Genomic DNA, 72,089 nt, shown 5'->3' with positions numbered 1-72,089 from the left:
GGAATAACACAGATCCTCAGATGTGTTATGCAGTACAAGACTGAATTCCATTAGGAATCTCCCCCAAAACAACTCATTTATAAGAATAAAACATATCCTTAACTGGGAACTTCAACAAAACAAGTCCATGGTGGGACAGTTTTGGTCTATGATAGTGAAGTTGCAAAGCAAAGGCTAGATGTTATTCTTTTTGTTGTTGTTTTTTTACTATTATATATTTTATTTTACAAAAACATGAAATATGTTCATTTGCCTCCAGCTATTATGAAAATCAGCACACTAGAGATGCTGTTTTAATTCATTCTATATTAAAGTATGCATTTTCTAAAGTTTCACAGATTTCCAAGTGTACCTTTTAAGCATAATAACGTAAATTGCAGTTCTTAGATCCTAAAACATTGAACACTTTTCCTTGAATGCTTAAGTCTTGTTCCAGCATAAAAGTTATTAAAATACATATCATTGAATGTTTCTGTTCCAAATACAAATCATAACTAAAAGAAAAGTATCTCTTGATTTCCTTATCATAAAGACATGTTGAGAATTTAAATTTATTAAAATGAATATGTACATTCTATAACTTTCGTAAGATTAGATATATTTTTTAAATGTATGAATGTATACATATAGAAATTTTACCATACTCTGAAATATAACAGTGTGAAGGCTATGTAATATTAAATAGTCAGGAAGAAAAATGACAGAAGCTTAAAGTTTTACATATATAAAACTTTAAATTTAATTATTATGTTATTTAGTTGCAATAGAAACATACTGCATAAAGTATTGATAATATGACTTCTTTGAAGGGAAATATTCTCTTCTGAAACTTCTAAAGATTATTCCCAATCAATATATTTACAAGAATAAAATTTATAGATAAATTGTGAAGACATCCAACCAATTTATTACAGGATAATTTCCGATGTGTGTGTGTCTGTGTGTGTATAAACATATATACACCTACTTGTGTATTTACAGATTATATATATACAAATTTACTTATACTTAAGGCGGAGATAGTGTGTGTGTGTATATACACACATACACATATATATACACATACACACATATGTGTGGGTGCACATGCAATATACTACAGATAGAAAAATTAGTTAAATGTATTTAGGCTAAATCTAATGCAATGATTCATGTACGTAGACATTGTTCATTCTTAAGGTGAAAATAATCCTCTGAGAATATTAGTAACTAGTTTTGAGACCTTGGGCCAATTATTAAATCTCATTGTGTCATAATATTTTCCTTTGGTTCTATGGGGATGATAGTATCTACTTACTGAGCATAAGAACCAAGGCTACTTCAGGGGCATGCAACCAGTACAGATGGTCAAATAGGCTTCACACCTAGGGTCTAATGTTCTGCATTTATGTCTTGAGATAGTAATTTTATCCTTGAAATGGTGCTTTTTAAGTGAAGTGGGACAATGGCGCATGAGGAATGGCGGGGGATGGACCCAGGGATGGGGAACATCTCTTTCTCCTTCCAAACCTTCTGAGTCTGGCTTGTATTTGTCTCTTTTTGCCCAGCTTGAGGCACCCCTAGGGTTGAGCCAGGATATAAGAATAGGGTCATTTCAATAATTCCACGTATGAGAGAAATACCCTGATATTTCCATTTAAAACTGTCATTGACCAATATAAAGATGAAAGGTAAAATCCATTAATAATTTAAAATTTTAATTGTTATTTCCTTAGAACAATATTAAATAGCAAAAATCACCATGACAAGTTGAGGGAGGCAAGGGGAGGGAGAGGAGGTGGGGAAGGAATGGAGATACCAGGGACAAAAGGAAACAAGTATTATAAGTACCTTTTGTGGTACTTTTTCCCTGTTTTTTGGAAAAAGCACTGGGCATATTCATTTTTGAACAGTGGCCTAAAATTTGTGTACCTGGCTCTGATACAAACCTCAAAATGCTATGTTTATATTATTATAAAGATTCTTCTCCTTCTTTAAGGTGCATTATGTGGCAAATTTGTACAATTACTACTACAATATTCTCAGTAAAATCAAACACATATTTTTCTCATTTTGATTATTTTTTCAAATTAAGAAAGCCTCCTTAGTTTTGTTTTTAATTTTGTAAAAATTAATAAATGCATTATTATGTACCCAAATGTATGGTTGAAGTAATAGGATTTTCATTAATCTTTCTGATGAATGCTGAAAGTTGGTGATGAGAAAATAGAAGATAAATATGGAATAAAGCCATAAGTATGCTATGCAAATTATGAATAGTAAATTGGACACATTGATTAGATTCTTAGAAGGTGTAATAGATTGAAAAAAGAAGTCTGTCAACTAAATTTTTGACAGGTGTCAAATACACAGAACTATTTTTTAAAATGAGATTAAGTAATTGACAGAGGGTGCTATGTGCACTTTTTATATTAAATATTCAATATAATTCAGTTTACTTTTACTGATATGAAGACTACTTTAGCAATTGATAGTTTTTGAAAGGTAAGTGACCTTAAGAACTCATCTGTCTAGTTGTGGTGCAAATTTAGTACTATATTCAAGGTTATTATAATGTAATCTATATTTTGTAAGATCATAGTATCATTTCATTCTTTTATAAGACTAACACATTCTTTGTAGGCTGAGCATACAATGCCATACTTCTGTATCTTGGTGTGGCCATTCAAAGGAATCAACTGTTTTGCTGTTTAGAACTTTAGTACCGCAATAGAAAGATTTCTAGATATGGACTCAAAAGTGTCATGAATTCAAGTCACAAACCAGAGTTTTACTATCTGAGTGACTTTGGGCAGGAAACTAGAATTACTGAAACTCAGTTTTGTTATCTGTGAAATGGGGATAATAACAGTTTCTGTGTCTCATTCATAGGATGTGGGAATCTATAAAAGCAATGGTAAATATAAAAGTACTCTGTAAATCTTGATGGACTACATAAATGAGAGTTTCACTAACATTAATGGAATTACTTCCACTAGGGGCTCAATTTGCCCTTACCCAGAGAATAACGTTGGTAACCCATTATGTTTATGTAACAATTTAGTGTGTGCAAATCATTTTACTTTTACTTTTGCCAATGGTATGTGAGTTGCAGAACAGTTACCTATATTAGATCTGTGAGCAAACTGAGACAGAGAGTCTAAATACTTGCCCAATATCATAAAATCATCGAGTTTAGTAACTGAAAAAAAAATAGTGATTATTTACTCTATCTTTCTCATTTTCCATATGAGAAAACTGAAGCTCAGAGAAAATTGGTGAATTTTCCATGGTATGTATACAAGGACAATTATATTACTTCATATATTTCTCCTGATAGTTCCTTTTTTATTTTTATTCAAACTTTGCTATTCCTGTAATGGCAATAATTTAATTTCTTCTTCAGTTGAAACAAATTTTATCAGTCACTATACATAAAATTTAATACATTTTGATAAAGCACAATATTAACATTCATAATTTTAAATATTGCACTCATTCACTTATTCATTCAAAAATACATATGAAGTCATTCAGTGTGTCAGGCATTGTCAATTGCTCACAAGAGAATATTTCCCATTCTTTTCCTTAAACCTAGTGTTTAAAGAATAAGATAGACACCCCGCCCCCCAAAGTAAATGAACAAATAGAAGATGAATTTTTAATTCTAAGAAGTACCACAAAGAAAACAAACCTGTTGTTCAGGCAGAATAAATTGAAGAGGAAAGAGCTGCTAATTAAAAATGAGTGGTCAGATAATGGTGCTTTGATGAGGGGGCATTTGAATTGAGAGTTAAACATGGCAAGTGAACTTAAGGCAGGAAGACAGCAAATACAAAATAAAGAACTTTAATTGCATATGAAATGCAATGGAAAGCTATTTGAAGGGCTTTAAATAGGAAAATATTATGGTGTATTGTACACTTTTAAAGTATCACTTTAGGGGCTTCCCTGGTGGCGCAGTGGTTGAGAGTCCGCCTGCCGATGCGGGGGGCACGGGTTCGTGCCCTGGTCCGGAAGGATCCCACATGCCGCGGAGAGGCTGGGCCCGTGAGCCATGGCCTCTGGGCCTGCGCGTCCGGAGCCTGTGCTCCGTAACGGGAGAGGCCACAGCAGTGAGAGGCCAGCATACCACAAAAAAAAAAAAAAAAAGTATCACTTTAGCTTCACTGTAGACAGTGTTTGGAGGAAGTAATAATGGATGCTGATGAAATGGGAAACAATTGCAGTAGTCCCGATGAGAGAGGATGGTGGCTTGGAAGCAGGGCTGCTGTGTGCGATTGTGCTGTTCTTGTACAGCTCACCTATAGGTGGCGCCATTCTCATAGACTGCAAAGTGAATAGTTCTCTTTAGAGTTGCACAATGAAAAACTGTAAAACTGTATACGATGATCCTTCTTGGAGTGGTATGGTAGTAGTGGAGAAGGAGAGACTTGGAAGAATCAATACATAGAGAGAATAGAATAAATTAAGCTTTTTAATTATATGGACATTCGTGGAGAGAAATGGGAGAATTCATATTGACAGATACTGGTGGTATTTCTTAATTCTTGACTGCTTCTATACTTTCTTTTTTTACATACACTATTGTTGTGAACAGTAGAATAATTTCTTAAATTCATTTATTAAAATGGCTTTTAAATATTCTGGATCCCCTGGATTAATATTTGCCCTATGGATATGATGTGAGTTTTGTTTCTCAACATGAAAAAATTCTGTGAAAGATTAGCTTAACAAATTGGAAATAATATGATCTTTCAAAAACTCAAGATATACACAGTAAGTGGTCAACAGCTATTTATTGATGGTGATGATGTTTTTTGCCCTTTGAAGAGCTGTTTATAATACAGTGCAAACCATGTGCTGTTGAAGTCACTTGAATGGGATATTTAATATGATTAGACAAATTTGCTGCAAGATTGAAATTCTTATCTGGTGTTAATGCAGACTATAGTGTAGGCCTAAAAGAGAGTCACAGTCACACACAGTGCCTCTTTAAAAAATACGCTTTTGTGTATTCAAGTATTTTGGTATTAAAATATTGATTTAACCTATTATTAAATTCCAAATGCTGAGATTTTAGACCTTCTCTACTTTCTGTCTGCCCAAGAAGATACAAGATGTTGGTACTTTACAGGATTTAACGTATTAACTTGGTCTTAGAGGACTGGTAGTTTAAAAACAAACAAAAAAACAACAACAAGGAAAAAAAAACAACCCTTTCATTTTAAGGAGAATCTTCAAGTCTTGAGAGGACTGTCAATTCATTCAGTATTTCAGTGCTGTCACTCTGTAATCTGTTGATTGGTGTTCATAATTCTTCACAGAGATACTGCAAAGATTAATGAAATAGAGTTTGTATTTTCTCTCTTCAAATGCAAGTTCTGTGAGCTGAAAGTTTAGAAGCCTCATTATACAGGCTATAGTGTGCCAGAACTCTTAAACTGTTAGTAAAGTCTCTAAAGTGTTATACTTCATCATTGCTGTCTTGATAATGCGGGGCTGTGCCTATCATATCAGTTTTTGTCTCTTCAGCACTGTTTAAGCTTATACTATTGATACTTGTCATTTATCAGTGTAACAGTGATCCTTTTAAATTTGGAGAGTATAGAATTTTTGCTTGATCTATCTTATACTGTAGCCTAATAACGTCCAGCTGTATAGAAGCACAACCCAAAATTACACAAAAAACAATGTTATTTAAAGTCTAGCCTGTGTATAATGAACCTCCCAAAGCTGTGCTCTACAGTCTGATATGTTTTTCTCCCAAAAAAGCTTCAGGAAACTTTATTAAGATACCTAAAAGGTAGTGCCTCATATCAACAAAACTTCCTGCATCTTTACCATAAAATAACATCAATTCCAGAATGTAATTTCTTCTAGAAAAGACTTTAAATTCTAGAAGAAAGCAAAGATAAACTTGTTTTCAGTTTGATATTACCTCACTCTACCTTGAAGAAGAGAGAGGGGATGAGACATAGAGTGGTAAGGGAACTCTAAAATAGCCAAAGACACTTAGGTGGATGGAAGGGCAGTGGTTGGGTCCTCATTCACAGTCCCTCATAGTGTTCTGGGAACAGTCACTCTCAGGAAGGGAATACAGCTAAGGACATATCAAAAGAAAAACTGTTTCTAGTTACTTATATGATAACATTTCTTTAGAGGAGAAAACTTAAACTAATCTGTTAGAAACCTAATTTAGTTGTAAAATGTGTTTTTGTTTTTGTTCTTTTTGTTGATTTTTTTGTTGTTGTAGTTAGAGAAGGAGTGTTACACTGATTACATATGTGGGGAAAATAAAAATTTTAATTTTGTTATATGATTCACATAAACCTATCTTAGCTCAATAATGTAAAAAGGGGTCACACTACTTAGAAAAAAGTATCTATGCAAACTTTTTCTTAATTTTCTGACTGGTTATATACTTGTTAGAGTATTTTGTAAGGTAAGAATTTCTGATCTAAATATATCAATAAAAGTACACTACTGAACTGAAGAAGAAAAGGTAGTTAAGACAAATGGATGAAATAAGAACAAAGACAGGTAAAAATAGGAATAAAATCTGAAAAAGATCTAGTCATCATAATTTTAGTATGCATTAAGAATATCTAGTGCCTTTATTTCACTCAAACATTTATGTTTACTCAAGATATAATATTTTTAAAACTTGAATGTCATTTTAATCAGAAAGTTGTCACATTGCTCCTATCTTAAACTACTTGTCACCGGTGATCATCTTTTAAATAATAAAAGTGAGGCTACATTTCTACAGTATATTGTCTAGATATTATAAGCTAGTTGCTATATATTTATACATGACTAGATGGTTTATTGAATGGAAAGCAATTCAGAGACATGATTTTTAACATAAATTTAGATAAATGTTGTCTGAAATATTTTTATAAATTCCTCCCTATTTCAAATTATAAAAACTATTAACTACCATTGACAAAATCTTTGGATGGCTTTTAATCTTTAGGTTTACTTAAATAAGACTCAGTGTAAAGAAATCAAATTCTTATACTCTATCAATATATAAAGATTTGTATATTTTACAGTGTATCTCTTGCTGAATTTTTTGCTTATGTTTATTATTTTCACTACATATTTAAGATGCATTTTATGATCATATAAATTCATGTTTTATTTTTGACAAATGTGCTATAAATCATAAATAAAGTATATTTATCATGACAGCAATATTTTAAGAGACCTTATATATCAGGTATTCCATATGCTAATTTCCAGAAGTTTTCTACTTGGACAAGTAGGAAATAATTCAAAGATTAAAGAAACTGAGTGCTATTTTATGAATCTCTGAATAGTAAAAATAATGGAGAGCTCTCTTTAAATATGATTACTGGTAGCAAAATTTGATGATACCTCAAAAGATAATTTCAAAAAGCCTGCAATAATGTAAATCCTTGTAAACTTGCAAAGATTAAAAATTAACTTTCAACTAGTTGAAGTATTTGGTATTTTATAGGTAGTATTGAAAATTCACAACACTTTATAAAAAGTTGTACTTTACCAGAATTCTCTGTTCAAGCCTATCAGAAAGGGGGAAAGCGCCACCTATTGATCAGAATATGCAAATTATTTGTTGGTCTTTGAACTTTTAGCTTTGTAAACTGCATGGAGTAAAAGAATTTACTAGGTTGAAGACTTTATCTCCTCAATATAAAATTCTTTAAGTCCCTTTTATTCTGAAGAATATGATCTTTCCATTTAAGTGTATATTCAATACATCTCAAAACCTCGTTTTAACTGTCCTTTTCATCATATTGTCTTTATGAGCAGCAAATCACAACCCTCTCAGCAGTATGTTTGATGGACTGTCTCTGAAATAATGGAACATAAACATATTTCCTTTTTATTCAACAATGAACTTCGTAAGTAGAATAAAATGGGTCTTCATAAGTTTGGGGAATGGGTGTTTAAAAACTCAGATTTTAATCAAAGAGTCAGATATGGTCAAATAGGAATTGCTTGACATGACATCATGCATGTAGCTTAATAAATGTGTTTAATGTATGCAATTATAGTCATTTGTTACATATTTAACTTTAAAATCTGAGGACTTGATAATGAATAGTTAATTCACTGAGTGACATTTCAACAAATTGTATTAAAATTCATGGACCATGTAGGCTGAGTGAAAAGGTAACTGTTATTCTTTTAAAATAAGATTTTATGTCTTCATAGAATTGAGAAAGATTGACCTTCACATGAGATATCTCAGTACTTCTATTACATCCCCAATATCAATACAAAACTGTTTTTAATCTATACAAGAGTGTCTTTTATCCTTTCAATGCATGGGAGATTATCAGGCTTAAATCCTGAATTTACCTACAGGCAGGAACTGCCCTCAATCTCTGGAGTTATAGGGAAGAAATTCTGAGTAACATTTTAGAATATCCCTTGCTAAGCAAAATGTTAACCATGTAAAATCACTTAGCCTTCAAAAACGAAACAATAGTCATGCAGTTGAAGGAGCTATATAACTGTGAATACAGCTAATTAGGTTAAAATGTGCTAAAATTTCCCCTAAACATTATTTCAAATATACAATATTCATTCAGAAAGAAGAAATCCAATGTCCAAATGCCCTTATTTTCTAAAGGTGATATATAACATTTATAATTTGTATCTGTTTTACTAAATAATTGTAATGCCTCTATTTTACTAGTCTCCATGTGAAACTTTACAGGTTATCTTTGTTCTTTTCCAGGTCAATAAAGTAACAGCAGATAACTATTAATATATTTCTTTGCATCTACACAGTGAAAACTTTAAATATTAAAACGAAATATTGCAGCCCATATATCATCTACACTTACAAGACAGGAATGACAGTATTAAGATGCACATTCAGGATAGCAGTCTTTCTACTTTGAACGCTGTCAAGAACAAAGTGCTTTACAGACTTAAAATAAATCTAGGTACTAATCCATTGAATTTCTGACAACAGGAGCCCAAGGTTTCCATGCACTTAGCTGAGTACTGCATAAGAGCTTGTGCATTATTTATGGCCACTAATGGTGTTGCAATGCGCTTTGTGTGAAGCAGTGACAGTGCAATCGGCTAAGATAGCTGCTGCTGTGGACAAAGCCATACATTTTCTTGAGCTTGAATTTTTGACAGAATACTCTATTAATGCCAATTCTGCTTAAGTAAATGCTGAGCAAGGGTCAGTTGTTCCTTTTTTCCCCCCTTTTCTTATTATTTAAGAAAACAGTGCCATAAAATTGAAAATGATGTTCTGAGGTTTGCTGAATTTTTCAGTACAACAGTAACCAATAAAGGTCACTCTACTTTTTAGTCTACTTTTATGATTTCGTGTGATGGTCCACAAACTCAATAGGAAAGCTCTTAGCACTAGGAAAGGGAGGTGATATTAATTCCAGTTTCAGTGCCATTGTACTCTTCAGTGGATCAATAGAATTAAATGAGCTGAGATATTAGGAAAATATTGAAAAAGCAGGAGGGTTGTATTGTTTGACCAGGGTTGGGATGAGTTGAAAATAAAGAACCATCTACGGCAGCTGTCAATAAATCATGAAAACTATACTCTGAACCAAATGGAATACAGCATGAAGCCTCACACCTTAAATGCCCATAATATCTTTGTTGTGTATTTTTTAATTAAATATTTTATTTTAAATATCCACTGCAGTTATCTTTTATCAATCAAATAAGTTTTTTTTAAAAAAGTGTTTCACTCGCAAAGGGGATATTTCTGAAATGGTATCTAGATGAGGGCAGTTCTGTTCACAAATTTCAAAAATATTCTAATGTACAAAGCACATCAAAAAAGAAGTGGGAAAATATTTCAAATTTTAAAAATGAAAATCAAGATTCTATTTTTTTGAATATATGTATTTATCTGGATGGGCAACTTTTTGGATTATAGGTACATGGTCGATTTTCCCTTTATCACGGTAAGGTTTTGCCATTTAATTAAGCTGTAAGAAGTCAATACAGTCTGGTCTTCTTTACAGCAAAAATAACTTGAAAGTGTTTCATCCTAGGCAATAAGAGATGCATATTATATTGAACATTAATAATATAATTGTTTACTCTCTGAACAAATAAGCAGAAAAGACTCACCAGTCCCTAAAAGCGTGAAATTTTAAGCACAGTTGAAGTAGTCACAAACCTGTGTTTACTTCTTTTGTTATTAAGCCTTACTGGAACTTGCCACATTTAAAAATTATCTCGCAGTGGTAAATTTAAGATATTATAATATCTTTATTTTCAAAACAAATGTCAACAAAAAACTTTACTTGAGAAAAAAAATTTTAATGTGTGTTTATGGCAGATACTGCAAACTGCTCAAGATATATTCATCTTGCTTATTGCAATACTGCATATTCCTTCTGTCTTGTGATTAAGTGCAGCAATTTCTGGGTAAAGGAATGTGAGAGTAAGTGGTTTGTAGCATTTCTAGGCCAAGACATATAAGGAATGGCTGTGCCACCTCATGCCTTTTTTCCCTTCCTCTGAATGGATGTAGATGACATTAGGAAGAGTAAAGCTATAAAACAGAAGAAATAAAGACACTGGAATCTCTGTAAGGGGTCACTACAGATTGGGAACATGTACTTGTACTATTATGAAAGCAAGAATAATCATCAATTGTGTTTGAGTCATTATACCTATTGAGTCTATTTGCTACCACTGCTTAGGCTTCCCAAAATGATAGAGCCAACATTAAATAAAGGTCAGTAATCATTGACACATAATGGTTGTGAAAGATAAAGATGTTACAAAGTATAGAACTCAAAAATTGTTTTTCACCGCTTAGAATTTTTCAGAGTGCCATATATAGCAATCTATTCTATGATCAGTTTTGCTTTTCATGACCTTGGAGATGGCATCTCACAAAATGGCAAATTCAGTTTTGCTTTTCATGACCTTGGAGATGGCATCTCACAAAATGGCAAATTCTATTTAAGTTAGCCCAAATAATGTGTTTAATTTGACAATATCCTCATTCAGGCCATATATATATACACATTGCTAACAGTATGAAATACAACTGGAAGATTATTTCATTTGACTGTCCTGAAAAAAACAATATTTTTATTTTAATCAACTATTATTCTGAAATAGAAATTATGGTTCTGACCTTTGAAGACAAGGGAAGATTTGATTTCTCTGAGAACAACCTTTGCATATTGAGCACAAGTTTGTATATTGACAAGATTGAATAAGGATTTGGGGTTTCATTTGATCTTCCTGACTTCATGTAGATGCATTCTAATCTTTATTGATTTTTGATTGACTATTGACTTTAAAGATTCTTAAAGTTGATAAAGAGAAATTGGTTAGGGTAAATGATCTCAGAACTTGGCAATAACTCTCAGAGATCCATCTTATATTGAAGACCAAATTTTAAGAGGACAGACTGAACTTTTAAAAGAGAATAATCAATTAGGAAACTTAAAGAAGAATCATTGTTTAAAACAAATTTATTTTCCTTTTCATTTTTACATGATGATTATATGGAAGTAAAACATATCAGTTTCCTTCTCCCTAGCCTCTTCTCTCAAGCCCTAGTATGTTCATAGTATGTTCACAGCCTTGATGTGAATCCATATATACTTTTTAACAAATGGTAGAAGTAATCTTTATTATATACTTATATAATTTATCAGATGTTTTAAATTTATGTTTTTTAAAGTTTTAGTAGTAAGAATATAATACACATTTGTAAAATGAGTAAGAATTAATATATAAAATAATGTTGGTGTCAACAAGTGTAAATGGGTCCAAAGTGATTGTCATTCCCCATGAACTATTTTTAACCCTTAAACTGCCATATCTCAAAGCACAGAGACAGTTTAACAATTTATTAAATCTAATTGTTATCAAATGAAATACATTTCTAACAGCACATTTTTCAATCTAAAACTCTACAATTCAGTAAAAGCCAGTGATCCAAGCATTCCTCTTCTTCTCCTAACTCTAAATATGGTACACCAATAGTCAGCCCTAAGAGTGAGAGATTATTACTAACCTCCTTTACTTTATTTGAATTTCTCCACTTATAAACACCTTTGGCAGATTCAAAAGAAAGAGGAAATTGAGGAAAATTAATAAGAGTCCTGAGAAGAGTTACGATCTGATTTGTGATCTGACTTGTGGGTGGGGAAAGCAGACTCTGATTGTCATAAATTAAAAGTGAAACTTGTTGGAAGTATACCAGACTATTTTACAAATGCAGGAAGAGTTGAGCAACCAAGATTTAAGAAGTGAAGGAGCCAGGGATGAGCAGGGTTTCAGCAACAAAAATGCATAGAGCTCTTTCCAAAGCTGTGTTTTGTTTTATGTCCATTAGTGGTTCCTGAATTCTGCTTAGTGGGCTATTATCAGTACTTAATATAATACAACTGTATGTCTTCTTTGGAGAAATATCTATTTAAATCTTCTGCACATTTTTTGATTGGGTTGTTTGTTTTGATGATATTAAGCCGCATGAGCTGTTTGTAAATTTTGGGGGTTAATCCCTTGTCGGTCACATCTCCAAAGAAGACATACAGATGGCCAAGAGGCACATGAAAAGATGTTCAACATCGCTAATTATTAGAAATGCCAATCAAAATTACAATGAGATATCACCTCATACCAGTCAAAATGGCTATCATCAAAAAATGCACAAACAATAAATGCTGGAGAGGGTGTCGAGAGAAGGGAACCCGTCTACACTCTTGTTGGGAATATAAATTGGTACAGCCACCATGGAAAACAGTATGGAGGTTCCTTAAAAAACTAAAAATAGAGCTACCATATGACCCTGCAACCCCACTCCTGGGCATATATCCAGAGAAAATGGAAATATGTATATGTATGGCTGAGTCGCTTTGCTGTGTGCCTGAAGCTATCACAACATTGTTAATCAGCTATACTCCAATATAAAATAAAAAAGTTTTAAAAAATAATAGAATAGAATAGAAAATAGGAAAACATATAATAACCAGGATAATTACTGTTCTGTAAAACTGGTTTTTCTTAATATATAGCTACATGTTCAAGGTCTGTTGTGTTATATACTTCTTACTGTAGTCCCGGTCTAAAAATTTAAAAGACTGATGCTTCAAAACACTGTATTTAACTTAACTGTATTTGAAATACCAAATTGCAAGGAAAAACATTTGATTAGTTTATCCTAGGCAAAATGTCCACTCAAATGTATTCATTCAGCTATGACTGTAAATGCAAAATCCAATAATATGGACATGGGGGCGGCCCCTGTGTGTCCAACAAGGAAAGGTAAATTTTCTAAGACACCTAATTTACTATATTTGGTACATTAATGGACTTTCTTTTCTGAAGCACAGTGATGATTTTTATTATAAAATCTATAATCTCTTTGGAACACCAAATCTGTGAAATAAAATGTGCTCTGTTCAAATGTGTATTTAATAATTAGAAAAATAGGACCACGGATATCTAACAATGGTTAGAGTGACTTATTCTAAAATTGCTGAGCTTATTTACAAAATTGAAATAGACTCATAGATATAGAAAACGAACTTATGGTTACCAAAGGGGAAAGGAGGAGAGGGATAAATTCAGAGTCTGGGATTAAAATATACACACTACTATGTATAAAATAGATAACCAACAAGGACCTCCTGTATAGCACAGGGAGCTCTACTCAATATCTTGTAATAACCTATAATGGAAAAGAACCTAAAAAAGAATATATATATTGTGACATCAATCAACTATATTTCAAAAATATTTTTTTAAAGTTGCTGAACCACACCCGTCTTGTACTAAGTAAAATCAATGAAAATATATAAATGCATAGTCTCTATTCTGTTTTCTTGAGATGTTTTATTGTTTGGAACAAGCTATAAAAATATCCTTCCACAAACTGTCTAAATGTAGTGTCAAAAACTCAGTGTTTCCTTTTCTATAAGTCTATATGTTGGAAATAAATTGTTATTGTTTTTGAGTGATTTGTTTCTCTCTAGTACTTAAAAATTGTAAACGTAATTTTTGAAATTGGTAATTTAATTTCAGATAATTTTGCATGTAGCTACTACTATTATTTATTTATTATAATTCAATATCCCTATCTTATTGTATATATTTTTTCTAAAATCAATTCTTAAAAATTCATATAGGAGGAAATATTTCAACTTTTTCCATTGACAGTTTCTATCATAAGTAGATCTCCATGTTTTTGTCTTTGTCTACATGTGACTTGATATGGTTATAGTTCAGAAATAATCTTCTACCAATGGGAAATTTTGTACTGATTGGAGAATTTTCCAGCAGTTTCTTAGAGGGGCATCTTCTGAAAGTATGATATAGAAGATAACCTGTTGGTACTTTTAAGAATTCTTTTGAATTAATTCTAGTTCTACCTCCTGCTATTAACACACACACACAAACGCACACACACACACACGCACACGCTCACACACACACATATATTCTTTTTTAGATTCTTTTCCATTATAGGTTATTACAAGATATTGAGTAGAGTTCCCTGTGTCTTATTATTTAAAATATTATATGCAATTCATTTTGTAAAGTTTGGCTCTAAATTCATCTTTTCCTCCTTGGATCACATAGTCCCATCTTGACCAAAATTGGACAAAGTAGTTTTATTCATTTTTTATATATATACAGTATCTGTAGATGCACATAAATGTTTTATCATACACAAATCTTCCTCTCCTCATTTCTACCCACTTACAACCCCCTTCCTCACCCTACACCATCCCCCTTTCCTCCATACTTCCCCAGCCCCACCCTGTTCCAGCTGAAATAAAAGCACAAGGATATTTCACAACCATGAACAGGAATACACCTGAGAGTCAACAAAATCTGAAGCCAGACTCTTGGCTGTCAACAAAAGTCTCTTTCCATTCCCTTCATCTCCCTTTCTCTCCTTGCAAACCATTTCCCTTCACACATAAGGGTGGGAGCTTTGCATGTCTCAGCTTCAGAGCTTCTTTTCTGTGATACTCACACAGTCCTTTCTTGGTCAAGAACCCAGTCTGCACAAGAGCTTATTGTCCCACATTGAGTCAGATACTCAAGCATGGGCAGATAACTATAGCTAGTGTCAGTGTCAGGAAGCTGTTATAATTATTACTATTTTGGTATTATGTGGCAGGAAATTACTTTGTCTGGTATAAGCACTGAAATAAATATATTGAGATGACATAGGGTTTTAGAATGTGCCTGAGCTCAAAAACATCTGGAAACTTGTGGTTGGAGAGAAGGAATAAAATCAAACTAAGTAGAGTTATAGGAAAGTGATTGTTATCTACTGGAAGATAATCAATAGGGAATTCATTAAATCAGAGTCGTATCAGTATTGCTTAAATCTATATGATGGAATAAACTGACATTATCAAAAATTATATTCTGGAAGAATGCATAAAAATATAGAAAGTTTAAATGACTTAGAAATTCAAATGAAAAAGTCAACATGGTAGTCAACTTCATTTATATTTAAGTATAATTTACAAATAACATATAGTTTCAGGTGTATAATGTAATGAATTGATATTTGTATATATTTCCGAATGATCACCACAATAACTCTAGTTAGCATCTATCACCATATATATTACATAGTTGCAGCATTTTTTTTTCTTGCAATGGGGGCTTTTAAAATTTATTCTCTTAGCAACTTTCAAATATGCAATACCACATGGTTAACTATAGCCACTGAGCTGTGCATTATATTCCCATTGCATTTATCGTATAACTTGAAGTTTGTACTTTTGATTCCCTTCACCCATTTCATCCACCCTCCAATCCACTGCCTCTGGCAACCACCAATCTGTTCCCTGTATCTATTAGCTTTTTAGGTTATTTTTTGTTTTTGTTTTTAATTCCACACACAAGTGAGAGCATATGGTATTTGTCTTTCTCTGACTTAGTTCACTTAGCATAATACACTCAAGGTCCCTCCATGTTGTATATATATACACTGCATCTTTTTTATCCATTCATTTCTTGATGAACACAGGTCTTTTCCATATCTTCGATATTGTAAATAATGCTGCAGTGCACATGGTGGGGTGCATATATCTTTTGGAATTAGTGTTATTATTTTCTTAGGATAAATACCCAGAGGTGGAATTGCTGGATCTTACGATATTTCTATTTTTAAGGTTTTGAGGAACATCCATACTGTTTTCCATTGTGGCTGCACCAGTTTACATTCCCACCAACAGTGCACAAGGGTACTCTTTTCTCCACATCCTCACCAACACTTGTCATGTCTTGTCTTTTTGATAATGAACATTCTAACAGGTGTGAGGTACTATTTCATTGTGGTATTTGATTTGCATTTCCCTCATGATTAATGATCTTTAGCACTTTTTCAAATACCTATTGGGCATATGAAGATCTTCTTTGGAAAAATGTCTATCAGATCCTCTGCCCATTTTTCAATTAGATTTTTTTTTTTTTTTTTTTTTTTGCTGTGGAGCTCTTTGAGTTCTTTATATATTTTGGATATTAACTACTTATCAGATATATGCTGTGCAAATATTTTCTCCCATTCAGTAGGCTGCCTTTTCATTTTGTTGATAATTTCCTTTGCTGTACAGAAACTTTTTAGTTTAATGTAGTCCCATCTGTTTATTTTTGTTTCTGTTGTCTTTGTTTTTGGAGTCAGATCCAAAAAAATTATTGGTAAGACCTACGTCAAGGAGCTTACTACCTGTTTCCTTCTAGGAGTTTTATGATTTCAGGTCTTACATTCAAGTATTTAATCAATTTTGAGTTAATTTTTGTGAGTGGTATGAGATAGCTGTCTAGTTGCATTATTTTATATATGATTGTCCAGTTTTCCTAACACCAGTTATTGAAGAGACTGTCTTTTTCCCATTGTATATTCTTGATTCCTTTGTTATAATAAATCCATATCTGGGGCCCCTATTCTGTTCCATTATTCTGACTGTTTTTGTGTGAGTACCATACTGTTTTGATTACTATAGCTTTGTAACATAGCTTGAAATCATGAAGCAGAGTGCCTCCAGCTTTGTTCTTCTTTCTCAAGATTACTTTGGCTATTCAGGGTCATTTTGGTTCCATAGAAATTTTAGGATTCTTTGTTCTATTTCTGAGGAAAATGCCATTGGTATTTTGATAGGGATTGCACTGAATCTGTAGACTGGTTTGGGTAGTATCGATTTATTTTATCAGTGTCTTATAGTTTTCAGTGTGCAGGTCTTTCACCTCCTTAGTTAAATTTATTCCTAGATATTTTATTTTTTTGATGCAATTGTAAATGAAATTGTTTTCTTAATTTCTATTTTGGATAATTCATTATGAGTGTATAGAGACACAACAGATTTTTGTATATTGATTTTATATTCTGCAACTTTACTGAATTTTTTGGTGGAATCTTTAGGGTTTTCTATACATATTGATAATATGTTATCAGCAAACCATGGCAGTTTTACATCCTCTTTTCCAACTTGATTCCCTTTTAATTTCTTTCTGTTTTATTTATTTAATTTTTTTCCCAATCACTCTGGCTAGGAATTCCAATACTATTTTAAACAATGTGGCAAAAGTGGGCATATTTGTCTTTTTCCTGGTCTTAGGGGAAAAGCTTTCAGCTTTTCACCACTGAGTATGGTGTTAGCTGTGGGCTTATCATATATGGCCCTTATTATGTTGAGGTGTGTTTCCTCTTATACACACTTCGTTGAGAGTTTTTTAACCACAAATGGATATTGAATTTTGTCAAACACTTTTCCTGTGTCTATTGAGATGATCATGTGAGGTTTTTTTGTTTTTTTACATCTTTATTGGAGTATAATTGCTTTACAATGGTGTGTTAGTTTCTGCTTTATAACAAAGTGAATCAGTTATACATATACACATGTTCCCATAACTCTTCCCTCTTGCATCTCCCTCCCTCCCACCCTCCCTATCTCACCCCTCCAGGTGGTCACACAGCACCGAGCTGATCTCCCTGTGCTATGCTGCTGCTTCCCACTAGCTATCTACCTTACGTTTGGTAGTGTATATATGTCCATGCCTCTCTCTCACTTTGTCACAGCTTACCATTCCCCTTCCCCATATCCTCAAGTCCATTCTCTAGTAGGTCTGTGTCTTTATTCTTGCCTTACCCCTAGGTTCTTCATGACATTTGTTTTTTCTTAAATTCCATACATATGTGTTAGCATACGGTATTTGTCTTTCTCTTTCTGACTTACTTCACTCTGTATGACAGACTCTAGGTCTATCCACCTCGTTACAAATAGCTCAATGTCGTTTCTCTTTATGGCTGAGTAATATTCCATTGTATATACGCACCACATCTTCTTTATCTATTCACCTGGTGATGGACACTTAGGTTGTTTCCATCTCCGGGCTATTGTAAATAGAGCTGCAATGAATATTTTCGTACATGGCTCTTTTTGAATTATGGTTTTCTCAGGGTATATGCCCAGTAGTGGGATTGCTGGGTCATATGGTAGTTCTATTTGTAGTTTTTTAACAGCTCCATACTGTTCTCCATAGTGGCTGTACCAATTCACATTCCCACCAGCAGTGCAAGAGTGTTCCCTTTTCTCCACATCCTCTCCAGCATTTATTGTTTCTAGATTTTTTGATGATGGCCATTCTGACTGGTGTGAGATGATATCTCATTGTAGTTTTGATTTGCATTTCTCTAATGATTAATGATGTTGAGCATTCTTTCATGTGTTTCTTGTCAGTCTGTATATCTTCTTTGGAGAAGTGTCTATTTAGGTCTTCTGCCCATTTTTGGATTGGGTTGTTTGTTTTTTGGTTATTGAGCTGCATGAGCTGCTTGTAAATGTTGGAGATTAATCCTTTGTCAGTTGCTTCATTTGCAAATATTTTCTCCCATTCTGAAGGTTGTCTTTTGGTCCTGTTTATGGTTTCCTTTGCTGTGCAAAATCTTTTAAGTTTCATTAGGTCCCATTTGTTTATTTTTGGTTTTCTTTCCATTTCTCTAGGAGGTGGGTCAAAAAGGATCTTGCTGTGATTTATGTCATAGAGTGTTCTCCCTATGTTTTCCTCTAAGAGTTTGATAGTTTCTGGCCTTACATTTAGGTCTTTAATCCATTTGGAGCTTATTTTTGTGTATGGTGTTAGGGAGTGATCTAATCTCATACTTTTACATATACCTGTCCAGTGATGAAAAATCTGAAAGTGAAATCAAGAAAACACTCCCATTTACCATTGCAACAAAAAGAATAAAATATGTAGGAATAAACCTACCTACGGAGACAAAAGACCTCTATGCAGAAAATTATAAGACACTGATGAAAGAAATTAAAGATGATACAAATAGATGGAGAGATATACCATGTTTTTCAATTGAAAGAATCAACATCGTGAAAATGACTCTACTCCCCATAGCAATCTACAGATTCAGTGCAATCCCTATCAAACTACCACTGGCATTTTTCACAAAACTAGAACAAAAAATTTCACAATTTGTATGGAAACAAAAAAGACCCCGAGTAACCAAGGCAATCTTGAGAATGAAAAACGGAGCTGGAGGAATCAGGCTGCCTAACTTCAGGCTATACTACAAAGCTACAGTAATCAAGACAGTATGGTACTGGCACAAAAACAGAAATATAGATCAATGGAACAGGATAGAAAGCCCAGAGATAAGCCCACGCACATATGGTCACCTTATCTTTGATAAAGGAGGCAGGAATGTACAATGGAGAAAGGACAGCCTCTTCAATAAGTGGATCATGTAGGTTTTATCCTTTATTACTTTAATGTGGTATATCACGTTGCTTGATTTGTGGGTGTTGAACCATCCTTGCATCCCTGGAATAAATTCCACTTAATCATGGCACATGATTCTTTTAATGTATTGTTGAATTTATTTTGTTAATTTTTTGTTGAAGATTTTTGCATCTATGTTTATGAGGGATATTTGCCTGTAATTTTCTTTTCTTAAAGTTTCCTTGTTTGGTTTTGGTATCAAAGTGATACTAGCCTCATAAAATGAGTTTGGAAGTGTTCCCTCCTCTTCTATTTTTGGGAGAGTTTTAGAAGTATTGGTAGTAATCCTTTGAATATTTGGTAGAATTCACCAGTGAAGGCTTCTGGTTCTGGACTTTTGTTTTGTGGGAGGTTTTTGATTACTGATTCAGTCCTCTTACTAGTGATATAATGATATAAACTTTTTGAGATATATGGATGTGTTATGCAGAAATATGACTAATATATACATACAATCATCATTTCAAAGTGTTATTATATTTAAAACTTATTTTTCTTATGTCTGTTTTAACCCAATTTTCTGCAATTAACACATTTTTATAGAAAGAAAGATAACTCTAATTAAAATTATATTTAAAATTAAAATACAGTTTACATATAAAAGTATGCATATGTATATGAGAATATATGTATGAGTTTGTGTATGTGTGTATACATAGATGAAGTGCCTCTTAGAAATCAACTAATTCAAATCTGTACATGGAGAAATTAAAAGACTTTCTCAAGGTCAAGCAACCCAAAGTTGACAGACCCAATAATAAAAGTCTTTAGATTTAAGTATAGCCCCTTTTCAATTCTACCACATGAGTAAAGTACATTTTTATTAATTTTACCTATATGTATAATTTTGTCTTACAAAATGAGGTTGCTGGGTACTTGAGGGTAAGAATTGAAATAATTTTTTAAACAAACAGACAGTAAGTACAATAGTATTTTACTTTTTAAAACAAATCTCATTTCTAATTGCCTTCAAGGTTTGATGTATATCCAATGGCCACAAGTCCAGTTTTTCCACACAGCACTCCTCCTTTAGGGTTTGTAAAAATCAATTAGAAGAGTTATCAGTCAGAGTGGTTAGTGGTTAGACTCAAACCCAAAATAATAACAACATGACAATATTATTTCAAAACCACATGATAATGTTTTCTATTCTAAATATTCAACTTAAAGATCTTGGAATGAATTCACAATTGAATCAGATTCCTAGTAAATTTTTCAGTGCAGTTCATTGAAATGTATTTATTGCCATAACTCAGATACTATAACTTTGGTGTGATATACATAGGTCTGGGGGAAAAATATAGATTTGGAATTATAACAATAAAACTTGTTCATATAAACGTATATCTTTAGAAAATACATAACAGATGTGCTAATGTGTCCTAAGGTAAATGCATAATGGACAAAGATAATGTTTTCTCCACAAGAATATTTTATTTCTTTCACCTTTTCATCTTTGATGCACCTGTGTCTTGTTGGCAGTTTGCTCAGTTTCAATTTGGGAAACATAAGTATCAACAAGGTATAACTACTATTTTCTCTTCTGTGTTTTAAATTGTTCATAAAATATTTACACAGATTGTGTATGCCCTTATAGTTACATTGAGAGTCAAGGTTCTAGTTATATGTAGTTTTTCTTGACTCTCTCAATTTTTCATCAAAATGAAGGAAAAAAATTATCAGAATACTCTAAAATAAGCTAGTGTATTTTTAATATTTTTCAAATACTTTGTTTTTGGTGACTTTGCATTTTTTAAAGATTTGTTCCACATTTTTAAACTTGCTTGACCTCTGCAGCTATGATTTCAGGGGACCTCTTTTGTTCATAGGAAGGGCGAGAACAAATATTCTTCTATTGATTTTAAATCTTGTTATTCACTCTCACAATTGTTATCCTTCTCTATGAGTAACATTTTCTGTCCAGCAGCCTGGGTTCAAGTTATTGAATTCTTAAAGAAAGGAAAAGGTTGGAAATATATTGTATTTTCTCTAGTCACCATGAATTATGTCCTCTTAAGTCTAGATTAAATGTTTCCACTGGGCCCTACCTATTCCTATTTACTGTTGCTACTCAAACTTTTCATATCAAAATTTGAACTACAAATGATAATAAAACTGTGCACAGAGAAACTATATTAACCATTTATTTTCATAGATATATCATATATAATTTGAATCCTAGAAAATAAATAGAATATAACTACCAAATTAAACTACCAAAAAGCAAGGCACCAAGTAAACTTCTAAATAGAGCAAAATAACATGTTGTTTATCATGGAAAAAAGATGTCAGAAGGTAACTTTATTGTTATTTTCTATTATATAATAGTATGTTGTGTGACACATCCATAAGCCATTTTCACATAGAATATGGAAAGACTGGAATTACATGATACTACACATGAAGGGGCTTATGTTAGCTAATAATAACACATTAAGTAAAGTATATAGAGAAGCCAACTTTTCTCTTCTATTTGGACAGCCTAAATGTAGCATGGCCAAAAAAAGGGGATAATATTCATATAATTTGTCAAGTTTAGTTTATCCCTTTTAAAGTTGCCTATTCTTCAAGCCCAAATGTGTCATCACAAACTATCTATATAAACATATGTATCCAACATGTCATATAAATAATACAGTTCTTATGAATATTGTCTTTACCTCATCCTAAATCCTCATTATCAAATACAAATTTTAAATTTAAATTGGAGCCCATTTTAAAAAGTACTTTAAAATGCACTATGTCATTTACATGGGAGTGCTTCAGGTTTTATTAAATTTGAGCATATTTAGCAGGAGAAAAATGATAGTGTCAAAAATGACAATCTTTAGTTTGTTAATGGAAAATTAATACTTTTTTACTCAATAATGCCCTATCATCTTGAAATGTCAAGAGTATTTTACTACAATAAATCATATGTGGTCCTTTTACTCAATTTTCTATTTTTAAGGTTGCAGAGGCAATAGAATATTCTCACTATTCCAAAGGTTATTTTACTTAGTAGAATAGGTATATAGCCTAATTGTTACTGCTCTAGATCAGTGCTGTATAATATAATACATGTGGCTATTTGCATTAAAATTAATTAAATTTTAATAGAATTTAAAGGTAAGTTTTTCAGTCTTACTTGAAATATTTCAAGTTCTCAATAGCCACATGTGGCTAGTGGCTACCATATCAGACAGGGCCAAAATTTTCCATCACTTGCAAAGTTTTATTGGACAGCACTGCTCTAGATTATTTACATCCATCTCTTAAATGTATGTACTTCAGGACAAGTTCTACAACTTCCATTTCATGCCTCATGTTGAAAAGAAGCAAACATAAATTTGTGTAGGGTATTAAAATTTAATAAGGATTAGTGCAATAGATAAGAGTTTGGTCTGTTTTTTATAATATGAATAACCTTTGTAATTTGCTATTTATAACTCACTTTCAATCTCCTACAAAAGGAGACTGATAGAAGTAATATATCCCCCTTGGATTATTATTAAGTTTGTATAATATAATCTATATAAAGTGTATAACACATGGTCAGGCACCTAGTAGCATTCAGCCAGTTTTAGTTGTTAAAATGTCCATTGTATCAATAGTAATCAGTAGTTCCATCAAATGATGGAATCTTAAATGGTTTATATAAATTCGTTATTATATTATCATATCTTCTTTTCTGCTTTATTCTGTTTTTAACTTTTGTTTTTACTTCTTTGGGACACATCAACAGGTGCTGGTGGGGAAAAAATTTTCCATTTCAGCCCGTTTTGGAATCTGAACAATATTATTCATATGTAAACCCATGGAGGGCATTTAAGCTAGAATAAGACAGTCAGAAAATTAAAACTAGTATTATAGTATTATGGAATTATTAGTTGGTCTCCAGATTATTCAACAGAAATTATAGAAAGTAGGTGAGGGATTTCTAAACAATCAACCTCACAGTTAATGTGAAATCATCTTAATCATATACCTTCTCAGCCCTTTACACCAGTGACCTTTGATACACTGCACTTACCATGAATGTACAGTATATTTCCCTTGTATAATAATTTCTTGCATACTCACTTAGGCAACCGAGCTTAGCACCAGATGTGTTGTTCTTTTCATTTTGAATCTTTTACTGCTTTTCCAAAGGTAGCAATTGATTGTCTGTGAGTGGACTGAGCGTAATTTTTAATTTTGTTCAAAAGCACACCACTCTAACTATAAAACTACAATGAAGTATTTGTTTTTATTTCATTAAATTCTACTGAATTATTTAGCAGTTTAGGACGTATTTATTCTATATGGAAAGGGTAAGTCTAGAAAGCTAATCTTATTCAGTTAAAGTAGGTATTAAATACTGGAGTTTGAATCATTCTACCATATTTAACTTACTGCCAAAAGGTACCAGATCTGAACTGACGGTATGTCATATATGAAAACATGGTATGGAGGTCTTCTGCTATGCATTCTTCAATGCAATTAATGAAAACAATCCAATTTAAAGAACAGTTGTTGGAATTAACATATACACACTACTATATATAAAATAGATAACAAACAAGGACCTACTGTATAACAAAGGGAACTAAATATTTTGTAATAACCTATAAGGGAAAAGAATCTATGTATGTATCTATCTATCTGTCTATATCTATCTTATAACTGAACCATTGTGTTGTACACCTGAAACTAACATGACATTGTAAATCAACTATACTTCAATTAAAAAAGTAAATAAATTTAAAAATAAAGGACAGTTGTTAAAACAAGAAGACATTTTCAAAAAGCATGTTTAATCTTCTATGGTATGATATTATTTGCAATATATATACATGTGTCACAAACTCCCACTTCAATTATATATCTCTAAATCCTATTATCTTGATCCAATTAAAATACATGTTTATTCTCTATTTCTACTGTATATATTCCCTTTCATTTGCTGAATATTATCTTAGAATTTCTTCTGACTTTCTTGGAGTTAAACTGAAGATGTCATTTTCTTTTGCTCCACTCAGGCTCCCATGATAGAGCCTTGGCCTAGAAATAGAGAGAGATGGGTTTGAGTCCCAGACCTCACTCTCTAGGCGGTTCATGGGTCTCAATTTCCTCATCCAAGATTCTTTCCAGAAATACTAGTATAGAAATATGTGATCATACTTCCAATTGTCTCACTATCCTGATTTCAGTCTCATGTTAGTATATCACAGCTGAACAGATTCTTCACTGCAGATAGTTTGGAAATAGGATTTCTGGAAACTGATTTTCTTAGGGAATAGGGCTAGAAACGAAAGGGAAAGAAAGCGGAGGAACTCATCACAGAACAGAAACCATTTTTTTTTTACTATGTGTAGAAAAATGTAGACTAAGTTCCAATGCATTAGTGAAATCTTGGCTTTCATTTTTGTTTTCAAATAATCCTTACCAAAAGTAACCAATATACATGCACAAGAATTTCAAACCTGGGACTGATTAGCCTCTTTGCATTTGCCAATTAAAGATTTTTATATTTATTTATGAGGAAATATTTCTTTTCTCTCTGTATTTAATTTTTGATAAGGTATGACAATGTAGAAATTAAGTTAGTGTAGTTTATATCTATACTGAATGATTTTAACTCACTTAATTCTTTTTTTAAATAAATTTATTTATTTATTTAATTTTATTGTTGGCTTCGCCGGGTCTTTGTTGCTGCACAGGCTTTCTCTAGTTGTGGTGAGCAGGGGCTACTCTTCGTTGTGGTGCGCGAGCTTCTCATTGCAGTGGCTTCTCTTGTTATGGAGCACAGGGTCTAGGCTTGCGGGCTCAGTAGTTGTGGCACACAAGCTTAGTTGCTCCGTGACATGTGTGATCTTCCAAGACCAGGGCTCGAACCCATGTCCCCTGCATTGGCAGGTGGATTCTTTACCACTGTGCCACCAGGGAAACCCGCACTTAATTCCTTCAGTAGTAAATTTGTTAATATCACATAGTGATATCACATCATATGGATGCAGTGATAATCCAGAATTAGATTTCAAAATCCAATAGGATTTTGGTAATATTACTATTACTCACGATAACTTTTCCAACTAAGTTTTACAAATAATCCAGATATTTTTTCCCACAGGCGAGAAAATTTAGTAAGTATAACATGGATCAAGATGTACTATTTGTCAAAATATTTTCCTTTATACTTTTGGCTATTTGTACCCATTCACTTTGTATTACTTGTTAGCTTTAGGTTTCATAACTGAAATTGGTTTCTAATTAAAGAAAAGGACAGCAAGTTTCTTGGAGGTGATATTTAACTTTAAACCATCAATTAGAGAACCATCAGTGTCTTTCACTCAAATGACTAGTGTGAACTCCTCGACTTCTGCATTGTCCATCTGGAATTTTTTACTTTTAATACTTGCCCTGCCTTTGGATTATGTGTTTCTTTTAACCTGACTGTGTGATTTCTGGTTTTCTTGTTGGTCTGATATTCCAGTATTTATGTATCATGAATTCTTCCTGTCTTTAGCCAGTTCCTTGAAAGCATGAGTGGCATACTGGTATAAAGAGTAACAAATCATTAATATGCTCTACCAAAGGTGGGACCTAGTATTTTTTAGGATCTACCTCTTAGTATGTTTCCTTATGGCTGGAGAATCTGCGACTCTGGATTTAGATTCCTGTCTCTTTGGATGCATGGATTTCAATAACACTTTCTGCCTTCTAACATTAGACCACAAGCTCAATGAAGGCATGCATCTTGGTTTCTGCCTGCCTCACTCTAATCAAGCACCTATAAAAGTAAAACATGCTTCTATACTGAGAGACTCTAATCAATATACATGTAGCCATTTTAGTTTCCCTAAAATGTCATAACCTCTATGAAAATCAAATATTAATTATTTACTCAAAACCATTCATCTAATAAGTACTGTGGTCAGAGCAAAACTCCAATGGCCAATATTCTTACAGCATAACTTTGGTCAGTCGGGAAGAAGAAATAAGAACTTCTTACAAATATCTAAAATATAGGAAACTACCCTATATGCCCAAACAAAATGATAATATTTAATTTTCCATTAGAAATATGCCTTTGGTAGCTCTTAATATATTTAAGAGCTTGAAGTTTGAGGTCCAACAGATCTGAGTTCAAATCCTACCTCTTCCTCCTCTTAGGTAAGTTACTTTAAACCTAATAGCTTAACCTGTTTCTGCTTCAGTTTTCTCATTTGTAAAACTGCTATTAAATGAGAAAATAAACTTAGAACACACAAAGTTTGACGTGTGCTAAATGTGTAAGAATTTCATCTTAGTATCATTATTATTTTACTTATTTAAGACAGATTTCTCTTGTATTAAAAAAAAGAAACTGATCAATATGCAAATATGTTTTGCTCTTCCCTTGTTCCATTATACATGTTTCTACCAGAAAAAAAAGACGGAATGCTAAATTTTTGTAGTCATTGACTCACATATTCCAATAAAAAGGATTTATTCTTTCTGAAGTATAGACAATTCTTTGTATATTTGAGACATTATAAACACTATAAAATGGATTACTATGTCTACACCCTTTAACTTCCTGGGAAAGCAAATTTGGAGACTTATGTGACATATTTTTATTCTTAGGTTTTACAGTCGTTCCCTTATTAATGACAATGTTTGAACCAATCAATTAGAGATGGTTGAATAAGCTGAATAATATAAGTGAAAAAGAAAAAAAAAAGTCTTCCTTAGTACTTGGACATTTTATTCAGATTTGCTTCTGGAAACACTCTAGCTTCAATAAAGTAAATACTAGCAGAAATCTAATTGTTCCCATAAGTGTAGTATTAAATTCTATCACAACATACTGTCTATAACATTTCATACTCTACCTTGGTAGAGTAAATTTGGCAAACAACTCTGTTAGAAGTGGTTTTGTGTTTATCATGTTCATTTTTCATGAGGTTTCCAAGAAAAAAGGGGTTACAAGCTTGACTAACACAACCAGCAGAAATTTTATTGCCATTCTTCTTTAGTAGTTTTAACTGGTACTTATTCCAGAGGGATGTGTACTAAAAGACATATGTTGCTTAAGATTTTTCTTTACTTTTGTTTCCTTTTCCTTAGCTAGAAAATTTACTATGAGTCAAGAGCAACATATATGCTAAGTAATTACTACCTGGAGATTCTAAAACTGTATATGTTTTTTCTTTATCTTTTCAAATTCTGTCATATTTGAAAACAAGGAACAAAAGGTATGGCTTTCATTACTTTAGTTTAGCATAAAATTGTTTATTGTTTGAACTAGTTAGCAGACAAAATACATATTTTCTCTTCAAATGTTTAGGTTTATAATTTTAAGATAAATGTCTTCTGAATTTATTTAGCATAAAATTCCCATTTGCTATCATAATTTCCCTTTTATAATCAAGAGAAGAATTTTTGTGTAATTTAATTCAGAATACATAGAAATGTAAATAAAAATGTTAAAATAATAACAAAGTAGATGTCCCTTTCTAATATTTTCAGATGAGACAGAGTATTTATCCTTTGGAAACAAACATAGTGTTTTTCATTTCTCAACCAAAGAATAGCTCTACATCAACATAGGCAACTTATGTTTTTTGTTTTGTGTGTGTGTGTGTGTGTGTGTGTGTGTGCGTGTAAAGAAACATTCACATTATGGAACATTAAAACTCTGCATTAATGGAAAGGGGTATTCTAAATGATGCAGCTCAAACATTTTGGAATGGTGTTAAATTCAGGAGTGTCTTAATAAATCAAAGTCAGCTCTCCTTTACCAGAATAAAGATAAAATTATTATTGACGTAAAGCCTAAACTAAACAACAGCAACAAACTTGTGCTTTATTAAGAGAATCTCACTTACAAAATGTATATAAAAGCATGCTAATAACTAGGATAGTGAAAAATTCTTTTGTTTTTGAATTTTATTTTTTTTATACAGCAGGTTCTTATTAGTTATCCATTTGTTACATATTAGTGTATATATGTCAATCCCAATCTCCCAATTCATCCCACCACCACCCCCACCCTCAGCCACTTTACCCCTTGGTGTCCATACATTTGTTCTCTATATCTGTGTCTCTATTTCTGCCCTTCAAACCAGTGCATCTGTACCACTTTTCTAGGTTCCACATATATGCGTTAATATGCGATATTTGTTTTTCTCTTTCTGACTTACTTCACTCTGTATGACAGTCTCCATATCCATCCACGTCTCTACAAATGACCCAATTTCGTTCCTTTTAATGGCTGAGTAATATTCCATTGTATATACGTACCACATCTTCTTTATCCACTCGTCTGTCGATGGGTATTTAGGTTGCTTCCATGACCTGGCTGTTGTAAATAGTGCTGCAATAAACATTAGGGTGCACGTGTCTTTTTGAATCATGGTTTTCTCTGGGTATGTGCCCAGTAGTGGGATTGCCGGGTCATATGGTGATTCTCTTTATAGTTTTTTAAGGAACCTCCATATTGTTCTCCATAGTGGTTGTGTCAGGTTACATTCCCACCAACGGTGCAAGAGGGTTCCCTTTTCTCCACACCCTCTGCACCATTTATTCTTTGTAGGTTTCCTGATGATGCCCATTCTAACCAGTGTGAGGTGATACCTCATTGTAGTCTGGATTTGCTTTCCCTAATAGTTAGTGATGTTGAGCAGCTTTTCATGGGCTTCTTGGCCATCTGTATGTCTTCTTTGGAGAAATGTCAATTTAGGTCTTCTGCCCATTTTTTGATTAGTTTTTTGGTTTTTTTAAATATTGAGCTGCATGGGCTGTTTATATATTTTGAAGATTAATCCTTTGTCTGTTGATTCATCTGAAAATATTCTCTCCCATTCTGAGAGGTGTCTTTTCGTCTTGTCTGTAGTTTGCTTTGCTTTGCAAAAGGTTTTAAGTTTCATTAGGTCCCATTTGTTTATTTTTGTTTTTATTTCCATTACTCTAGGAGGTAGATCAAAAAAGATCTTGCTGTGATTAATGTCAAAGTGTGTTCTTCCCGTGCTTTCCTTTAAGAGTTTTATAGTGTCCGGTCTTACATTTAGGTCTCTAATCCATTTAGAGTTTCTTTTTGTGTATGGTGTTAGGGAGTGTTCTAATTTCATTCTTTTACTTTAGCTGTCCAATTTTCCCAGCACCACTTATTGAAGGGGCTCTCTTTTCTCCATTGTATATTCTTGCCTCCTTTATCAAAAATAAGGTGACCATAGATGTGTGGGTTTATCTCTGGGCTTTCCATCCTGTTCCATTGATCTATATTTCTGTTTTTGTGCCAGTACCATATTGTCTTGATTACTGTAGCTTTGTAGTACAGTCTGAAGTCAGGGAGTCTGATTCCTCCAGCTCCATTTTTTTCCCTGAAGACTGCTTTTTCTATTTGGGGTCTTTTGTGTCTCCATACAAATTTTCAGATTTTTGTTCTAGTTCTGTAAAAAATGTCATTGGTAATTTGATAGGGATTGCATTAAATCTGTAGACTGCTCTGGGTAGTATAGTCATTTTCACAATATTGATTCTTCCAGTCCAAGAACATGCTATATCTCTCCATCTGTTTATATCATCTTTAATTTATTTCATCAGTGTCTTATAGTTTTCTGCATACAGATCTTTTGTCTCCCTAGGTAGGTTTATTCCTAGGTATTTTATTCTTTTTGTTGCAATGGTAAATGGGAGTGTTTCCCAAATTTCTCTTTCAGATTTTTCATCATTAGTGTATAGGAATGCAATAGATTTCTGGGCATTAATTTTGTGTCCTGCAACTTTACCAAATTCATTGATTAGCTCTGGTAGTTTTCTGGTGGGATTTTTAGGATTCTCAATGTATATTATCATGTCGTCTGCAAACAGTGACAGTTTCACTTCTTCTTTTCCAATTTTTATCCCTTTTATTTCTTCTTCTCTGCCATGGCTAGGACTTCCAAACTATGTTGAATAATAGTGGCGATACTGGACATCCTTGTCTTGTTCCTGATCTTGGAAGAAATGCTTTCAGTTTTTCACCATTGAGAATGATGTGTGCTGTGGGTTTGTCATATATGGCCTTTATTATGTTGAGGTAGGTTCCCTCTATGCCCACTTTATGGAGAGTTTTTATCAGAATTGTTATAGAATTTTGTCAAAAGCTTTTCCTGCATCTATTGAGATGATCATATGGTTTTTCTTTGTCAATTTTTTAATATGGTGTATCACATTGATTGATTTGCGTATATTGAAGAATCCTTGCATCCCTGAGATAAATCCCACTTGTTCATGGTGTATGATCCTTTTAATGTGTTATTGGATTCTGTTTGCTAGTATTTTGTTGAGGATTTTTGCATCTATGTTCATCAGTGATATTGGTCTGTAATTTTCTTTTTTTGTAGTATCTTTTTCTGGTTTTGGTATCAGGGTGATGGCGGCCTCATAGAATGGGTTTGAGAGTGTTCCTTCCTCTGCAATTTTTCGGAAGCATTTGAGAAGGATGGGTGTTAGCTTTTCCCTAGATGTTTGATAGCATTCACCTGTGAAACCACCTGGTTCTGGACTTCTGTTTGTTGGAAGATTTTTAATCACAGTTTCAATTTCAGTTCTTATGATTGGTCTGTTCATATTTTCTATTTCTTCCTGGTTCAGTCTTGGAAGGGTATACCTTTCTAAGAATTTGTCCACTTCTTCCAGGTTGTCCATTTTATTGGCATAGAGTTACTTGTAGTAGTCTCTCAGGATGCCTTTTATTTCTGTGTTGTCCGTTGTAACTTCTAATTTTATTGATTTGAGTCCTCTCCCTCTTTTTCTTCATGAGTCTGGCTAATGGTTTATCAAATTACTTATCTTCTCAAAGAACCAGCTTTTACTTTTATTGATCTTTGCTATTATTTTCTTTGTTTTTATTTCATTTATTTGTGCTCTGATCTTTATGATTTCTTTCCTTCTAGTAACTTTGGATTTTGTTTGCCCTTCCTTCTCTAGTTACTTTAGGTGTAAGTTTAGATTGTTTATTTGAGATTTTTCCTGTTTCTTGAGGAAGGTTTGTATTGCTATAAACTTCCTTCTTAGAACTGCTTTTGCTGAATCCCATAGGTTTCAGATTGTCGTGTTTTCATTGTAATTTTTCTCAAGGTATTTTTTGATTTCCTCTTTTATTTCTTCAGTTATCTCTTCGTTATTTAATAACGTATTTTTTGGCCTCCACGTGTTTGTGTTTCTTATGGTTTTTTCCCCCTGTAATTGATTTCTCATCTCAGCATTGTGGTCAGAAAAGATGCTTGATATGATTTCAATTTTCTTAATTTTACTGAGGCTTGATTTGTGACCCAAGATGTGGTCTATCCTGGAGAATGTTCCGTGTTCACTTGAAAAGAAAGTGTACTCTGCTGCTTTTGGATGGGATGTCCTATAAATATCAATTAAATCTATCTGGTCTATTGTGTCATTTAAAGCTTGTCCTTCCTTATTAATTTTCTGTTTGGATGATGTGTCCATTGGTGTAATTGAGGTGTTAAAGTCCCCCACTATTACTGTGTTACTGTCGATTTCCTCTTTTAGAGCTGTTAGCAGTTGCCTTATGTATTGAGGTGCTCTTATGTTGGGTGCCTATATATTTATAATTGTTATATGTTCTTCTTGGACTGATCCCTTGATCATTATGTAGTGTCCTTCCTTGTCTCTTGTAACATTCTTTATTTTAAAGTCTATTTTATCTGATATGAGTATTGCTACTCCAGCTTTCTTTTGATTTCCATTTGCATGGGATATCTTTTTCCATCCCCTTACTTTCAATCTGTATGTGTCCCTAGGTCTGAAGTGGGTCTCTTGTAGACAACATGTATACGGTCTTGTTTTTGTATCCATTCATTTGGTCTGTGTCTTTTGGTTGGAGCATTTAATGCATTTACATTTAAGGTAATTATCGACATGTATCTTCCTATTACCATTTTCTTAATTTTTTTTATGTTTCTTTGTGTAGGTCCCTTTCTCCTCTTGTGTTTCCTGCTTAGAGAAGTTCCTTTACCATTTGTTTTAGAGCTTGTTTAGTGGTGCTGAATTCTCTTAGCTTTTGTTTGTCTGTAAAAGTTTTAATTTCTCTGTAGAATCTGAATGAGATCCTTGCCAGGTAAGATAATCTTGGTTGTAGATTCTTCCCTTTCATCAGTTTAAGTATATCATGCCACTCCCTTCTGGCTTGTAAATTTTCTGCTGAGAAATCAGCTGTTAACCTTATGGGAGTTCCCTTGTATGTTATTTGTCATTTTTCCCTTGTTGCTTTCAATAATTTTTCTTTGTCTTTAATTTTTGTCAATTTGATTACTATGTGTCTTGGCATGTTTCTCCTGGGGTTTATCCTGCCTGATACTCTCTGTGCTTCCTGGACTTGGGTGGTTATTTCCTTTCCCATGTTAAGGAATTTTTCGACTATAATCTTTTCAAATATTTTCTCAGGTCCTTTCTCTCTCTCTTCTCCTTCTGGGACCCATATAATGTGAATGTCGTTGCATTTAATGTTGTCCCAGAGGTCCCTTAGGCTGTCTTCATTTCTTTTCATTCTTTTTTCTTCATTCTGTTCCATGGAAGTGAATTCCACCATTCTATGTTCCAGGTCACTTATCCATTCTTCTGCCTCAGTTATTGTGCTATTGATTCCTTCTAGTGTATTTTTCATTTCAGTTATTGTATTGTTCATCTCTGTTTGTTTGTTCTTTAATTCTTCTAGGTGTTTGTTCTTTAATTCTTCTAGGTCTTTGTTAAACATTTCTACATATTTTTGATCTTTGTCTCCATTCTTTTTCCATGGTCCTAGATCATCTTCACTATCATTATTCTGAATTCTTTTTCTGGAAGTTTGCCTATCTCCACTGCATTTAGTTGTTTTTCTGGGGTTTTATCTTGTTCCTTCATCTGGTATATAGCCCTCTGCCTTTTCATCTTATCTATCTTTCTGTTAATGTGATTTTTGTTCCACAGGCTGCAGGATTGTAGTTCTTCTTGCTTCTGCTTGAAAAATTATTTTTGTTCAGATAAATATTTGTCTTAAACTGAGGATTCTTTCCTTGGAAACATTTTCCTATTCCCCACTTATAATGAAATAAAGCAAGCAAAACATATCTATAAAATAGATACAGGATTGTATCTATTTTATATTCAGTTACATATATATATAATATAGTAAATATTTTTATATATGTATATATATTTATTTTATATATACATATAATGCACTTGTTTTTGCTAAGCATGTTCATATTAAAATTTTTACAACAGTTTATGTTAACATTTGAAAGCAATTATTGATAAAAATTGTGCAGTGTCATTCTTTAGAATATAAATCCTAAAATATTTTCAGTGTTTAGATTACAAAAAAACAATGTGTACAATAGCTATATGCTTATAAAGGGTCATAAGTTTTAGAAATTTAAAGTGGTTGATAACACTGGAAATTATGCAGTTATTTTCCACATTTGAAATTAAACTTCTGAGGATTAATTAAAAATATTTTTATGGGGCTTCCATGGTGGTGCAATTGTTGAGAGACTGCCTGTCGATGCAGGAGACACGGGTTCGTGCCCCGGTCTGGGAGGATCCCACATGCCGTGCAGCAGCTGGGCCCGTGAGCCATGGCTGCTGAGCCTGTGCATCCAGAGCCTGTGCTCCACAATGGGAGAGGCCACTACAGTGAGAGGCCCGCGTAGCGCAAAAAAAAAAATTTATGAAAAATATGACAATATGTAAAAAATATTTTCACCATGGGCTTAATATCTTGCCTTGAATGAAACAGAATTATACAACAATACAGAGTAGAATTTCATAAGACAAAAATAATATGGGAAGTTCAATTAAATCTGGATGGCCTCCATGTGAATTCATTTACTTGAAGTTTTCTATGCTCTCATATTTTAACTCTTACCAACCTTTGAATTCAGATTATTTTAAAAACATTTTACAATCATTCACTATCAACATGCCATGGAAATTTTTTTTTTTTAGTTTTTGTTTGGGTTTTAATTTGTTTTTATATTTAGCACCATCTCCTGATAGCCCTCAAAAATATTGTATATTTTATTCATTTTTAGGATTAAACTTTTTTCATAGAAGTTTGAATAGAAAGATTAGTGATATTTTTAACTGAAGAAAATGATATTTTGAAATGTTTCTAAAAGTTGTGTTTTTCTAATTCTCCAAAGAGAGGCACACACAGAATTCTATGACTCACACATAGAACACATTCTTGTTTTGCTAACAAATCCAACTTCTGCAACATTAAAAAAAGGAAAAAAAAAAGAAAGAATTAAACCTCAGCTACCTAAATGAGACCTGCCCTAAGAATAGAAGTATGAGAAGAAAAAACAAAAGAGATCTTAAGGAATTTCTCTGTGGGAAGCAGTGTCTTGCTGAATAGCCAACAAATCAAACACACAAACAAAGAGACTAGTCCAAAATCAATCACTAAGTTAGTCATGCACGTCCTTACAGTCATGAGGAAAGCCATATAAATGAGTAATATGCAAAATTTCAATTTGAAATGTCCTTTGATCATTGGAGAAGCTAATGTTTCCCAAACATTTAAGGAAAAGTCAGTGGTCTTCTGAGGCAAAGAGCTACTGGGAAAAGCCCCACCAAAATATGTGATAGGAGACAGAATACCAGGAAAGGCTTTCTGCTGTCCCCAAACAGCAACCAGGTTAATATCTCAAGCAGCTGTCCTGATCTCTGTGGTCTACGCTTTTAACTAACTTTAATTAAGTGGAACCTTTGGTGTGCAAGGATACATATGCCTGGGATATGAATAAAAGAAACAAACAGCAGAGCCTGGCATATGGTTGCACACACATGCATCATTTGATATTTGATTTTTTGCAAGGATATTTTAACATTTCATGAGAAGTAAAAAAGATGAAAGCAGAAATAGAATTGTCTCTCTGGACTTCAACTTTTTGCCTGCTATTCCTACCATAACAGCTAGTATTAAAAAACACCACAAGCCTTAACTGTCAGGTGCACAGTCTGCAATGTTTAAATGGACCCTGTGGAATTTGGTCCAAAACCAAACCAATTGGTTGCAAGCTATTTTTCTCTTTCGTTAGATGTTCTGCTGCAATATTTGCATAAATGTAACCGTGCTGTCCGTCTTTTAACTTTCACTCAATTAATTATGCTTCCAGCCCCCTGCTGATGGACAAAAATGAGACTTCATCTGCAAATAGCTTCAGCAGTTTACAGCTTATTAAATGCCAAAATCTAGTTAAGACAGTTTGAGAATTCTCATGTCAGGCATTTCAACATGCCATTTTTAACACAAAATTCTTATTAAAAAAATGAACCCACTACTCCAAGTCAGGGAAAAATTTACTGGTATAAAAGTAATGAACAGATTAGAATTTTATACAAATTGTGTACTTAGCATATGTGGCTTACTCTGAGCACACTTAATTGGTTTGCCTAATAATGAAACTGCTATGAGAAAGTTGACAAGAAAATGGTCTCTACAAATTACAAACAGCTTTCATCTATGGAACCACCTTTTATAATTTATATAGAAGTCTGTGTATGATCTGAAAAAAAGCAGATGAATCAGAGTTATATACTCAAATATTCTTTTAAAAGTAACTTTTCTCCTACTTTGCATGACAGGTTTTACATATTGCATCAAACATCTGGTGCATTCACAAGCCAGTATTCTTTATACCATTTGAGTTTAGCTCTTCATTTAAGCCAGAAAGAGAAGGAAAGAATAATATATTCAGTAAAGCTAGACAAATAGATAAAACATACAACATTTTGCCTTCAACTATGAAAGGATTGAAGTAATTCTTTCTGTAATTCTGTGTGATAATTGACCTCCCTACATCCCCATGAGTGCACCTATAAAATTAGATAAAATCAAACATCCTTGAGAAACATACTTTTTCATCAGGCATCTAGCATAAAACACTTCACACATTTCTGTACACACTATATTCTCAATGTCTATTTTAGAATGATATTTTTAGTAATAAGATATATGCAATTAAATTTTCTTATTTTAGGGAAGAGAGAAAAAGCATTCTATTTATTCCACTTGAAGAAAGTAAAATATTTACTAAAGAATGTTTTCATTTAATTCAGCATTAAGAATAGTTACTGTCACAGAAAAGTCAGGTATGTTCTTATGGCAATTGGCCATCACTGTTTAATCTGAAGTTGTGGATTTCCTTCTTCGATCTTATGGCATATCATATGGTACTCTACTGTGCTAGATTTTATTGACAAATTGCATCATGTTTATGCTCTTTTCTTATAAACTACCATGATAGAGCTGAATGTGACATAATGATTTATGACAGAAATGTCAGGGATTATTTTAAAAGCAATTTCTGTCTGATCATATACCCATTAACAGCTTTCATAACAAATTCCTAAATACATAGTTGGCATTTGATCAAAAGGAACATATTTCATTGCTTATAGTTGAATATTTGGGACATATTAAGGAAATTCATGTTTCCACTTAATGGCTATGACTGTGGAAACATTCAATGGCTACCAGTATTGCTCTGACAAAAAAAGATATTGTACATTACTTCAATAACATGTTATCACCCCCCTTTCTAGAGCTTCTGATAAAAGAGGGGAAAATACAATAAAAATAAGTCAGGTATTTTCTCTTAAATTTTTATGAATCTTTATGATTTCTTATATATGTTATTAGCAGCTGAAAAGGTAGCCTTCTAGAACTAAAAGGAACTTAGGTAATTTTGCTAACCCAGGAGAAAGAAAAATTTAAAGTTGGTGCAGGCTTATACAAACTTGCATACAAACTTTGTGAAAGTATATAAATTATGTTACAGATGTGGTTAAGCTGTTCTAGAATATCTTGAGATTTTATTTTCTGTGGGTAATTTGTAGGCAGCAAGTGGTAAATGGAACCAATTTTGCTTGATTGATTTTTTTGTTGTTTTTTGGCTAAAAATGTAAGAATTTTTCATTTTCTCAATCCTCAGAAAGACTTGAAGACTTTATAAGATTTAGTCATAGGCAGATGATTTGACCATTTTATCTGCTGCAGTTAAATTCTGAAATACTGTCCGGCAAGAGGGCCACAGATTCATAACTCTAGTGCTATGGATAGAACATAGAATTTATTAGGGGGGAAAAAAAAAACCTTATATGCACAGAAGTAGCAGGATGCACACAGTCCTGTGAAGTTCTATTACTCCATAGCATAAACTAGGCATGGATGTTCTACATGTCAGGGCCAAGGTTCCAGCAGAGGAGACCTGCCTTAACCAGCAGCCTGGAGATGGAATGTGATGGAGGGAGGGGCACTCCCAGAAGGGACCAGCCTCTCTCCCACCCTTACCCCATTGTTTTATATATTTATAGATGAGCCTAAGAGGTTAGAGGACACTTGAATAAAAGATATCTATCATCAAGGAGTCTCCATACCCAGAAACACCACTAAGGATCTTGTAGATTTAGGGTGCTTATCTTGCCTGCCAGGAATGATGAAATCAGTCCAAGGCCCTGACTCTCTGCAGACTGGCTTAGATCAACTGAGCCAGATCTCTGCTAAGAAACCAAAGAGGGTAGGAAATAGACTCTTAGGGCCATCCAGAATGGTCTCTAGTCAAATAGAAACTTACTCTCAGTCTTTTAATGAACTTTAAATGTTCTTTTAGCTCCTCTTTCCTGTTCAGGAACTTCACAAAATCCATTATATTTATAGTTTTAAAAGTTATATCTTGTCTTATACTCTTCCAGCTTCCCGCTTTTTTCCCCCTGTATAGCCAAACTACTCTGAAGAGTTGGCTATAGTTACTCTTTTGCTCACCAGCCTCTAGACAAAACTGTCTTCTACTGTATCACTCCATTGAATCAGTTCTCACTAGGGCCACTGATTACTTCCATAACTCTAAATCCTGAGTATATTACTCAGGCTTCAACTATTTTTTTGTAAAGTAGTCTCTTCTCTTGGTTACTTTGACACTATACTCTCCAGGTTTTCCTAATTCTTCATGACTACAACATTGCACATTTCTTTGCAGATTCATTCTCTGTAACCTGACCAGTACATACTGGAGATCTGTGAGGCTTGATTTTATTCCATATTTTCCTCTCTTCTAGATACTCTCTAAGCAATTTCATCCATGCCAATGGTTTCAATTATTATCTATGTGTTCATAGCTTCCAAAGCCATAGTCTCATTCCATAGTACTCCTCTGAGCTCCAGAAATGGATATCTCCTGGCTAACAGATATTTCTACTTGGATTTCTCAAAAACATCTCAAACCTAACAAGTCTAAGACAAAAACCATGATTTTCATCCCAACACTGGTTTTCTGGTGCTATTCTAAAACAGTGAGTGACAACACAAAATATCCAATTAGAACTAACTCCTAACACATACCTCTTCCATTCAATACCCAGTATCTCAGCAAGTCCTGTCAATTTTACCTTTTAACTATCTCCTAAATTTACACATGTCTCTCCATCACCACATCCATTACCATAGTCTTACCTAACAATAACATTTGCTTAGATTGTCCCTGTAGCTTGGCATTTCCTCTCTTCATCTAAGTACCTATGCTGCAGCTGGACTTAAATTTTCAAAATCAAAGCTTACCATTAAACCCCACACACATTAAATCCTTCAGTGACTTTCCATTTTTCATTGAATAAATTCCTTAACACAGGCAAGGATGACTTTTGTGATCATAACCATATTTATCTTTTTAGTGTTCTCTTGTGCCACTTCACTTATTCCTCTTTGCCATCTGGGCTCTAGGAATTCATTCTGATTTATAGAAATATATAACATGTCTGCTTCCCACACCTTCTGCCAATACCAAGGCCTTCCCATATTGTTGGCAGACTCTGTCAGGATAGAAGTCAAGTGCTAACAACTGGTTTTGAGGCCATTTGTCTAGCTTCATGGAAGCCTGAGGATACGACTCTTGAGCTAACCTTCAATGTAACATGAAATCAAGGCATCAATAGACAAGAAATGGGATCCTTGATAAATGACAACCTGATTGAGAATACTATGTACAGAAGTAAGCACCTGTACCTTACTTGCAATTTATTGCAAAACCAGTACCTGTTATTAATGAGATGCATCTGCACTGGAGAATGGATTCTATTCACATTATCTCCGAGGGATACAGGACCAGTAGAACATAAAATCCAATGGGACTCATGACTTATTGATTCCCTATCATGAGGTGGCTTGCACTCACCTATTCCTACACTTTGGCACTGTAGGCATCCCCAGTGTAGAGTTCCTGAGTGCCATGAGGCCGCTACTATGCCTTTGTCATGAACTTTGTATGTTTGCCTACCCTGTTATCTCTCTTAAAGCAAAATAAATCGGTGTTGGGTGAAATCTATTGTATCTCATGTATTTTATTATCAATCCCAACTCAGGAACACAGGTGCTAGACAAGCAAAATAGATGTGCCACAAGGAGATAGACTCTTACCTGCACTGTACCACGTTACTTAAATATTCCTCCTCATCCTAATTTCATCTCCATTAATATTTCCTCTGTGAAAACATCTTTAAATGCCAATTTAGTTTACAAATTCTCATGGAACTTTCCTTCAGATCAAAATATCTGTCTAAAATTAACATCTTTTTGTATGACTCTTTTAATATTACCTTCTTATAAGTCCCAGGAAAGTGGGCACCATATCTGTTACATCATATACCCAAGTATCCCCAAACACAAACACTATGCCTGGTGTGTGGGAGAAAGTTAGTAAGTACTTTTTAAATGGAAGAATGCAGAGCAGGTGCTGTGACATCTTATATCATAGGGATCTGCTCTAGTCTAATAACCTGGGGATTATTATTACATTCCTGGAGGAAGTAACATTTAGTTAAAACCTGAAGTTTGAGTAGTGACTGGGGAAATTAAGAATATTACATTTCAGGCAAGAAAATATCTATTAATGTTGTAATATATGGGGTGTGAGGACCATGTCACATTCAAGTAATTGAAAAAAAATCCAGTGTGGTCAGATTATAACTAATAAAATTGTGAGGCAGGAAGAGACTGTAGAGTTAAGCAGGAGTCAAATCAGGAAAGCTTTGTTATTTCAAATTTATATTTTGGCCACACCACAGGGCATGTGGGATCCTAGTTCCCCAACCAGGAATTGATCCCACACCTCTTGTATTGCAAGCATGGAGTCCTAACCACTGGATGCCAAGAAGTCTGAATCAGGAAAGTTTTAATGGCTATGTTAAAGACTTTGTTATACAATTTAGTTAATAGAATTCACTAAAGAAATGTAAAAATGAGATAATGAAAATTTTTTTCCCTTTCTATCCAACTTGGACCCTAATTGTTAGCCTAATTTTTAGCACATTTCACTAGTAATATCCTTTACAACTTCTTAGAGTTATGTTTCCATGTCTGTTATTGGTACATGTTTTACTTTAGGTAAGTTAGCATTTATAAGTCACAAAATCTGAGTGACTTAATACAATGGAATTTTATTTTTCAGATATGTAAAGTTGGTGTAGCTGATGGGTGAGAAGCTTTCCTCCATATAATTTTTTAGAAAACTTAGTATCCTTTCACCTTGTGACTCTTCCAAACTTTTGGCCAACATAGACACAAATTTCTTCCACTCATATTTCACTGGCAACAACATGGCTACATTTAATACAGTGGGACTGGGAAATGTAATATAGTTGTGTTCCAGGAAGAAGGGAGAAATGCTGATCTTGACAGAGATTTAACAATCTCTGTCACAGTTGCTCACAAATATCTGTGCAAATTATACATTCCATAGACAGAAAATACTCAACCTCTCTCCAAAGGACACAATAAAAAATTGCATTGATTCTATGAATGCAGTTCAGTGTCAAGCATCACAGTTTTCTCCAAGAGATCTGAATATGGGTTCTCTTAAGTTAATTTAAAGATTTGTTATCTACTCCCAACTTTATACTTTCCAGCCCCTCTATACTCTTAAATGTCAACCAGGGACAAGAAAATACAACTAAAACTCTTTTTCAGGAAAGGGAAAGTTGTGGACCCAAAGAAGTCTCTGTCTGTTAGTAATAATGAAATGCTTCTGGGCAGACATTGTGAGGCAACTTCCCTGCCAGGGGGAGTTTCCTTGATCACCTCCCTCTGCTTATATTAATTTCCTGAGAGTGCTGGAGCCACAGGTGCATGAATCACGCATGTAGGAAACCTGCTTACTTGTCCTAAACACACCATTTGAATTGTTATATGAGAAAAAAAAATAAACTACTGTTTGAGATGTACATTTTGAGGGTCTATAGGTTACAAGAGCTGGCATTTCTTAGGCTAATCATATGCATTGCAAAAACAATGCCAGTTTGTGACCAAGGCCATGATGTAGGAAGGAGAAAGCATTTCCTATATAGGGGCATTGCAGCATATCAAGAAGAACCAAGAACATTAATGCTGTGACTAATTCTGTTGGCCAGTTTACAATAGATAATGTGGGGATTGATAAAGAGTATAATTTAATTTATTCAAGGAATGCTGTGTGGTTTTAAAGAGAAAAACAGTTACTACTTACAAATAAAAGCTTTCCCTCAAAGAGAATCAGAAGTAACTTAATAAAAGTGATAAGTGTGCATTGATTAATCACTAGTCCATTGGGGGAAAATGATAAATATAGGCCCTGAAACTCATAATATTCTCAAGGTTAAGTTCAAGTTTATGGATTTGTGCATTTCTTGAATTAATAAATATGAAATTAAAAATGTAAGAGCATTTGAAGAAAAATTAAATATTTATATAAAATAAAATTGCAAAAATACAGATCATTAGAAAGTCATGTATTGCAAAGTATTTTCTCCTAAATGAGTGCAGATTATCTGTTTGCTTGTTCATGGCACCATAGATGACTTTTGTCACAATAGCTCTGGGAAAATAAACATATAAAACAAATATATATTTTGTGGACTAGTTACAATCAGGTTCAAATCCAATAATAAAGAAACCCAATCATTTCTTTGTGTCTTATTCCATCCTTTGTCCTCAATTTCTAGATATTCAGAGCTCACTGCTACTTACTCAGGCACACTTCAGTCTTATTGGCCTTCGGGAATATAGTTCATTCAGTAGAACATTCCTAATGTCTTCCTTTCTCTTACCCTAATCAAACTATCTGCTGTATGTCTCCTTCCTTGAGAACCCTGCATTTTCTTATTTGAGAGTTAATTTGATAAATGTTCATTGTTAATTTTGAGTGTCTGTTCATGATTTAAAGTGTATTCTATGCTTTTATAGGTAGTATCTGTCAATCACACAGAGTTTTCCCAAAGACATGGCCTTAATTCACAAGAATAACATTAAATATAGAAAGAAAGGCAATCTTCAGGGACTTCAAATTTGCCTTCTTCTCTAGTCCACATATTCATTTTTTGAGCACTGTGTCATATACAAAGGAGTGTGTATTAATATTATCTCTCTACACCCTCCTCTCTAGCCAATGTATGCTTTTGCAATCTCCAGAGTATGCCATGTTCTCTTACCTCTGAGTCTTTGGAGATGATTTTTCTCCTAAGAAATATTCTCTGCAAGAAGTCTTGTGCTTGATCTTCAATAAATTTTTCAATACAACTCAAGATCACTTCTTTATGATGGCATCTTCCATTCCTGCCTGTTACCCATCAGATTACATACTGAGCCCCATCTTCTAATATATCACTTACCACATTTTATTGTAACTGTTTTCTAATTCACCTTTCTTATCAGTAAAATTTGTAAGTTTACTGAGGGCAGGAATTTATCTTTGAATCTTTGTAGAAATCAGAACTTTATCTTGGTAATCAGTACAAAGAAATATTTGTGGAATGGGTGAATGAATGAATACAAAGTTAAATCTGTGGTGGGAACATTGTGGTGGGTAAGTTCCTTATAATAAAATAGTCAAAGCCAATATGTGAATTAGTGAGAGGTGACATGTGCAAATTATAATGTTTGATCAATTGAAGGTAACTGAATTGTAATAGACTGGCTTTTCTTTCGTGATTATAGAGTGAAATATTCCAAAGAACACATTAGTTGACATTCATAATCTTTCTGATATTCACTGTGTAGCATTAACATTATTTCCCTTTGATAGACAGAATGTTTCTGAGCCATCATTATAACCCTATTTTTTTGTTTATTTTACCAGTGGCATGAGGAGCACAAATTGACCTTAGGCCACCTTCAAGAAATCCCGAGTTCAGTGGAATTATTATTGGGCTCATCAAATTCTTCCTCCCTGGAACACTCAAATAAGTCTCAAAGCTTGTAACTAGATATAATCATGAGAGACATCACCCACACTTTCACCCCCTGTTATCTGTATCTGGAACAAATAAACATCATACACTTTACTCTGTCACAAAGCATATATCATATGTTATAAGAACACTTCAGCCTCATAAGATATTTTTCATCCTTAGCAGTAACTGTATTGAATAGGTCTTTCTACTCTTCTGCAAGGCCTTTTGATTCTAAAATAGCCAAGATAACCATTAGATAATCAAGTGCATGCTAAGACCAGTGAATTACAAAGGAATTATCCCATTACCTCACACTGGGAAGTAATTTGGATACTGTGGTTTGCAGGATATCATTCAAGACAGGAAAAGAAATTCTCGTAAAAAATAAGTGCCTATTATAGTAAGGAAACATTGCTAACTCTGTCCTCCTCCTGATGGAAGGGTCTAATATAATCAATCTGCTAAAGACTGGCAGTGTAGAACTATGTCAGGTACTCTGGGGTTCTCAGTGTTTGGAACTCATCAATGAGTCTAGTGAACTCACCCTTGGCCATGAAATGTTTGTTTTTCAGATTATCCTTAACTACCAGCATATAATTTCTATGAGAACAAGCTTCTTTTTAGTTTTGTGTTTTTTATTACTTTCATTGCTGCATCATCAGAGCTTGGACCAGGGTCTGGCACATGATAGGAACTCAATAAATATTTGTTGAATTAATAATACTAATCTTTGTGTCCATAGGTGCTTTGTTTTTGAATCCAGTTTTTGGTATCAGTAGGCTGACAGAAAAGGCAAATAACAATCATTCTTAGTATGGGTTATCCTGATCTTTCTATTATTTAAAAAATATAGGGAGCTTCCCTGGTGGTGCAGTGGTTGAGAGTCTGCCTGCCGATGCAGGGGACGCGGGTTCGTGCCCCGGTCCGGGAAGATCCCACATGCCGCGGAACGGCTGGGCCCGTGAGGCATGGCAGCTGGGCCTGCGCGTCTGGAGCCTGTGCTCCGCAACGGGAGAGGCCACAACAGTAAGAGGCCCGCGTACAGCAAAAAAAAAAAAAAAAAATATATATATATATATATATATCATCCTTTGTGCATGTCTTTAGGTGAGAATTCACAACAGAAATGAATATTCTCAGACCCCAGACCATTCCAAAGTGTCCAAACTATGGATCCATTCCCCATCTTCCTTAACACTAATCATCATACAATGCTGGCTATTACCCAAGAATCTATGTATAGCTCTATCCCATCCTGTCTTTTTAAATAACTTAATAACTATATACCCTTGCAGTTATGCTCATTTAGAAGATTTCTTCCTTCACTAGTCTGTACAGGCTCCAGAATCTGGACTTTAATGCTGGTTTATCATTCAAAGACTTGATTTATTTATTTTTTTCATTATCAAGATTTTGGATAGAGGTAAATTCCTGATGTGACGATTGGAGAGAAAACTTCTAGAAGTTTATTGCTGTTTTTTCATGCCAGAGGAAACTCACCTGATAAGCTGGAACTAATATGGTTTCTTTAACTTAATGGAAGAACCTGGTTGTCAGAGATTAAGTGACATAGGACAGATTTTAACAATCACATTGCTGGGAATAAATTGATACTGAGATTTTTGGTTATGGCCAATGAATTATGGGGTTCCCAGAAATAAATCCAACAGGCAGAGTACCAAGGCCTCATATGATTTACATAACAACCAAAATAAAAGGAAAAAAATAAAACATCTTCCAGTTTTGGCAAACAGAAGACTTCAGACACCATATTAGAAATTCATGGTCTTTTTTCCAATTTTGTGCACTTGAGTCACTTCACAATCCAGAGTTTTTGAATAAAGAGTAGGCAGGTTCCTTGAGGAAGGACTCTGTATTTATCTTTTAGACAAACAAAGACAATAGGTGCTCCTCACTTTTTGCCTTATACCCTCTCCAGTAGCTCAGAGGAAATTTCAGCTCATTATTTCTGTATGATAAATAAACACTATTTCATTTCACTCTTTTTATATTGAATGTTTTCCCTCTTCCTTTTAAGACTATATATCACCCCCTGACACACACACACACAATTATGAAGTCTTAGAAAGCTATGATCAAGTTTTATCCATTTTTCCACTTTATACCTTTCCATGTTTGCTGTATTGTATTGAATTGAAACTATAATTCCTTTCGAAGTTGTTTTCTCTGCCTAAAAAACAATGAACCACAATAAAACCTATTTTAAAAATGTGTTTTCCCTCAATTTCAACATGCTTTTGTACTTAACCAGTTCCCAAATAATGATACAACTAAGGAAGAATATGTGGAAGATCCCAAATCTTTGGATATGGTGAAATGGCATGTTATTTAACAATGGAAACAAATACTCTGCCTATGATTATATGTTTCATATCTTCTTTCTATATTGACACTGTTGAGCCATAAACATGTATATCTGCCAACTAACCACTGAGACCAACTATTAGTGTAGCAGAGAGGGCAAGTGTAGTGTAGCAGAGAGGGCAAGCAGAAAGAAGAAAGAAGCAACTGTATCACACTCATGATTAGTAGAAGAGAAGGGAGTGTAGCATTACAAGAGAAGGGAATTTGAAAGCATTCAGTTTTGATACCCCAAAATATATCAATAAGTTTTTCATAATTTGGAAAATATGTTTATATTTTATTAAAATTAGTAAGTTGACTCACATAAAACCAAAATTCTTAAGTATGAAATATGAAGCATATCATTATTTGGTCTGCACCCAAATTCTCTAGCTTCTTCATTACCATTTATATTGAATTACTTGAATTTTGAATCATTTTCTTTTTTCAGTTCTATGTCTTTTGCAAAGGCATATGGCTTTCATACTTCTTCATCTTTTCAGCTTCTATTCTTCTCATCCTTTATTTGGGTTTTCTAGAAGCAGATACAAGATGAGGTTTAGGAAAAACTGGTAGAGAAGTGGGAAAGTTGGAAAGGGAAGATATAAGAAAAAGCAAAATGTGTGCTGTCAAGCAAGTTGATACTGAAGGTAACTGGATATTAATGCTGTGGGAACTCTGGTGATATGGAAGAAAGGAGCCTGGAGCAGTCTTACAAGAGAATTAATGGCACTAAGTATTAATTCACTTACTTCTGGCAATCATTGTCTAGTCAGTCACTCATTTATTTTTAAAACTTTGTTTACCTAAATTATCTCTCTTATGCCAGAAATATTTATTGTCAGATTCTTATTTGACTTCTCTGTCCTGTTTCACCTTGTGGACAAAAGCTCAGATTTCTGAAAATAATCATACTATGAAAAAATAGAACTCTACAATGCAGATTTGAAATGTAAATACATACTTCCAAATCTTTGTTTTTATGAAAAAAGGCATTATAAGAATATTCATAAGAATCAAAATGAAAGTTTACATATTCAACCTTATCTTTCTTAGTTGTTTTCAAAGCTATTCTGGAAAATTAACTTGAAAACAAGGTAAGTGATTTTAGCAAAGGTGCTGTGCAAGTTATGTTCTGCTTTGTTTGGGGTCTCCATGAGAGTGGAGAAAATTCTTCATTATTTTAGTTTTCATTTACTTTTTACTGTTATAATGCCAAACTATATACAGTATATCACAGTAAAAGCAAACATGTTAACCTTATGGTGCTTTTTTAGTGTTAATGATGATGTTTTTCATTGTTTGTTTTTGCAACAAATCATTATGGTAGCAATGGAAAAAATAAACCTTGTAAAACATTTTATCATCTATTCATCTTAAACAAAAATTTCACATATTTCAATGTGGTGCAATATTGCAGTACAGAATTATGCAAATTAAAAGGCATTTCCACTTGCAGAAAAACTGATTATTACAGAGACTGAGGAATGAAAGTAGACAAAGAAAGTCACCTGTGTTATGTTGCAGCAAAAAGTTTTACAGCACTCAAAATCTAGTTATGTTAATAACTCAGTCATAATCAAATACATATTTTCATTATGTGTACATTTGCAGGCCCATGCTGGCAATTAAGATGTCATCGAAAGGGTGAAAATAAAACAAAGCTAAGAGCAAGTGACACACAAAAAATACAACAGAGTATTAGCCTATCCTAAAAATAGTTTGTAAATCATTTTGAAAAATATGAGCAACAGTTGATCCCAGAAGAATCTATGCAAAATAAAAGATCCAAATATCAAATCTAAGTGATGCTGAATAATATTTGCTCATTGGACTATCATCATCCTATTTAAAACTCTAGATTCCAATCTTTAATTTGTATAACTCTTACATCTTTTTACCACTGTATAAGTGTACACAATGTAAAAAATGAAAGCCCTCTCAAAGGGTTGTTGAGGCTCTTCTTAGCATCACTTCTCAAGGTGTACACTGTGGGCCACCTAACTCAGAAACAAACAGTTGCATGCTAGCTGACCATGACAGAGCCCATCTGAGACCAATTAAATGAGAATCACAAAGGGGCAGTGGTGGGGAATCCACATTTTAACAGGGTCTGCTGCTGATTCTTGCCACCTAATGGCTACATTAGGGAAGATTTAGGTGGGACTTTAATTATTATAAATTTATTATATTCTGACATACTTTCTCAAGTATTTGAACATTAAAATTACAAAATATTTTGAAAGATCTTTCTCTAATCAAAATAAAATATCTTTGCAAAATAATATTATATTAATAATAAACATATTTTCCATAAGATTTCAGCAAAAGAGAGAGTGTTTCAAGCTAGTATGAAAGATAATGGAATTTCAAAATATTTTAAGCTCTCTTTAAGGAATGCTCATTGTTTTTCATCTCTTCATATATATATATATATATAAATGAAGTATAGTTAATTTAAAATATTACATTAATTTCAAGTATACACATAGTGATTCAATATTTTCATAGATTACACTTTATTAAAAGTTATTACAAAATAATGACTATAATTCCCTGTGCTGAACAATATATCCTTGTTGCTTATCTATTTTATACACAGTAGTTTGTATCTCTTAAATCCATACCTCTTTCTTGCCCCTCCCCACTGGTAACCACTAGTTTGTTTTCGATACCTGTGAGTCTGTTTCTGTTTTGCTATGTACATTCGTTTTATCTTTTAGATTCCACAAATAAGTGATATCACATAATATTTGTCTTCTCTGTCTGACTTATTTCACTAAGCATATTTTCTAGGTCCATCCATATCGTTGCATAAGGCAGAAATTCATTCTTCATTTTTTATAACTGAGTAATATTCCATCATATATGTATTCCACATCTTCTTTATCATTTGTCTGTTGATAAACACTTGGTTTGCTTACATATATGGCTATTGTAAATAATGCTGCTATGAACATTGTAGAGCATGAATCTTTTTGAATTAGTGGTTTCATTTTTCCAGATATATACCCAGGATTGGAATTGCTGGATCATATGGTAGTTCTGTTTTTATTTTCTGAGGAACCTTTATACTGTTTTCCATAGTGACTGCACCAATACACATTTCCACCAACAGTATACAAGGGTCCCCTTTTCTCCACATCCTCTCTAGTTATTTATAGACTTTTTGATGATAGCCATTTTGACAGGTATGAGGTGGTATCTCATTCTTGTTTTGATTTGCATTTCTCAAATAATTAGTGTTGTGGAGCACATTTTCATGTGTCTGTTAGCCATCTGGATGTCTTCTTTAGAAAAATGTCCATTCAGGTCTTCCATCAATTTTTTATTGTTTTTTTTTTTTTGATATTAAGTTGTATGAGCTGTTTGTATATTTCAGATATTAACCCCTTGTCAATCATATCATTTGCCTATATTTTTTCAATTTAGTAGAATGTCTTTTTGTTTCTTCGATGGTTTCCTTTGTTGTGCAAAAGCTTTTAGGTTTAATTGGGTTCCATTTATTTATTTTTGATATTATTTCTGTTGCCTGGGAGATAGATAAAAAATATTGCTATGATTTATGTCAAAGAGTGTTCTGCTATGTTTGCATCTAGGAGTTTTATGATTTTGAGTATTACATTTAGGTTTTTAATACATTTTGAGTTTATTTTTGTATATGGTGTGAGGAAACATTGTAATTTCATTCTTTTACATGTAGCTGTCCAATTTTCTGAACACCACTTATTGAAGAGACTGTCTTTTCTTCATTGTATATTCTTGTCTCTTTTGTTGTAGATTAATTGACCATAGGTGTGTGGGATTATTTCTGGGCTGTCTATTCTGTTCCATTGATCTATGTGTCTGTTTTTGTGCCAGTACTGTGCTGTTTTATTTAGCTTTGTAGTATAGTCTGAAGTCAGGGAGGGTGATGCCTCCAGCTTTATTCTTTTTTCTCAAGATTGTTTTGGCAACTTGGGGTCTATTCTTGTTCCATGTAAATTTTGGGATTATTTGTTCTAGTTCTGTTAAAAATGTCATGGGTATTTTGATAAGGATTGCATTAAATCTGTAGATTGCTTTGAGTAGTTTGGCCATTTTAAAAATATTAGTTCTTTCAATCCAAGAGTATGAGACATATTTCAATTTCTTTGTATCATCTTCAATTTCCTTCTTCAATGTTTTACAGTTTTCAGAGTATAGGTATTTCACCTTCTTGGTTAAGTTTATTTCTTTGTATTTTGTTCTTTATGATGAGATTTTTAAATGAGATTGGTTTTTCTTGTTTTTTTCTTTCTGATAGTTCATTATTGGTGTGTAGAAAAGCAACATATTTCTGTGTATTAATGTTGTATCTTGCAACTTTACTAAATTCATTTGTTCTAATAGTTTTTTGGAAGACTTTAGGATTTTCTATACATAGGATCATGTCATCTGCAAATAGTGACAGTTTTATTTTCTCCCTTCCAATGTGGATGCGTTTTATTTCTTTTTCTTATCTGACTGCTGTGGCTAGGGCTTCCAATACTATGTTAAATAGAATTGTTGAAAGAGGGCATCCTTGTCTTGTTCCTGAATTTAGAGGAAAGGCTTTCAGCTTTTCACCATTGAGCATGATGTTAGTTGCAGGTTTGTCATAAATGAACTTTGTTATTTTGAGGTATGTTCCCTGTATACCCACTTTGATAAGAGATTTTATCATGAATGGATATTGAATTTTGTCAAATGCTTTTTCTGTGTCTATTGAGATAATCAGGGTATTTTTATCCCTCTTTAATTAATGTAGTATATCACACTGATTGATTTGCAAATATTGAACAATTCTTGCGTCCCTGGAATAAATGCCACTTGATAATATCATATGATCCTTTTTATATATTGCTGGATTTTGTTTGCTAATATTTTGTTGAGGAATTTTGCATTTAAATTGATTAGAGTTATTGGCCTGTAATTTTCATTTTTTTGTCTAGTTTTGGTAACAGGGCAATGGTGGCCTTGTAGAATGTATTTGGGGATGTTCCATCCTCTTCAATTTTTTGCAATAGTTTGAAAAGTATAGGTGTTAGTTCTTCTCTATATGTTTGGTAGAACTTCTCGGTGACACTGTTCAATCTTGAACTTTTGTTTGCTAGGAGTTATTTTTATTACAAATTGAATTTCACTACTAGTGATTGGTCTCTTCAAACTGTCTGTTTCTTCTTATTCAGTCTTGGCAGGTTGTATGCTTCTAGAAATGTATGCATTTCTTCTTGGTTGTCCAATTTTTTGGCATGTAACTATTATAGTACCCTCTTATGACTTTTCCTGTCTCTGTGATATCAGTTGTTATTTCTCCTCTCTCATTTCTTATTTTGTTTAATTGGGTTCTTTCTCTTTTCTTCTTGGTGAGTCAAGCTAAAGTTTTATCAATTTTGTTTATCTTTTCAAAAAAACCAGCTCTTAGCTCTTAGTTTCACTGATCTTTTCTATTAAATTTGGTTATTTTGGGTTTTTTTTATTTTTCTGGTCTCTGTTTTATTTATTTCCTCTTGGGTCTTTAATATTTCCTTCTTTCTGCTGACTTTGGGCTTTGTTTGTTCTTCTTTTTCTAATTCTTTCAGATGGTAGCTTAAGTTGCTTGAGATTTTTCTTGTTTCTTGAGGAAGGCCTGTATTGCTATAAACTTCCCTCTTAGAACTGCTTTTGCTGCATCCTATAGATTTTGGAGAGTTTATTTCCATTTTCATTTCTCTCTAGTTATTTTCTGATTTCCTCTTTGATTTCTTAATTCACCCATTGTTACTTCAGCAGCAGAATATTTAGTCTCCACATGTTTGTTCTTTTCTCATTTTTCTTTCTGTAATTGATTTCTAGTTTCATATCGTTGCAGTCAGAAAAAAAAATGCTTGATATAATCTCTACCCTCTTAAATTTGTTGAGACCTCTGTTGTGGCCTAGCATGTGATCCATCCTAGAGAACATTCCATGTACACTTGAAAACAATTTGTATTTTGCTGCTTTTGGATGTAATATCCTCTAGATATTTTTTAAGTATAACTGATCTATTGTGTCCTTAAAATCACTGTTGCCTTATTGATTTTCTGTCTGAATGATCTCTTCATTGATAAGTGGTTTGTTAAAGTACCATATTATTATTTTGTTATTGTCATTTTTTCCCTCTATGCCTGTTATATTTGTTTTATATATTTAGATGCTACTCTATTGGGTGCATATATGTTAATGAATGCAATATCCTCTTCTTTATTGATCCCTTTATCATTATATAATGCTCTTCTTTGCCTTTTGTTATAGCCATTATTTTAAAGTCTATTTTGCCTAAGTATTGCTTTCTTGTCAGTTCTGTTTACCTAAAATATATATTTCCACCCCCTTACTTTTAGGCTGTTTGTGTCTTTAGCTCTGAAGTAAATCTCTTGTATGCAGCATATAGATGAGTGTTGTCTTTTTTTTTTTTTTTAAATGGACTCCAGTCAGCCACCCTATGTCTTTTGGTTAGAGAATTTAGTCCATTAACTTTTAGGTAATAATTGATAGGTATGTACTTATTGCCATTTTATTCCTTGTTTTCCAGTTGTTTTTGTAGTTCTTCTCTCTTTATTTTACTTCTTTTTGCTTCTTTCCTTGTGATTTGATAATTTCCTTTAGTAGTTTGCTTGTTGTCCCTTACTTTTTAGCTTTTGTGTGTCTGTTGTAGATTTTTTACTTGTGGTTATCATGGGGTTCATATATGTTGACCTATAAATGTATCTTTTTTTTTGAAAACTGGTAGTCATTCAAACACATTTTTAGTTCAAACACATTCCAAAAGATAGACATTTTTACTCTCTTCCCACACATTTTGTGCTTTTGGTGTCATATTTTACATCTTTATGTTTATCCCTTAATTGTTTTGTAGTTATAGTTACCTTTACAATTTTTTAACTTTTAATCCTTCTTACTAGCTTATTTAAGTGCTTGATCCTCAGACCTTACTATATATTTGCTTTTCCTACTGAGATGTTCCCTTTCCTATAGATTACTTTTTTCCACTTAGAGAAGACCCTCTAACATTTTTAGGGGGTAGGTTATTAATGAACTGTTTAATTTTTTGCTTGTCTGAGAAGTTCTTTATCTCTTCTTAAATTCTAACTCCTAATCTTGCTGGGTAGAGTAACCTAGTTTGCATGTTTTCTCTTTCACTACTTTGAATATGTCATGCCGCTCCCTTCTGGCTTGCAAAGTTTCTGTAGAAAAACAGATGATAGCCTTATTGGATTCCCTTGTATGTGACTCTTTGTTTTTCTTTTGCTGCCTTTAGAATGCTCTCTATGTTTAACATTTGCCATTTTAATTATGATACGCCTTGATGTGAGTCTGTTTGGCCTCTCTGTGCTTCCTGTACCTGGATATCTGTTTCCTTCTTCAGGTTTGTGAAGCTTTCAGCCATAATTTTCTCAAACACATTTTCAAATACATTTTCAATCCCTTTCTCTCTCTCCTCTCCTTCTGGGACTCCTATAATGCAAATATTTGCACACTTAATGTTTTCCCAGAGATCTTTTAAACTGTTCTCATTTTTTTAAATTTGTTTTTCTTTTTGCTGTTTTGATTGGGTAATTTTCAGTATTCTAGCTTCTAGATCACTTTCTTCATTTCTGATTGAGTCTTTATATTTTCTAGTTTCTTGTTAAAATTCTCACTATGTTCATCTATTCTTTTCCTTAATTCAGTTAATATTCTTATTACTAATTCTTTGAATTCTTTATCTGGTAAATTGCTATTTCTGTTTCATTATTTTTTCAAGGGTTTTCTCTTGCCTTTCAATTGAGACTAATTCCTCTGCCTTTTCATTTTACTTAACTTCCTTTCCTCTATGAATTTAGGTAAAACAGTTACCTATTGCAGTCTTGAAGTGCTGTCCTTATGTGGGAGCATCTCTATACAGATTGCGTGTGCCCATGCCTTTGTTGGGAGAATTGGATTTGACGTGAATTCAAGTCACATCTTTTATCAGGGTGTACTGGCAGCTATCACCTTGGTAAGAGGTGGGACTGGATGTGGAGTGGCTAGAGCTGGAACTGGCATGAAGCAGGGCTTCCTCTCTACTCAGTGGCCATTGCTGCCCTATCAGGGGTGGTGTCTGATCCCGAGTTGCTGGAGCAGAAGCCCTGAGATTTAGCCTCGAGCTAGCTCTGTTCCCTTCAAGTGTGTGCTTTCCCTCTCCCAACACCAGGACCCTTGCCCCAGAGGTGGAGCATGCTGAAACAAGGGGGCATATGTGGCCTCTTAGATCATGTCAGCCACAGACAGGTGTCCAAGCTGCCTCTGATACACTACCTGTCCAGGCACCAGAAATTGTTTCCCTTACTCTGCTCAGATGCAGCTTTGGATCCAAGTCCCTTTGTCTCTCACAGCCAAACACTCCCCACAGCCTCTGCTGCCCCTCCCCCATTGTGGATCTGCATCTCAAGGCAGGCAGGACATGCATGGACTCTTGGCATGTATTGTGGTGTGAGCTGTTGACTGTGGGTTGACTGACTGCCGTCAGAGTTCTGGGGTGTTTCTGATGCACTGCTTGAATAAATGCCAACAATGGCCTTCACCACCCCACCCAGGTGTCACTGTGGCACCAGGTCACCTCTGTGTTCCACAGCTGAGTTTTCTCCCTGGTCATGGCAGTCTTATATCCAGTGCCATGCTGTAATGTGGAGAAAGTGGGCCTGGAGCATTCACTTGGCTTGGGCTGGTGTGCATGCTGAGGCAGTTGGGAGAAACCTACAACCACTAGCATAGTCTTCAATCTGCTCTCTCCACCTTGCCTAGGGGCAGGCCAGCACACACATGCTCCTCACAAGTGGAGTCCAACAGCCTTCCTGTTAGTCTCAGCAGTCCTCCAACCAGCCAAGGGGGCTCCTCTTTCCTGTGTAGGACCTCAGTGTTGGGGTGCCCTATCTGTGGTCCAAACTCCCTCCCCAAGGACAGTCTCTGCCCATGTAATCTCCCTTTGCCTCTGAGTCCCCTCCCAGAAGCACAGGTCCTGAATTTGTCACTTCTCTTCTCTTCCTACCTGATTATATGTGTGGATCATTCTTACAGCCTTGGTTGTACAGGAGTCTTTCTGCCAGTTTCCAGTTAGTTTTCAGAGAGGACTGTTCCACATATAGATGTAATTTTGATGTTTTCATAGGAGGAAGTAAGTTCTGTGTCTTTCTCCTTCACCATCTTAATTGGTCTCCTCTATTTATATATATTTTTAGTCTTTGTCTAAGATTACTAATCTTCTTTTAAATTTTGGTTCTAAAGTCTCAGAACTGTTCATATTCGGATATTGTTCTAGTACAGATGTAAAATTTTTGGTCTTGCTATAAGATAATATGGTTAGGCACTTTAGCAATTATAGTAACTATTAAAGTACTATTTGTTCCCTGTCTTATTACAAAATGTACTTAAAATATTCCACATAACTTCCAGGGAACATATAGTTTTAAAATTACTACCAAAGGGAAATGAGGAGAAAAACAAAATGTATCATATAGAAATTCATTCTGCCAGTTAGTGTGTAGACCCCAAATTTAAGTTCTACCCACAGCAAACAATAATAGTCAATTATCATCATCATCATAATAATAATAAAGTAAATAAATAGGACATGGTGGATATGTTTATGGCATAGATTATGGTAATGATTTCATGGGTATGTACTTATCTCCAAACACATTGCATACATTAAATTTGTACAGTTTTTGAGTGTCAATCATACCTCAATCAAGTAGTTTTTTGTTTGTTTGTTTGTTTGTTTTGGTCACGCCATGTGACATGCAGAACTTCCCCAACCAGGGATCGAACCCATGCCCCCTGCATTGGAAGCATGGAATCTTAACCACTGGACCACCAGGGAAGTCACTACTATTTTTTTTTCAAAGCAATTAGTGAACAAATAAATGAATTAAAAAACAGGGACAAAACTAAGATAATTTTATATATATATATATATATATATATATATATATATATATATATATATATGCACTCTCTCTGCTCCAAATTTGGATCATGTGACCCAGTTCATATACCATAACATACAAAAATTGACAGCATAGAGTTCACAGCCAGAGGGAGGTAAGGCAACTTCCGTGATCTGTCACCCTCAGAGACTCTCACTCTTAGGTTGGGGACCACATCTACTGGCTCTCATAATAATCTGTGAATAACTCTGCTGTAACACACACTTTCTACCCAGCATTTTAATTTTCTGTCTATTGTCTTCCATCACTACTGGACTATAAACTCCCAGAGAGCAAGAAATGATGCTCTTTTTCTTGGCATATCCAGCACCTCTACTATATCCAAGTACTCAACCAGTGATTGTTGAATGTTATGAACAGAGCAGGCTTCCCTATACAAAATTGAGGGCTACCTTCACTACACCTCTTGTTTGGGAGAAATAATACCAGTGTCCCAGGCTTCACTCATCAGTGACAAACTCCTCCTTTTTTTGCCAAGAGATTAATTTTATCCTTATGCAAGTTGAACTCCTAGCAGATTATCCTGGTAAGAACTCACAATTTTGGCATGTATATAATCTCCCCCTAGAGGGTGCTTCCTACTACCTGCATGGGGTTCACTATGTACTATTTTTGTGAGAGCTATCACAGAAGGGTCACAGACCCACTTGAGACTGTACATGTGGCAGGTCACCATTTATTTACCCTTGTGTATTTAGATGTGTGTGGAAAACTTGTATCTCTTAGTGGCAGTTACTTATTGTAACTGAGGAAGAAAAAGCAGTATTACTGCATATGGGCCCTCAACCCCAATCAACTACTCTTCCCAATGCATGCATCTGTCCACGTGGCTAACTTTTAATATGTATATTTTTACATTATGTAAATTCTTAATTAGCCTGTCTTGTTTAGATTGTATACATCATTATATCTGACATTGTTTTAACTACTATGTGATCGATAAGATTCCTTTAAGAAACTATGCTTTTAAAGACAAAAGTACCATGCTGAGAGGGGTGACTTACTTATATCCCACATTAGTGGGTGGTTACCCTATTTATAGGATCTTTAAAACAAGTACATTTTTAACGAACTAAGGTGAATAAAGGCACAACTAAAAACTGTCAAAAAAATCCCTTAAATTCACACCATGTAATAGATACGAAAGTTATATCATTTAACTCTCTTAAAAAATTATACTGTAGTGAAAATGAAGTTCAACTTGTCTTGCTGAGTTGCAAATTTAAACCATTGCACAAGCTTTTTAAAAATTTCATAGCTTAGATTAATGTATAATAAACTCACATGATTTATTTTAGCTGAGAACATTTTATTTTGATTACATAAATATTATAGTAGTACTAAAGATCTAAATGTGATACAACATGAATAGTAAAAATTAACAAAATATCCAGAAATTTAAAGCTGGTAAACCTTGGTTGCAGAGAGCAGAAAAAAATAACTCAAATTGCACTAAGGTTTATATCACTATATTTTATGAACCTTAGAATATCTGAAGCTATTTAGTAAGACTATTGGATTATAAAATTTGTTTTTGTTATTTATTTTTTAGAATTGAGTTTTCATAAAAATATAAAGTTGCCTTGAATTTGGGTTATTTTATATGTTTTTTATTAGGCCTTTTGCAGATCTTTTCCCCTCTGATCTTAGAATCCCATACAGGCTTAGTAGTTTCTAGATGTGAATCACTTTCATTGATTTTGCCAAAGTTAAATAGTTCCATTTTCCTGAATACTTGGGACACTTTTAAGCTCAGGAATATTTTCTTTTGTTATAGATTTGTTCTTTTTCTTACTTTTTTTATCAGAAATATTATTTTACCCAGATAGGCTTTTACTTTCTGTCATTGAGATCTATTCTTTCCTCATAATTTTTATATTTTTGTCCTTTTTCTTAGGCTATTTGAATTCTATAAATATTTCTCAAGTGTGAACTGTGCATCCATGGTCTTCTGCATTATGTAGTTTGCATTACAAATATGTGCCTTTTATACAGAATTTAATCCTATTCTTCAGTATTTATTTAATCTGGTTATTTCCTCTGAGGCTTTTGTTGTTGTTTTGTTTTGTTTCTGTGATTTGGTCTAGTTTGGATTTTTTCATCTTACTACTTCCTTTAATTTTAACTTTTCTCTGATTTTTTTACCACAACATTCCTTTGTTGTGTTATGGAAATTTGTAAAGGACTTTGTTTTTACCACTGCTTTAAGTTGATCTGAGTTTCTCCCCAACTATACATGAGGAGAGGCTTTGTATATTGCCCTTAACCCCATTACCTTTTCTGGGATCCATGAGGGTGTTCTCTCAGATTTAAAGAAGTTAGGAGTTGTGAAAAGCCTCAAGAGAGATCCCTGATGAATGAGGTAGGAAGTCTTCCAAATTCCCTGCACATTCTCTGACTGTGAGAAGTATACTGACCATTCTCAAGAACTGGAAGAGGTATGTAACTTAATAATTCTACTAATTACACCAACCGGTACAATTTATAAGTACCTTCTGTATGCCAGGTGAATACTCATACTGACTCTAATCCACTTAAAGAGCCTGAAAATTAGGTGACATTATTATTAGTAGTAGTATTTGTATTACTGAATGTTATAGATGGGAGGAATAGAGATGGATTTAAGTTGAACTTTTCACATATTGAATTTTGATGGGAGAAAAAAACAGGATAGTTAAGTAATAATGGGAAAACAAAGGCTTTTAAATGAACAAACATCAGTCAAATTCTATAGCTATGCAGCTTTCAGTATTCATTTAAAAATATTCATATAAGAGAAAATGCAAATTAAAAAGCATTAATATAACTAAATATTTCCAGATTTGGTGATATGTCTATAAAATTTAATCTGAAGTAGTATTTACATAAATGAATCTTCAAAACTTGATCATCTTATGCAGTTTTATTTCTCTAACATTGTCTGAAGTAAGTAAACATTTATATAGAAAATTTCTTTTAAACTATTGCTGTTAGGAAAAACAGGTAAATTTTTTTTTGCCATTTTACCTGATACATTTTAATTTCAGACTCACATATACAAACATCTTTGGAATTTAATTTTATCTTACATACTATGCAGAAATGTCCTATATATTTCTGTTCAATAGTGTTTGCTCTTTCTATTTTGGCTTCTTTAAAATAGGTTAAGGACAGTTAAATGAATCAGGATTATGCTATAATTAGTGAAATCTAACATTTCTTTGCCTGAATCACAGTATGCCTTTCCTCAACTTACTTTCATCAAAGTTAAGTCATTATTCAGGAAAATATAATTAGCTTGTTTTAATCTTATCACTTTCAGGTACCTGCTAAAGTAATTAGATTTCTCTTCTCTTCTTTTTAGTTAAAAGATTGCTGAAGGATCAATGCACAATACATCATTTTCTATTCTGCAACACCAATTACTTTGTCCCTCAGTGTAAATTTATTGATTTTTCTTAGTAGTACATTATCACCATGTATTCACAGCATGGGGGTTATTAATTAGTAAGAGAAATAAAGATTCATTTGTGAATAGTTATCCTTTTAAGTTTCTTGCCTAGAACATGTGTGGTAGTATGGTATCTGCTAATGGCACATAGCATTTAAGAATAGAGTTTCTTTCTCATTCCCACAGTTTCCATATTGTTCTTTTGAGATGCACAATAAACTCAAACTTAGAAAAAAAGAAAGAAAGAAAAGAAAGAAATCTTATGTAAATTACTAAGTTAGAAAAAGTTCAGGTATTCTGGCTTTTATTCTCAATTAAACGGATTTTATTTCTTTTTTCTTATGACCAAGGAATACAAAGCAGTGCACTGAACACCTTTTTATAATATTAGTTATTGCAATATCATATTACATAGAAATTATAAAGTTGATGTAAATATAACTTGATACAATGAAGGAATATATTTTTCAGTTATTTGTGTATTTGTCTTACCTACTAGACTGAAACTTTCTGGATGGAAAAAAAGAAAATGAAAGGGAATATTTGTTAAGCACATAATTGCACATGTGATTTTTGTTAGATATTCTCATCTGTCATTATTTTTTAATCATTTCTCTTTTTATTCATTCAATAAATATTCAAAGTGCCTACTGTGTGCCAGGAATTCTAGGATCCTGTGATATGGTGGAGAACAACATAATATCCATGCTTTAGTGAACCTTGAATTTGAATATGGAAGGTCTCAAGACATGAAAAATTATGTAATAATACAAGTAGACTTCAGTTCCAGTCAGAAAAAAATAACTGGGTCAGGGATAAAAAGAAAAAAATACAGAGATGATAATATTTTAGATAGGGTACGCAGAGACCACCTTCTGGAGGCAAACTTAGAACAGAAAAAAGATTGAAATAAGAAAGGTAGCCTGGAAAATATCTGAGGGAACAACATTCTAGAATTGGAGTCTGAGAAGAACAGTTGTCCTAACTACAGTGTACTTAATGGGAGGAACAGCAACAAGGCCAATAGTAAAATGTTGCTCCTACTTCTCTTCTATTGCTTCGTATTTATTTATTTATCAATCAGGTTTGTGTTGATGTCCTCAATTTCATCAATATTTTCTGTTATGTGTTTTTCTCTTTTTGAAGGGGTTGAGGATACCTAAAAAGGCAGCCCTCATGCCAAGATTATGCATATATTCTACTCTATATCTTCTAAAAATTTGTAGTATTGTTTTAATATTCATTTTTATTTTTAAAGTTCATTTTTAAAACATTTAAAATTCATTACTGTGAGAAAAATGAGGTAAAGTTTGAGATTATTATTTATTTTCTTAAATAAATATCCTATTAATTCAACATTATTCATTGTTCAGTCTTTTATATTTGGTTGGAAACAACACCTTTATTATATACCAAATTCCCACTTACCCATATATCAAAGTCCATGCTCTATGTTTCTCATTATTAATGTCTATTCTTAATTATCATATTTTAATTTCTATGTTTGTAACCTGTTTGAAATATGATAGACATTTATATTTTTAATTTGTTTCAAATTTACTTTCAAATATTATTTTGAGTCATACATATATATATATATATATAAACTCCTGGATTTAGATTGGAATGACATTGATGTAATAGATTAATTAATCAAGAATTCCCATTAATAAAATTTTGAATTCTCTTATACATTGTTGGGGTTTATCTTACCATTCATTCAGGCTTCTTTGATTTTCTGACATTAAAGATGCATAGTTTTTGCCATAGAAGTCTTAGACCTTTCAATTTGGTTTATCCTTGGACACTTTATTGATCTTATTGATATCATATATGGAATAAATTTGTACAATGGGCTATTTGTATGTTATGTAATTCTTACTTTTTTTAGTAGATTTCAGGGAAGAAGAAGAAAGCAAAATGTCTTTATTCTGTTATGTGATTCTTTCATTTTTATCTAAATGTGAACTTTAAAATCATCAAAGACTTATTGAGCAACAAAATTGCACACACATATCATAAATTAAAATTCATATTGCTCCAATAAGCCACAGTGTTAGTAATTCAGTATAGAAAGTGGTTTATGGCTTCAGAAGACAGTCTTGATGGAATTAAGTTCATGTATTAGAAATGTTAACATTGAGGGTGTCTTCAAGATGGCAGAGGATTAAGACATGGAGATCACCTTCCTCCCCACAAATACAACAAAACTACATCTACATGTGGGACAACTCCTACAGAACACCTACTGAACACTGACAGAAGACCTCAGACTTCCTAAAAGGCAAGAAACTCCCCCATGTACCTGGATAGGGCAAAAGGAAAAACAGAGAAAAAAGAATAGGGATGGGACCTGCACCTCTGAGGGAGCTGTGAAGGAGGAAAAGTTTCCACACAGTAGGAAGCCCCTTCACTGGCAGAGAGAGGGGGTGGGTGGTGCAGGGGGAAGCTTTGGAGCCATGGAGGAGAGCACAGCAACAGGGGTGCAGAGGGCAAAGTGGAGAGATTCCCACACAGAGGATTGGTGCCAACCAGTACTCACCAGCCTGAGAGGCTTATCTGCTCACCCACTGGGGCAGGCAGCAGCTAGGTGCTGAGGCTTGGGCTTTGGAGTTCAGATCCCAGCGAGAGGACTGGGGTTGGCTGCATGAACATAGCCTGAAGGGGGTTAGTGAGCCACAGCTAGCAGGGAGGGACTCTGGGAAAAAGTTTGGACCTGCTAGAGAGGCAAGAGACCATTGTTTTGAGTTGATCAAGGAGACGGGATTCAGAGCACCACCTAAACAAGCTCCAGAGATGGGTGAGAGCCCAGGCTATCAGTGCAGACACCAGAGGTGGGCATAAAATGTTAAGGCTTCTACTGCAGCCATCAAATCAAGAAGCCTGTGGGCAAGCACAGGTCACTATCAACACCTCCCTTCCCAGGAGCCTGTGCAGCCCACCACTGCCAGGGTCCTCTGATCCAGGGACAACTTTCCCGGAAGACAACACGGCATGCCTCAGGCTGTTGCAACATCATGATGGCCTCTGCTGCAGGCTCGCCCCACATTGCATACCTGTCCTTCCCCCAGGCCTGAGTGAGCCAGAACCCCCTAATAAGACTCTCATTTAACCCCATCCTCTCTGGGTGTGGAACAGATGCCCTCAGGGGACCTATGCACAGGGGCAGGGCCAAATCCAAAGCTGAACCACAGGAGCTGCGTGAACAAAGAAGAGAAAGGGAAATTTCTCCCAGCAGTATCAGGAGCAGCAGATTAAATCTCCACAGTCAACTTGATGTACCCTGTGTCTGTGGAATACCTGAATAGACAATAAATCATCCCAAAATTGAGGTGTGGACTTTGGGAGCCACTGTAGACTTGAGGTTTGCTTTCTGCATCTTATTTGGTTCTGATTTAATGTTTATCTTAGTTTAGTATTTAGGGCTTATTATCACTGGTAGATTTGTTTATTGATTTCATGCTCTCTTCCTTTTTAAATTTTATATATATATATATATATATAAAATATATATTCCTTGTTTCTCTTTTTGTTTGTATGTGCATGCTTCTTTGTGTGATTTTGTCTGTATAGCTTTTGCCATTTGTCCTAAGGTTCTGACTGTCCATTTTTTTGTTTTCTTTTTTTAGTATAGTTTTTACTGCTTGTTATCCTTGGTGGATTTGTTTTTGGTTTGGTTTCTCTCTTCTTTCTTTCTCTCTTTTTTTGCATTACTTTTTCTTTTTAATAATTTTTTCTATTTTAATTATTTTATTTTATTTATCTTTCTTTCTTTCTATTTTCTTTCTTCTTTCTTTCTTTCTTTCCTTCTTTCTTTCTCTCCTTCTTTCTTTTTCTCCCTTTTCTTCTCAGCCATGTGGCTAACTAACAGGCTCTTAGTGCTCTGGCCAGGTGTCAGGCCTAAGCATCTGAGGTGAGAGAGCCAAGTTCAGGACATTGGTCCATGAGAGACCTCCCAACCCAATGTAATAACAAATGGTGAAAGCTCTGTGAGAGACTTCCATCTCAAAGCTAAGATCCAGCTCTGCTCAATGACCAGCAAGCTACAGTGCTGCACACCCTATACCAAACAACTAGCAAGACAGGAACACAAACCCACCCATTAGCAGAGAGGCTAACTAAAGTCATAATAAGTTCAGAGGCACCTCAAAACATCACTGGATGCAGTCCTGCCCACCAGAAAGACAAGATCCAGCTTCATCCACTGGAAAACAGGCAACAGTCCCCTCCACCAGGAAGCCTAAACAAGCCACTGAACCAACCTTAGCCACTGGGGGCAGACACTAAAACAACTGGAAATACAAACCTGCAGCCTGTGAAAAGGAGACCACAAACACAGTAGGTTAAGCAAAATGAGAAGACAGAGAAACACACAGCAGATGAAAGAGCAAGGTAAAAATACACCACCAAACAAATGAAGAGGAAATAGGCAGTCTACCTGAAAAAGAAATCAGAGTAATGATAGTAAAGATGTTCCAAAATCTTGGAAATAGAATGGAGAAAATACAAGAAATGTTTAACAAGGACCTAGAAGAACTAAAGAGCAAACTAACAAAGATGAACTACACAATAAATGAAATTAAAAATTCTCTAGAAGGAACCAATAACACAATAACTGAGGCAGAAGAATGGATAAGCGACCTGGAAGATAAAATAGTGGAAATAACTACTGCAGAGCAGAAAAAAGAAAAAAGAATGAAAAGAAGTGAGCACAATCTCAGAAACTTCTGGGACAACATTAAATGCACCAACATTCAAACTATAGGTGTCCAGAAGAGGTAGAGTAAAAAAGGGACTGAGAAAATATTTGAAGAGATTATAGTTGAAAAACTTTCCTAATATGGGTAAGGAAATAGGCAATCAAGTCCAGGAAGCACAGAGAGTCCCATACAGGATAAATCCAAGGAGAAACACGCCAAGACACATATCAATCAAACTATCAAAAACTTAAATACAATGAAAAAATATTAAAAGCAACAAGGGAAAAGCAACAATTAACATACAAAGGAATCCCCATAAGGTTAATAGCTGATCTTTCATCAGAAACACTGCAAGCCAGAAGGGAGTGGCAGGACATATTTAAAGTGATGAAAGGGAAAAACTTACAACCAAGATTATTCTACCCAGCAAGGATCCCATTAAAATTCAATGGAGAAATTAAAATCTTTACAGAGAATCAAAAGCTAAGAGAATATAGCATCAAAAACCCAGATCTAAAAAAAAAAAAAAAAAAAAAAAAACACCCAGATCTACAACAAATGCTAAAGGAAATTCTCTAGGAGGGAAACACAAGGAAAGGAAAAGACCTACAATAACAAACCCAAAACAATTAAGAAAATGGTAATAGGAACATATATATCAATAACTACCTTAAATGTAAATGGATTCAATGCTCCACCCAAAAGATATTGAATGGATACAAAAAGAAAACCCATATATATGCTGTCTATAAGAGACCCACAATAGACCTAGGGACACATACAGACTGAAAGTGAGGGGATGGAAAAAGATATTCCATACAAATGGAAATCAAAAGAAATTCTCATATCAGACAAAATAGACTTTAAAATAAAGACTATTACAAGAGACAAAGACCATTACAAGAGACAAAGAAGGACACTACATAATGATCAAGGGATCAATCCAAGAAGAAGATATAATAATTGTAAATATTTATGCACCCAACATAAGAACACCACAGTACATTAGGCAAATGCTAACAGCCATAAAAGGGGAAATTGACAATGATACAATAATAGTAGGGACTTTAACAACCTACTTTCACCAATAGACAGATGATCGAAAATGAAAATAAATAAGGAAACACAAGCTTTAAATGACACATTAAACAAGATGGACTTAATTGATATTTATAAGACATTCCATCCAAAAACAACAGAATACATATTCTTCTCAAAGGCTCATGGAACACTCTCCAGGACACACCATATCTTGGGTCACAAATCAAGCCTTGGTAAATTTAAGAAAATTGAAATTGTATGAAGTACCTTTTCTGTTCACAACGCTGTGAGACTAGATATCAATTACAGGAAAAAATCTGTAAAAAATACAAACACATGGAGGCTCAACAATACAATACTAAATAACCAAAAGATCACTGAAGAAATCAAAGGGTAAATCAAAAAATACCTAGAAACAAATGACAATGAAAACACAGTGATCCCAAACCTACAGGATGCAGCAACAGCAGTTCTAAGAGGGAAGTTTAAACAATACAATCCTACATCAAGAAACAGAAAACATCTAAAATAAACAACCTAACCTTACACCTAAAGCAATTAGAGAAAGAAGAACAGAAAACCCCAAATTTAGCAGAAAGAAAGAAATCATAAAGATCAGATCAATAATAAATGAAAAAAAAATGAAGGAAACAATAGCAAAGATCAATAAGAATAAAAGCTGGTTCTTTGAGAAGATAAAAACAATTGATAAACCATTAGCCAGACTCATCAAGAAAAAAAGGGAGAAGACTCAAATCACTAGAAGTAGAAATGAAAAAAAGAGAGGTAACAACTGACACTCCAGAAATACAAAGAATAATGAAAAAAGAGAGGTAACAACTGACACTCCAGAAATACAAAGAATAATGAGAGATTACTACAAGCAACTATATGCCAATAAAACGGACAAACTGGAAGAAATGAACAACTTCTTAGAAAAGCACAACGTTCCGAGACTGAACCAGGACGAAATAGAAAATATAAACAGACCAATCACAAGTGCTGAAATAGAAACTGTAATTAAAAATCTTCCAACAAACAAAAGCCCAGGACCAGATGGCTTCACAGACGAATTCTGTAAAACACTTAGAGAAGAGCTAACACCTGTCCTTCTCAAATTCTTCCAAAATATAGCAGAGGGAGGAACATTCCCAAACTCATTCTACGAGGCCACCATCAGCCAGACAAAGATCCCACAAACAAGGACAACTACAGGGCATTATCACTGATGAACATAGATGCAAAAATTCTCAATTAAATACCAGCAAACAGAATCCAGCAGCACATTAAAAGGATCATACACCATAATCAAACTTGGTTTATCACAGTAATGCAAGGATTCTTCAGTATACACAAATCAATCAATGTGATACACCATGTTAACAAACTGAAGGAAAAAAAAAAAACACATGATCATCTCAATAGATGCAGAAAAAGCTTTGGAAAAAGTTCAACACCCATTTATGATGACCCTCCAGAAAGTAGTCATAGCAGGAACTTACCTCGACACAATAAAGGCCATATATGACAAACCCACAGCTAACACCATTCTCAATAGTGAAAAACTGAAATCATTTCCTCTAAGATCAGGAACAAAACAAATTTGCCCACTCCCGCCACTATTATTCAAAATAGCTTTGGAAGTTTTAGCCACAGCAATCAGAGAAGAAAAAGAAATAAATACAATCCAAATAAGAAATGAAGAAGTAAAACTGCCACTGTTTGCAGATGACATGATACTATACATAGAGAATCCTAAAGATGCTACGAGAAAACTACTAGAGCTAATCAATGAATTTGGTAAAGTAGCAGTTTACAAAATTAATGCACAGAAATATCTTGTATTCCTATATACTAATGATGAAAACTCTTATAGAGAAATTAAGGAAACACTCCCATTTACCATTGCAGCAAAAACAATAAAATACCTAGGAACAAACCTACCTAGGGAGACAAAAGACCTGTATGCAGAAAACTATAATATAAGACACTGATGAAAGAAAGTAAAGGTGATACAAACAGATAGAGAGATATACCATGTTCTTGGATTGGAAGAATCGACATTGTGAAAATGACTGTACTATGCAAATCAATCTACAGTTTCAATGTAATCCCTATCAAACTACCAATGGCATTTTTCACAGAACTAGAACAAAAAATTTTACAATTTGTATGGAAACACAAAAGATTCCAAATAGCCAAATCAATCTTGAGATAGAAAAACGGAGCTGGTGGAATCAGGCTCCCTGACTTCAGACTATACTACAAAACTACAGTAATCAAGACAGTATGGTACTGGCAAAAAAAACAAATATAGATCAATGGAACAGGATAGAAAGCCCAGAGATAAACCCACACACATATGGTCACCTTATTTTTTATAAAGGAAGCAAAAATCTACAATGGAGAAAAGACAGCCTCTTCAATAAATGGTGCTGGGAAAACTGGAGAGCTTCATGTAAAAGAATGAAATTAGAACACTCCCTAACACCATACACACAAAAAAAAAACACTCAAAATGGATAAAAGACCTCTTTGAGGAAAACTTAGGCAGAACACTCTGTGAGAAAAATCACAACAAGATCCTTTTTGACCCACCTCTAAAGAAATGGAAATAAAAACAAAAATAAACTAATGGGACCTAATGAAACTTAAAATCTTTTACACAGCAAAGGAAACCATAAACAAGATGAAAAGGCCACTGGCCGAATGGGAGAAAATATTTGCAAATGAAGCAACTGACAACGGATTAATCTCCAAAATTTACAAACAGCTCAATATCAAAAAAACAAACAACCCAATCCAGTAATGGGCAGAAGACCTAACTAAACATTTCTCCAAAGAAGATATACAGATTGCCAACAAACACATGAAAGGATGCTCAGCATCACTAATCATTAGAGAATGCAAATCAAAACTACAGTGAGGTATCACCCCACACCAGTCAGAATGGCCATCATCAAAAAATCTACAAACAATAAATGCTGGAGTGGGTGTGGAGAAAAAGGAACCCTTTTGCACTGTTGGTGGGAATGTAAACTGATACAGCCACTATGGAGAACAGTATGGAGGTTCCTTAAAAAACTAAAAATAGAACTACCATAGGACCCAGCAATCCCACTACTGGGCATATACCCTGAGAAACCATAATTCAGAAAGAGTCATGTACGACACTGTTCCTTGCAGCTCTACTTACAATAGCCAGGACATGGAAGCAACCTAAGTGTCCATTGACAGATGAGTGGATAAAGAAGATGTGGCCCATATATACAATGGAATATTACCCAGCCACAAAAAGAAACGAAATTGAGTTTTTGGTAGTGAGGTGGATGGACCTAGAGTCTGTCATACAGAGTGAAGTAAGTCAGAAAGAGAAAAAAAATTCTGTATGCTAACACATATATATGGAATCTAAAAAAAAAAAAAAAAGAGTAAAAACGTTGTGAAGAATCTAGTGGCAGGACAGGAGTGAAAATGCAGACATAGAGAATGGACTTGAGGACCTGGGTAAGGGGAAGGTGAAGCTGGGATGAAGTGAGAGAGTGGCATGGGCATACATACACTACCAAATGTAAAATAGATAGCTAGTGGGAAGATGCTGCATAGCACAGGGAGATCAGCTCGGTGCTTTGTGACCACCTAGAGCGGTGGGATAGGGAGGTTGGGAGGGAGACACAAGAGGGAAGAGATATGGGTATATATGTATATGTATAGCTTATTCACTTTGTTATAAAGCAGAAACTAGCACACCATTGTAAAGCAATTATACTGCAACAAAGATGTTAAAAAGGAAGATAGAAAGATGAAAGAAAGAAAGAAAGAAAGACAGAAAGAAAGAAAGAAAGAAAGAAAGAAAGAAAGAAAGAAAGAAAGAAGTTAATGCATATTAAAAAAAATAAAGAAAGAAATGTCAACATTAGTGTTGCTAGTGTATATATATTTTCTACATATTATTTCTACTGAGTTTACCAAAAAGAATAAGTTCCTTGTAGGTAGCTTTGAAGGCCAACATGCTCCATGTTCTCTTGCATGCATCATTACTTATTCTAATGATGTTGAATAGGACTTTTATTTCCCCTGCCTTTTAAAACACAATTGGAAGTCCCGTTGAATGAATAAGTAGAGATGTACTCAGACATTGCTGAACACATTATCAATATTTTTACTTGTTTTACATTTTCTTTTAATCAAAGTATATTTTATTTACAATATTGTATAAATTTCAGGTGTACAGAATAGTGATTCAGTATTTTTGTATTTTAGACTGATGGTTCCACTGTTTTACTAGTGATAAAGTTTTAAATCTTTGATCACTTTCAGCTCCCTATTTCTCTTGTTTTCCCATCTCCATATTTATTCTGTTACTAATAATGTTTACCTTTCTTGCATTTCTCACAGTCCATCACAATCATAACCCCAGATCTCTACTTACTTTAGCCTAATGTCACTTAATTTATATCCCTGTCTCTAGTAATTCCAGCTACAGCCTAGTTATCCTACCACTGAAAATCCACTTCCCTTAGGGAAAGTTTAGATCAAGCCTGTCCCTTCTTATAAAGCTTGAATGGCTTCACACTCTCAAATCTTTAGCCTGGCATTAATGGTCCTTTATGATTTACCCTACCATACGTTTAGTTTGGTCTCTCTGAGTAGCTAAATCCCTTGCCCAGGTTCCATATGCATAGTCAAGTTTCCATCCGTTAAGGTTTACTTATCACTTTTTATTTTCCCTAAATCTTCACACTTTCTCATTATTGTGCCTTTGTTGTTGCTTTTAGTGGTGTTGAAAATACCTTTCCACTACACTCCAAACTTTCTGAACCTTGTAGGAGACCTATGCTATTTGCCTGCCTTCCCAATATCTTGATTTCATTATAGCTCTCAGATATGCCATGGGAAACCTCTAATTCCCCAGGTCCTGGCCATGAAAGTTGAGTGGAGCTCATTCTACAGTTGGTTCCAGGAGCTGATACAAACCCTATGTATGGCTAACTCATCAATCACCTTCATTTTGCCAAAGTGATTGGTTCACATATGGAGCCATGACTGAAACAGAGTTAAGCCTGTATATTTTCTGAAGAAAAAAGAGACGCTCTTAATTTTCTGAGCTTCTCTCAGAGTTAAGCCAGCAAGGAGAAAGCAGAACAAAACTATGGAGAGGGAGGAAAAGAGTTGGAAGAGGAGGGAAAAGGAGAAGGGGAGGGAGGAGGAAAAAGATAATATGTAACATCTGTTGAGTTCTTGAATCCAGTATATCCATAGATTTTCATTTACTAAAGAATATAAATCCCCCTCTTCACTTGAGGTGGCGTAAGTTGGTTGAAATTTCTTAAACTTTAAACAAAAATAAAATAAACAGGGAAATTCTATCACTGAAAATCCACATAATGACTATTAAAATTCCTAATAACTGATGTTGTAGGTCTCAATTGAGAAAAAAGTATGCTTTGTGTGTGTGTGTGTGTGTGTGTGTGTGTGTGGTACGCGGGCCTCTCACCACCGCGGCCTCTCCCATTGTGGAGCACAGGCTCCGGACGCGCAGGCCCAGCGGCCATGGCTCACGGTCCCATCCGCTCCGCGGCACGTGGGATCCTCCCGGACTGGGGCACGAACCCGCATCCCCTGCATCGGCAGGCAGACTCCCAACCACGGCACCACCAGGGAAGCCCAAAAGTATGCATTTTTAAATGATTAAAAATTCAGATTAAAATAAGAATTTTAGGATTATTTTATCCTATATTACATATAGTTATTTGTATAAAATAAATACTTTTACGATATCTCATCTATTATAACTTTAACATTTTTTGTGTATTATCAATGGGAAGTGTTTTCTTAAGTACATATTCTATATAATTTTTGTGAATATAATGTATCTGAGGATAGAGATATTTAAACAGTACAGGTCACTTCTTTTTTAAACAACAAATATAAAGGTTGTAGAAATAAAGAAGCTAAAATTTAAATTTAGCATATAGGACAGGAGAAGAAGACGCTGTATGAAAAAGGCATGTACTTAGTCTGTGATGATCAGCTCCTCCAAATAATGTTTTTCTGGATTTCTATTTCTTACCTGGCCCACTCTGTTTATGATAAGGCTATGTAACATTTTTCTGGATGTGACTTTGTCTTACTGTGTTGGGAACTTTTTTCCACCCTTTCACTTCAACAAATCTTTTTTGTGCTGGACAATAAAGTCCATTTTCTAATAAAGCTGATAGGAGCCTGGCCTGTGAATTTGGTTCTTTGTCTTTGGCTCTGTCAATTCAGACAATTAAGATGAAAAGTACATTTACATGAAAGTAGAAAATTGAGCTTACAGAAAGCAGTGTTAGCTTTTGTTATCTTAGTAATATTCTAAATTTCATTTGCTCTAGTTCTCAAGAATAGATTGAGTTCAAGAGATTTTTTCTTCACTCAGAGGTAAGGTCTATTTATTTAAGAGACAGGAGGAGCATAATTGATGGGCCTGTGGCCCTGCTATCTATTTTGTATGCTTGCATTATTTTGTGGAGTTTCTACCATATGAGTGGCTGTATTTTAGGGTGTTTGAGATGGTAGGTGTCAGGGAAAACAGCAGGGGAGGGGAGAAAGAATGAGAAAATTATTGATACAATATGTAATTCCAGTGGAATT

The sequence above is a fragment of the Globicephala melas genome, chromosome 18 (genome assembly GCF_963455315.2).
Source record: "Globicephala melas chromosome 18, mGloMel1.2, whole genome shotgun sequence".
In the NCBI taxonomy this organism is placed as follows: Eukaryota; Metazoa; Chordata; class Mammalia; order Artiodactyla; family Delphinidae; genus Globicephala; species Globicephala melas.
Note: the sequence above shows the minus strand (reverse complement) of the source record.